A 70,454-nucleotide genomic window follows, 5' to 3' on the forward strand; every position below is an offset into this window, starting at 1 on the left:
TGGTATCAGGCAACCACAGTAGCCCAGCATGACCTGGTCTTAGTTACATCTGCAGCCACCCTGTTTCTGAACAGGCTCACATTCTGAGGTCCTGGGAGTTAGGATTTCAGATATTCAAAAGCATTCGTCTTAGGGGGGACAGAATGCACCCCAAAACAGGCTTTGAGGAAAGTGCCGCCGTGGAGGTGGGGCTCTCAGCTTTGTGCAGACCGGCCCCCGTGCGAAGCCCCTCCCCCTCTGGAGGCACACGTGCGCGGCCAGGTGCTCCCGCTGAGTGGCACGTGAGAGGCCGCTGGGGCTGAGGGGCCTGGAGGGACAACACGTCCACTGTCTGCGCGCTGTGCATTTCTTCAGCTTTTGGTTTAATTTTCCTGTGGTTCGGATTCAAAAGTGTGTCGATAGCCGCCCTCGTGACAAGCCCTACCTGCCTCCCAACGTGGCGGCTGCCATGTCTCTGTCTCCCTCCACGCGTGACACCCGCCACGCTCACGACCCCACGTGTGCAGGTAGCATAATTCTTTAACCAGTTCGCTGTTGGTGGGCTGCTGTCAGCAGCGGTCGCGCTTTTACACCATGTGCTCTGCCTCTCACTTACTCTGCTCCCTAGTAAATTGAAAAATGAAGGCTGAAATGGGGTTACCAAAAAAAGAAAAAAAGGATAGCTCTGCAATGTTTACAGATAACAAATCAACTCTAAATGCACACACCCAAAACAATGCAACACAGGGGCGCTCTCACAAGACAGTTGAAAGCTTTATAAACTATGCTGATTGACTCTATGGTACCAGGGGCTGGTTAGATGGCGGGCACCCTGTGACCCTCAAGATTCTGTGATCACACCCGTGGAGGTGACAAGCAAGCAGGAGGCGTCCCTGAGCTGGGTGGCCTGGTCTGGGTTGAGGGTCTGTGCATTAGGGAGGAAACCAGGCCAGGCCGGCACGGCCAAGCTGACAGACCCAGGGCACCGGCAGGCTGGGCTGGGCAGGGGTGCTGGGCAAGGCGGGTGAGGGAAGTCGACCTGGGTGAGGGTGTGTCGACTGGGGCTCAAGCCAGGAAGACTGCTGAGCCTGGCATCCTGGGTTCGGCTACAGGAGCTGGCGACCACGGTGGGGGCCAGGAACAGTCTGAGCCCTCTGCGGGGGAGGGGCTTGGGGACACTGAACTCCGAGTCTGGGCCAGGTGCAGATGGGGGGTCTGGACCCCAGCCGCAGCCAGAGGCCGCGGGCAGGGGCACTGGTGTCAGACACACCTGTTCGCTCGGGTCGCCTCGGTCAGCCTCAGCTGCCCCATCTGTGGAGGAGGAACAGCCTGTCTTCCCGAGGGCTGCCGTGGGGCGGGAGGGCTGGGCACACGTGCAGCTCTGCCAACAGTAGGCGCATCCATGTTGCTTGTGCAGTGTCTGCGCTGTTGCTGTTAGCACGCCCACCGCCCATCCTCCAGGGCCTGGGCTGCGTCTGCATGCATGGGGCCAGAGTTGGACGAGATGCTGCAGGCTGCAGGATGAGGGGTGGCCGGGGGTGTGGGCAAGGACTTAGCTGGGATGGAACACGGGAGGAGTGGGCTCTGGGTTTGTTCCTCATTCGCATGTGCTTAGTGAGTGCCGGCTGTGTGTGGGCATGGGTCCTAGGCCCTGGGGACTCAGATGAGTAGCGCTGATGGAGTTGCCCGTCCTGGGACTTAGGTTGGGGCGAGGGACGCAGACGCTGGGAATCGGGCGATCGTTCTGTATCTGTAGCAGCCGAGGGGGCGGGGAGGTCTCTGGGAGGAAGCAGCATTCGACACCTGTGGGTCACTGTCCTGAAAGATGAACGCATGGAAGGGTGTCCTAGGCAGTGGGCGAGGCCAGCGGAGGCCCTGACGTGGGAATGGGCATGAGGGCTTGCGGAAGAGACAGAAGGCCAGTGTGGACCAGCGTGCAGGGCCTTGTGGGCGTAGGGGGACCGCTGGGCTCCGTGGGGATGACGAGGAGGGTTTGACCAGGACACGGCCCAGTGTCTGGGTTTTACGACTCTGTGGCTGGGGTGCCATTCCGTCCCCCTTGGGACTCCAGTGCAGAGCCCCTTCCGGGAGACCTGGCCTGCAGCTGGTCCCCGCATCTCTGGGGCTCCTCGCGGGGGCGGGGCCTGGGGGCCGTCCCTTTAGCGGCTGAGTGTATTTCCCCGTGTGGGTGGGGGGAGGGGGCTGCTGGGAGGGGTCCTCCCTGCTGAGGCCTGGCTGTGGGGCCTGTGTGCTCTGCCAGCGTGTGTGCACGTGCCTTTCCCCGCCGCTGCTCACCCTGGGCGTGGGGGCCGGGTTCAGTCGTTGACTTTGGCGGTTTAGGAGCCCTGGTTTTAAGTGACCCAACCTTCATCTGGGGAGCTGCAAGATCGGGCCGGGCGTGAGCACAGCTGCTCTGTGCCGGGGTGGGGTGCAGAGGTCGAGGACACGGAGGCGTCGCCTGCTTTCGGAGAGTTTGGGGGGACGGTGATAGGCAGCTCTCCTCTCTGTGCTCGTCCCGTTCGCGCCACTGGCCACCTGTGCTGCTGGGACAGACCTGCAGGGTCCCCTGCCCAGAAGGCCCTCCCCCTGGGGCTCCCTCCCCCTCACTCCCTTCAGGATTTTATTCAGCGTGAGGCCCCGCAGTGAGCCCCGTGTGCAGTTCAATCACGGGGCGGCCGCACCTTCCCCGCACTTCTCCTTGCTGTGCCCTGCTTCATTCCGTCCTTAGCACGTCCCCCGACCTGCCTGGCCTTTCCCTACTTACCTTGTTTATCTCTCTCCCCGGTAGAGTGTCGGCTCCGTGAGGGCAGGGGCTGCTCTGTACCCCTTACGCTGCTGCGTCTCCAGAACCCGGCACCTAAAAAGCCTTCAGTAAAATTCTGTTAGGCTGCAAGGTTTCCCCAAAGACCAGACGCTTTCAACAGTGCCTTTCAACACCGTGCTGAGGTTCACCAGGGCATTTAGACAAGGAAGGGAAGTAAAAGGACTTCAGATGGGGACGGAAGAGGGGAGACTCTCTGTTCACAGATCCTATATGTAGAGAATCCCCGGGAATCCCCAAGAAAGCTATCTGTGCTAATACAGGAATTGAGCAACATTGCAGGGTACAAGATCAACACTCAGGAATTAGTTGTGTTTCTATACACCAGCAGTGCACCATCCAACATGGAAATTAAGGGGCAGTTCCGTCCACACTGGTGTCTAGAAGAACAAAATATCTGTGAATGGGGTGACGTCACGGGAGGCGACCCAGCAGGAAGACCTGGGAGTCACTCTCTCCACACAGACGAGTATCGAGCAGGCAGGAACTGTCAGAACCCCGGACGAGCTCCGCAGCTTCCAGGAGAGAACTAAATGGAGAGGCTGGGAGATCCTGGTGACCTTTGGCATTTGGTTGAGGGGCCGCCAGTCCCCAGTCTCTGGTCCCGGAGCAGTGGGGAGGGTGGCCTGAGTTCCCGCCGTGGCTTGTGGGTGCCAGGGTGGGCAACAAGGACCTTGTCGTCCCAGATTGGGGCTGTGTGTTTGATTGCTGAGGGGCCACGCAGAGGCTGGTCATTATTTCAGCCCCACAGCTGCCATCACTTCCCTGCCATGTCTGTTGGGGGATTTAGAAACGGGGCCCCTTCCCTGGCTTTGGGAGCCAGACACTTAAGGAAAGCTTTGATGAGAGGTTAATATCCAAAATACACGGAGAGCCCTAAAACTCAACAACGAGTAAAAACAGACAACCCAGTTAGAAAGTGGGCAAAGAACTTAATAGACGTTTCTCCACAGAAGAGGTGCAGGTGGCCAACAAGCACAGAGCAAGCAGCGACACGTCGTTAGCAGGGGCTCCCCGCTCCCTTCCTCTTGGGCTGTGGGCATGGCTGCTTCCCCCATGCCCCACTGAGCCCAGGCTGGCAGGGGAGCTGGTGGCCGGGGTAGAGTTGCCTGCAGGGGAAGGGTGGGCATCCCAGGAACTAAAGGCTTGTGACTTTCCTGTACCCGAGGGCTGTGAGGGAACACTCACACCCCTGCACGTTTTCCTTCGTTTGTGCCAGTTCCTCAACTGCTTCCACTGGGTACCAGGACGGCTGTGGGCCGAACCAGCCTCGTGAGGTTGGGATTCAGGGGTGGAAGGCAGAAGGAAGCAACAGGTGACTCGGGTGCTTTCAGAGAGGAAGACAGGAGCTGGGAGACAAGCAAATTCACACTGTCTGGTGTGGCAGGAGTTGGGGAGCCCCTCTGTGCAAAGGCCCTGGGGCAGGAACCATCCGTCCTGTGTGAGGGGCCCAGGGAGGCTGGGTGGCTGAAGTGTGGGGGGCAGGGGACGAGGCAGAGCGGCTCAGCGAGCACCCCCAGGGGCTTGATCTGGGCAGCCGCCCTCCACGTGCACATCCATTTAACCGTCCACATCCACGCCCTGTGCCCACGGAATGACACACCAGCACCCACCACATCTCCTCTACTGAGGGCTAATTCCCTTCCCAGTGTTCGCTTTTCCCTCCGGCACGGCAGTCGACACCTGTGCGTGATTCCCACGTGTCTCTGGGATAAACTAGAAGGGGGATGGCGGGTCAGAGGGCCAGGCACAGGACTCAGGCTGGCCGCTCGGAACAACACCCAGGAAGCAGAGCTCAGGGCGGCGCTGGGGGTGGCGGGAGGACGCCTGGAACGCACCCCTCGTTCTCTGGTTCTGCCAGAGGGGAGAGTGGAGCTGGGGGCTGCTGGGCAGCACCTGCTATCTCGAGGGTCTCGCCCTGATCCCTGCGGAGCCCCAGCCCAAGGATGGGGAGGGCCTGACCCCATTCACAGCCCCGTCGGGAAGCACAGATCCACGCCTTTCTCTCGTGGCACCGGGGCCACGGGCGTTTCCAGAGGGCAGCACTGCCCAGGGGGTCGGGGCCAGCAGGTGTCGGGCCTGTGACGTCCCCGCTCGGCCTCGGGTGACACCCAACTCTCGCGTCTTGTCTCCTCGGTTCCTGAGGAGCAGCACGGGTCTCCCGAGCTTTGTGGGGACTGGACGTGGTGACCGGTCTGGGGCTGAGCCTGGGGAGGCGCGAGACGGTGTGAGCTGCCATAGTCCCACGGGAGAGAGGGCGGCTGGACCCCGGGAAGAAGCCGGGTGGGGGCAGGACGTGGGAAGGGCGGGTGTGTGGGCGCGGGCCCCGGTGGCGGGAAAGGCACGTCGAGGATGAGCGCTGGGCCTCGGGGGTCAAGCAGGGCCTGGGGGGCAGCGGAGGCTGGTGAGGGGCAGGTGCTGAGGGGAGTAGGAGGGGGCCCGGGGGCACGTCTGGGGGAAGCTTGGGGCACCGCTTTTGCTGAGATGCAGGCGCCTGCATCTGGGGATGCCTGGTGAGCAGAGGAGCTCTGGGGGATTCAGTGCTGATGTGGGAGCGTCATCCCAACAGACCAGCAGGCCCCTCTCCCCCTCGTCATCCCCTTGGCTCCAGCAGTCCCTTTGCTGCTTGCCTGCTGCTGGTGCTGTGGTGTCAGCGGACAAGAGAGCAGTGGGCAGGGGGACTCCGCGTCTTCTGCTGCAGCCCTCGGAAGCCCTGGGAGGCTCGCGGCCCAAGGGCTGGCTGGGTGGGCAGCAAAGGCTTAGGGGCCGTGGCCTCCATGAAAAACAGTCCCGCTCTGCCCTTAGGAGCAAAGAGAGGGGTGCCAAAAGGGACGCACAAGACGCCTTCTGTGCGCCAGACACGTGTGCTAGGAATTTTTGTGGCCATTCTCTTGCACAATTCTCACAGCCTCCTGGCAAAGTCAGCATAATCCTCTCCAATGTGGAAACTGAGGGTCAGCTGGTAGGGGAGACCGTGGGACTGGAGCCCTAGTATCTGGGGTCTCCCCAGCCTCACACTGTGTTCACAGCTGTACCAAGCCAATGAGTCATTTGCTGTGGCCCTCACTTTTGTGTCTCACCAGAGAAGAGCCCGGAATCCATGGACAATAGTTCTTCTTCAGTCATTGAAGAAAAAAAGAAACATGGGGAAAAAACCAAAGGTAATTCTGCAGCTGGGAGTTGAGGTCCCAGTTGGTGGGAGGCAGACTCTCTCCCTCAGCACCCAGATGCCTTCAGACCTAGTTTTCAGTGTGACGGACAGAGAGAAATGCTTCTGTTTCCATTCGGAATTGGGTTACTGAAACGTGAAATGATAGGAACATAAACCACAAAGTAGGGTTTATTTTTCCTCCTGTAATGAGAAACGTGGGAGGCAGACCAGGGCTCCATGGAGCTCCACCAACGGCAGTTCTACAAAATCTTCCAGGTCACCAGGTCCCAAGTCTTTCTGATCCACCATCTTTATTTTCAGGCCTTTCAACCACAAGGTTGTCACATGGTCACAAAATGGCTGTGGCAGCTCCAGCCATCATATCTGATTCCAGGCAGAGAGAAGGAGCAAAGGGAAGGGCAAAATTGCCCACCTGCTAACTCAGATCTTGGAAGACCTCTTCCCCAGAAGCCCCACCCAGCAGTTGCTGCCTGCACTCCATTGGTTACGGGCCCATCAGTGTCTGCAAGGGAGTCTCAGAAGTGTAGCTTTTCAGTGAGGCACGTGATTGCCACCTGTTAGGAGAAGGAAGAGGAGGCAGCTGGCTGCATGTGCCTCATCCTCTGAGCCCCTGCTGTGTCCTCCACGCCTTGGCTTCCTGGACTCCCTCCTGGTTCCTTTGCTGTCCCCACCCCCAACCCGGCCTTACAGGCCAGTCTGATCCTTCCGCAGAGATGTGCAGATGTGAGCATTCTCCCCGAGCCTGCCCTTCCCAGGCCGAGCTCCCACCCTGGGGCCAAGCTTCCCAGTCCACCCTGCACCAACCCCAATTCCTCTTTGTTTTAGTTATCAAAATCCAAACCTGCCCAGAAGTAGAGACTGAAGTCCAATGAACTTGTGTGCTCGTTGCCAGAATGGAAGCAGACAAGATTTTGCCACATTTGCTTCATCTGTCCTTTTTCTCTGTTTTTTTGTCTTTGCCAGAATATTTTACTTTTTTTAAATTTATTTTTTTATTGAAGTATGGTTGATTTACAGTGTTGTGTTAATTTCTGCTGTACAGCAAAGGACCCAGTTATACACAATATACATTCTTTTTTATATTCTTTTCCACTATGGCTTATCCCAGGGTATGGAATACAGTTCCCTGTGCTATACAGTAGGACCTTGTGGTTTATCCATTCTATATGTAATAGTTTGCATCTACTAACCCCAAACTCCCAGTCCATCCCTCCCCCATACTCCCTCCCCCTTGGCAACCACAAGTCTGTTCTCTATGTCTGTGAGTCTGTTTCGGTTTCATAGAGAGGTTCATTTGTGTCATATTTTAGATTCCACATATCAGTGATATCATATGGTATTTGCCTTTCTCTTTCTGACTTCACTTATGTGATAATCTCTAGATGCATCCACATTGCTGCAGATTTTGCCACAATATTTTAAAGTAAATTCCAGATACGTCATTTCATCCCTACAGTGTTCAGTTTTCAAATGTAGGGATCTTTTCTTACAAGGGATCTTTTCTTACAAGCCCGTAAGCAGTTAACCAGGCCATCGTCAGGTTTACCCAATTGTCTCAAAAACGCCTTCCCATAGAACACTTATTCTAATCGGGAGTCAGATGAGATCTGAACATCTTCGGTCTCTTTGAATCAAGCTGAGCCCCTTTCCACGTCTTTTCATTTTCTGTGCTTGTAGAGAAATGGCGTTAATTATCCTATAGAACGTCCCCGAGACAAACGTGTCTGTTCGCTTCCTGATGGTGTCACTGAAGCTGTTTCTCTGGGCCCCCCATTTCATTTGGCTGGACATTAACCCAGGATGATTGATAGGATCCGTGTTCCCCTGTGTCTGCAGACTCCCTCCTGGGTGGGCTCTGTGCTTTCAGCTGTCTCGTGGTGGACCACCCAGTGACCTGCGGGTTCAGGTGTGACAGCCTGACCCTGCGTCGCACATCCCACCAGTCATTCACCTGACAGTTTCTTCTACCTGTGATGTTTGCACTGAACTGAACGTTACTTTAAGGGTCAGGGGTGCACATTGTGGTCTGTCTGTGTTTCTTCACTGAGGTATCATTCATTACAGTGAAATGCACAAATCTCAAGGCTACAGTTTGATAAGTTTTGATAAATGTGTACAATTTTGTGTCCAGCCTCCACCCCATATTCACCATCTAGAACTTTTCCATCCATTCCCCCAAGGACAGCCCATGTTCTGCTATCACCATGGAGTCCTCTTATCTGCTCCTGACCCTTGTGCAAGTGAAATCACACCCTGTGCTCTTTTGCTTCCGGCTTCTTTCTCAGCATCACATCTGACATGCACGTAGCAGGAGTCCTTCGCTGTTGTGGTGTGTATTCTGCTGTGTACATACGCCAACAATGTGTGTATTCTTCTACAGGTGGACATTTAGGTTGTTTCCAGTTATTAGCTACTCCAAATAATACTGCTGCGAACATTCAGTTTTTAAAAAAATTTTTACTGGAGTATAGTTGATTTACAATTGTTGTGTTAGTTTTAGGTGTACAGAAAAGTGAATCAGTTATACATAAACATATATCCACTCTTTTAGATTCTTTTCCTATACAGGCCATTACAGAGTATTGAGTAGAGTTCCCTGCGCTATACAGTAGGTCCTTATTAGTTATGTATTTTATATGTAGTAGTGTGTATATGTGAATCCCAATCTCCCAATGTATCCCTCCCCCCACCTTACCCACTGGTAGCCATATGTTTTGTTTTCTACATCTGTAGCTCTATTTCTGTTTTGTAGATAAGTTCATTTGTACCCTTTTTTTAGATTCCACATATAAGCAATATATATTTGCCTTTTTCTTTCTGACTTACTTCACTCAGTATGACAATCTCTAGTTGCATCCATGTTGCTGCAAATGGCATTATTTCATTCCTTCTTATGGTTGAGTAATATTCCATTGTATATATGTACCACATCTTCTTTACCCATTCCTCTGTTAATGGACATTTAGGTTGTTTCCATGTCCTGGGTATTGTAAATAGTGCTGCAATGAACATTGGAGTGCACATGTCTTTTAGAATTATGGTTTTCTCTGGATATATGCCCAGGCATGGGATTGCCTGGGATTGTTTTTTAAGGAACCTCCATGCTGTTCTCCATAGTGGCTGCACCAATTTATTGATACGTTCCCACCGACAGTGTAGGAGGGTTCTGTTTTCTCCACACCCTCTCCAGCGTTTATTGTTTGTAGAGTTTTTGATGATGCCCATTCTGACCAGTGTGAGGCGATACCTCATTGTAGTTTTGATTTGCATTTCTCTAATGATTAGTGATGTTGAGCATCTTTTCATGTGCTTGTTGGCCATCTGTGTGTCTTCTTTGGAGAAATGTCTATTTAGATCTTCCGTCCATTTTTTGATTGGGTTTTTTTTTTTGATATTGCGCTGCATGAGCTGTTTGTGTATTTTAGAGATTAATCCCTTGTCGGTTGCTTCGTTTGCAAATATTTTCTCCCATTCTGAGTGTTGTCTTTTCGTTTTGTTTATGGTTTCCTTTGCTGTGCAGAAGCTTTTAATTAGGTCCCATTAATTTATTTTTGTTTTAATTTTTATTACTCTAGGAGGTGGATCGAAAAATATATTGCTGTCATTTATGTCAAAGAGTGTTCTGCCTGTGTTTTCCTCTAAGAGTTTATAGTATCTGGCCTTACCTTTAGGTCTTTAATCCATTTTGAGTTTATTTTTGTGTATGGTGTTAGGTAATGTTCTAATTTCATTCTTTTACATGCAGCTGTCCAGTTTTCCCAGCACCACTTATTGAAGAGGCTGTCTTTTCTCTATTGTATATTCTTGCCTCCTCTGTCATAGTTTAGGTGACCATATGTGTGTGGGTTTATCTCTGGGCTTTCTATCCTGTTCCAATGCTCTATAATTCTGTTTTTGTGCCAGTACCATACGGTTTTCATGAATGTAGCTTTGTAGTATATTCCAAATTTAGGGAGCCTGATTCCTCCAGCTCCATTTTTCTTTCTCAAGATTGCTTTGGATATTCGTGGTCTTTTGTGTTTCCATACGAATTATAAAATTTTTTGTTCTAATTCTGTGAAAAACGCTATTAGTAATTTGATAGGGATTGCATTGAATCTGTAGATTGCTTTGGGTAGTATAGTCATTTTCACAGTATTGATTCTTCCAATCCCAGCTTTCCATCTGTTTGTGTCATCTTTTATTTCTTTCATCAGTATCTTATAGTTTTCTGAGTTTCTGAGTACAGGTCTTTTGCCTCTGTAGGTAGGTTTATTCGTAGGTATTTTATTCTTTTTGATGTGATGGTAAATGGGATTGTTTTCTTGATTTCTCTTCTGATCTTTCGTTGTTAGTGTATAGGAATGCAAGAGATTTCTGTGTGTTAATTTTGTATCCTGAAACTTTACCAAATTCATTGATGAGCTCCACTATTTTTCTGGTAGCATCTTTAGGATTTTCTATGTATAGCATCATGTCATCTGCAAACAGTGACAATTTTACTCCTTCTTTTCCAAGTTGGATTCCTTTTATTTCTTTTTCTTCTCTGATTGCCATGGCTAGGCCTTCCAAAAGTATGTTGAATAATAGTGGCGAGAGTGGACATCCTTGTCTTGTTCCTGATCTTAGAGGAAGTACTTTCAGTTTTTCACCATCTAGTATGATGTTATCTGTGGGTTTGTCATATATGGCCTTTATTATGTTGAAGTAGGTTCCCTCTATTTGCACTTTCTGTAGAGTTTTTATCATAAATTGGTGTTGAATTTTGTCAAAAGCTTTTTCTACATCTATTGAGATGATCATATGATTTTTATTCAATTTGTTAACATGGTGTATCACACTGATTGATTTGCATATATTGAAAAAATCCTTGCATCTCTGGGATAAATCCCACTTGATCATGGTGTATGATCCTTTTAAAGTGTTGTTGGATTCGGTTTGCTAGTATTTTGTTGAGGATTTTTGTGTCATGTTCATCAGTGATATTGGTCTGTAATTTTCTTTTCTTGTGATATCTTTGTCTGGTTTTGGTATCAGGGTGATGGTGGCCTTGTGGAATGATCTTGGGAGTGTTCCTTCCTCTGCAATTTTTTGAAAGAGTTTCAGAAGGATAGGTGTTAACTTTTCTCTAGATGTTTGATAGAATTCTCCTGTGAAGACATCTGGTCCTGGACTTCGTTTTTTGGAAGATTTTAAATCACAATTTCAATTTCATTACTTGTGATTGGCCTGTTCATATTTTTGATTTCTTCCTCATGCAGTCTTGGAAGGTTGTACCTTTCTAAGAATTTGTCCGTTTCTTCCAGCTTGTCCATTTTATTGGCATAGAGTTGCTTGTAGTAGTTTTTTATGATCCTTTGTATTTCTGTGGTGTCCATTGTAACTTCTTTTTCATTGCTAATTTCGTTGATTTGAGTCTTCTCCCTTTTTTTTCTTGATGAGTCTGGCTAAAGTTTTAGCAATTTTGTAAATCTTCTCAAAGAACCAGCTTTTAGTTTCATTGATTGTTGCTATTGTTTTCTTTGTCTCTATTTCATTTATTTTTGCTCTGATCTTTATGATTTCTTTCCTTCTACTAACTTTGGGTTTTGTTTGTTCTTCTTTCTCTAGTTGCTTTAGGTGTAAGTTTAGGTTGTTTGTTTGAGATTTTTCTTGTTTTCTTAAGGTAAGATTGTATTGCTATAATACTTCCCTTTAGATCCTGCTTTTGCTGCGTCCCATATGTTTCGGATCATTGTGTTTTCTTTGTCATTTGTCTCTAGGTATTTTTAAATCTCCTCTTTGATTTCTTTAGTGATCCATTAGTTATTTAGTAACATACTGTTTAGCCTCCAGGTGTTTGTGTTTTTTACAATTTTTTTTCTGTAATTGATTTCTAATCTCACAATGTTGTGGTCAGAAAAGATGCTTGATATGATTTCAGTTTTCTTAAATTTACCAAGGTTTGATTTGTGACCTAAGATGTGATCTATCCTGGAGAATGTTCCATGTGCACTTGAGAAGAAAGTGTAATCTGCTGTTTTTGGATGGAATGCCCTGGAAATATCAATTAAGTGTATCTGGTCTAATGTGTCATTTAAGGCTTGTGTTTCCTTATTAATTTTCTGTCCAGATGATCTGTCCATTGGTGTAAGTGGGGTGTTAAAGTCACACTATTATTGTGTTACTGTCCATTTCCCCTTTTATGGCTGTTAGCATTTGCCTTACATATTGAGGTGCTCCTTTGCTGGGTGCATATATGTTTACAGTTTTTATGTCTTCTTCTTGGATTGATCCCTTGATCATTATGTAGTGTCCTTCCTTGTCTCTTATAACAGTCTTTATTTTAAAGTCTATTTTATCTTATATGATCATTGCTACTCCAGCTTTTTTTTTGATTCCCATTTGCATGGAATATCTTTTTCCATCCCCTCACTTTCAGTCTCTGTGTGTCTCTCCAGATCTGAAGTGGGTCTCTTGTAGACAGCATTTATACGAGTCTTGTTTTTGTATCCATTCAGCGAGCCTGTGTCTTTCGGTTGGAGCATTTAATCCATTTACATTGAAGGTAATTATCGATACGTATGTTCCTATTGCCATTTTCTTAATTGTTTTGGGTTTGTTTTTGTAGGTCTTTTTTCTTCCCTTCCTCTTTTGTTCTCTTGTGGTTTGATGACCATCTTTAGTGTTGTGTTTGGGTTGCTTTTTCTTTTTTCTTTCTTTTTTTTTTTTAAAAAATTATTTATTTATTTATATTTGACTGCATTGGGTCTTCGTTGCTGGGCACAGGCTTTCTCTAGTTGCAGCGAGCAGGGGCTACTCTTCATTGTAGTGCAGGGGCTTCTCATTGCGGTGGCTTCTCTTGTGGAGCATGGACTCTAGGCGTGTAGGCTTCAGTAGTTGCAGCACGTGCTCAGTAGTTGTGGCGCATGGGCTCTAGAGTGCAGGCTCGGTAGTTGTGGTGCACGGGCTTAGTTGCTCCTCGGCATGTGGGATCTTCCTGGACCAGGGATCAAACCCATGTTCCCTGCATTGGCAGGCGGATTCTTAACCACTGTGCCACCAGGGAAGTCCCTACTTTTCTTTTTTTTGTGTGTATCTATTGTAGTTTTTTGGCTTGCATTTCCCATGAGCAGTGTATTATATACAAGGTTGTTTTAAGTTGCTGGTCTCTTAATTTCAAATGCAATTCCCATTTCCTGCATTTGTGCTCTCCTCTTCTCATGGTTGCTGGTTTTGATATCATACTTGTGGATGGATGATTTCCTGCCTTTACTGTATGTTTGCCTTTACCAGTGAGCTTTCCCATTTGTTCTTTTCTTGTTTCTACTTGTGGCCTCCTTTTTTTCTCCTCCTGCCTAGAGAAGTTCCTTTAGCATTTGTTGTAAAGCTGGTTTGGTGTGCTGAATTCTCTTAGCTTTTGCTTGTCTGTGAAGCTTTTGATTTCTCTGTTGAATCTGAATGAGCGCCTTGCTGGGTAGAGTAATCTTGGTTGTAAGTTTTTTCCCTTTCATCACTTTAAAGATATCCTGCCACTCCCTTCTGGCCTGCAGAGTTTACACTGAAAAATCAGCTGATAACCTTATGGGGATTCTCTTGTATGTTATTTGTTGCTTTTAATACTTTTCTTGGTATTTAATTTTTGTTAGTTTGATTAATATGTATATTGGCATGTTCCTCCTTGGGTTTATCCTGTATGGGACTCTATGCTTCCTGGACTTGGGTGACTATTTCCTTTCTCATGTTAGGGAAGTTTTTGACTATAATCTCTTCAAGTATTTTCTCGGGCTCTTTCTCTTTTCTTCTTCTTCTGGGACCCCTATAATTTGAATGTTGGTGCATTTAATGTTGTCCCAGAGGTCTCTGAGACTGTCCTCATTTCTTTTCTCTTTCTTTCCTTTTTTTAAAATGTATTATTTATTTATTTATTTTTGGCTGCATTGGGTCTTTGTTGCTGGGCACGGGCTTTCTCTAGTTGTGGTGAGTGGGGGCTACACTTCATTGTGGTGCATGGGCTTCTCACTGGGGTGGCTTCTCTTGTTGCAGAGCACAGGCTCTAGGCGTGCAGGCTTCAGTAGTTGTGGCACGCGGGCTCTAGGCGTGCAGGCTTCAGTAGTTGTGGCACGCGGGCTCTAGGCGTGCAGGCTTCAGTAGTTGTGGCACGCGGGCTCTAGGTGTGTAGGCTTCAGTAGTTGTGGCACACGGGCTCTAGGCGTGCAGGATTCAGTAGTTGTGGCACGCGGGCTCTAGAGTACAGGCTCAGTAGTGTGGCACACGGGCCCAGCTGCTCCGCAGCATGTGGGATCCTCTCAGACTGGGGCTCGAACCCGTGTCCCCTGCATTGGCAGGTGGATTCTCAACCACTGCGCCACCAGGGAGGCCCCGTAGATGTAGTCTTGATGCGTTTCTGGGGAGAGGTGAACTCCACGTCGTCCTACTCCTCTGCCATCTTGAGGGCCCCCCGCTGTGAACATTCTTGTGTGTGCCATTCTGGGGCTGTTTCCCCTGGGTGTACAGGGAGGAGTGGAATTGCTGGCTGGATGCTAAACTTTCGTAGTTGTTGCTGAACAATCTTCCAGAGCGACTGTAGCTGTTCACAGCCCACCAACAGGTGTGAGGGTTCCAGTTGCTCCATACCTCTCCAACACCAGGCACACATACTTCCTTTCTGTATTACCTGGTCCTTTGGGTGTGCATTAGTATCTCATGTTCCCTGTGACCAGCGAGGGGGATTACTTATGTTTATGGGGCATTGATGACTCTGTGCTGTGAAGCACCTGTTCCTCCTGCTTTCGGCCCACTTTTCTATTGGGTTGTCTGTCTCCTTATTTTAATGATTCCTAGGGCCTCTTTACATATTCTGATTACAAATCATTCGCCAGTTCTGAGTATTGCAAATACCTTCCCCCACTGTGTGGGTTGCCTTCCCTCTCTTGGTGGTGCCTTTTTTTTTTTTTTTTTGCGGTACGCGGGCCTCTCACTGCTGTGGCCTCTCCCGTTGCGGAGCACAGGCTCTGGACGCGCAGGCTCAGCGGCCATGGCTCACGGGCCCAGCCGCTCCGCGGCATGTGGGATCCTCCCAGACCGGGGCACGAACCCGTGTCCCCTGCATCAGCAGGCGGACTCTCAACCACTGCGCCACCAGGGAAGCCCTGGTGGTGCCTTTTAATAAACAAAAGTTTCTACTTTTGTAGTTCAATTTACCGATCACTTCCTTAGGGTTAGTACTTTTCAAGTCCTGTTTTAAAACTCTTTGCTGACCCCCAAGGTCATGAAGATATAGGTTTACTGTATCTTCTCTGCATTTTTTTTTCATTTCACAAGAAGATCTACAAACCATCTCTAATTGATCGAATTGTATCCATTTTGTTTGTAGGTTTTTTGGATTTTCTACTCTACTTCATCACCTTGAGTGACATTATTTTCCCTTTCTTTCCAATCCTTACACCTTTTATTCTTTTTCTTGCTTATGGCCTCATGAGGACCCTCATTACAACACTGCCAAGATAGGCATCCATGCCTTGTTTCCAACGCTGGGGGGAAATATTTTACCTAGCGGTTTCTTGTGGCTCCATGGATCGGTTTCCCATTGCTGCTGTAACAAATTACCACAGACTCCGTGGTTTAAAACACACACGTTTATTAGGGTTCTAGAAATCAGAAGTCCAAAATGAATCTTACAGGGCTGGAAGCAAGGTGCCCCCAGAGCTGGCTCCTTCTGGGGCTCCAGGGGAGAATCTCTTTCCCGCCTTTTCCAGCTTCTAGAGGCGCCTGCGCTCCTCTACCCCCGAGAGCAGCCTCTTCCCGTCTCCGTGGTGTCTCCCCAGCTCTGCTTCTGCTGCCACTCTGCCTGCTGCTGTTCCAGGCCTCCGTCCTGTAGGGCCCCTTGTGATTACATTGGGCCCATGTGGGTAATCCAGGACCATCTTCCTGTCTCAAGGTCCGTGATCACATCTGCAAAACCCCCTTTCTATATAAGGGAACACAGTCACAGGCTGTGGACTAGGGCACGGACGTCTTTGGGGGCCGTGAGTCAGCTCACCATTCTTCCTTTGATCAGATCAGGGATGTCTGCTTCTGTTCCTAGGTTGCTAAGACTTTTATTCAAAGTAAGTTTTGAATCTTAAAAAACACTTTTCCTGCCATCTATTGAAATGATCATGTGATTTTCTTCCTAATTCTGCTAATGGGGTGTAGTACGTTGCTTGATGTGTAAATGTTAAACCGACTGAGTTTCTGGAAGAGTCTGCCTGGAATGATCACCATTCTGGGTTTGGGGCTCGTCTTCACATCACCCATTGATTCCCTTCACGTTAGCGCTAAACATTCCCTTCTTCCCTGAATGCAGATGCCGCTTCTGCTTCGGAAGCTGGTCTTGGAGTAGCTACTTACGGCTGCGTGGCCTTGGGGGGCTTCTAACCTCTCGGTGCCTCTGTTTCCTCACAGGGGTCGCAGTGTTTCCCACCTCATTGGGTCGTTCCGAACATTAGTCCTTGGTAACTACCGCAGTTAACCTCTTCCACAGAGGCCGGCTGCACTGCCAGAAAGCAGGGTGGAACTGACACAGCCCCTGCTGACTCTCTCCCATGGGCTGGGGCCAGGAGCAGATAATTTTTCTCTCTTCTTCTCAGCCTGAGCACAACTCAGTTTTTAAAACTCTTTTCTGATAGGAGCTAATCCTTACAGAAAAGTTGAAAAAAAAATTTGTAGCGTGCCCGTGTTTAGGCTTCTCTGACCCCTCCTCATGAGGGATGCGCGTCCTGGGCACGTCCGGGGTCAGGATGCAGACTCCTCTCACCCGGGCTGGTGTGGAGGCTGCCAGGCTTCTCCACTGCAAGCTCGTTTCGCTGCGGGAACTGACACATGTCTTGTGTGGAGGTGCTTTGAGACTCTCAGGGCATAACTTCATGTCCCTTTAACGGCATCCTCTTTCTGGGGGTGAGGGCGTAAAATGGGACCGACCTCCAGGAAGGCAGGTCAACCTAAGTCTCTGAAGCCTGGAAACTGCTCACAGCCCTCTAGCCTCCCTTCGGAAAGTCACTCCGAGGGCCAGTCAGTGATGGCGCAGTGGAGGACTCAGGATGTCCAGGGCGGTGCCGTGGGGCCCGCATTTGCCATGTGAGTGTGCCGCGTGAAGCAGTGAGTTACGGTAGCCCTTAATATTTCCTTATGCTGTCCACAAAGAGTTAGTAACTTTAAAGTGTTTCTTTTTAAGGAAGATATAGAATTATGAAAAATGTGTATTGAAAAGTATTAGGAAAACAATACCCCCAGAAATGTTATCAGCAGTTGTTTAAAATGGAGGAGTTCTTTTTTATATATGATATTTTCTTTTACTTTCGAATTTTTTTTTTTTTTTTTTTGCGGTACGCGGGCCTCTCACTGTTGTGGCCTCTCCTGTTGCGGAGCACAGGCTCCGGACGCGCAGGCCCAGCATCCATGGCTCACGGGCCCAACCGCTCCGCGGCATGTGGGATCTTCCCGGACCGGGGCACGAACCCGTGTCCCCTGCATCGGCAGGCAGACTCTCAACCACTGCGCCACCAGGGAAGCCCGAGATTTTCTTTTTTTAACAATAAACCCTGTTTCTTCTAAATCAAGGGTAGTGGGGGAAGAAGCAACCATCGTTTTGAGCCCTTAGTTTGGTGCCCTGGGTTCCATCTTCTCTGACACCGGTGGGCTGTGCTGTGGGAATCTCCCCCTTACTACTGGGAGGGAGGCAGCAGGACTGGGGTCCTTGGCAGCCCTCACGTCCCAGATTCCTGCCCTGCCTTCCCCGACTTCAGGCACTCTGCCCTCACCAGCTCCCAAGCTCAGCCTTCCCCTGGGAGGCTCAGGGAGACCCCTGCAAGGACAAAGCGCAGGGCTCCCCCTGCCCCCTGCAGGCAGGTGCCTCAGCTCCAGGGTCAGCTGCTTCCATCACTTACAAAGGACAGGTGGAGCTTCTCTCCCCTATGGACTGGGGGTTCCCGAGACTTTCAGCGAGAGAGGACAGAGGGCCAGGAACATAGCACAGGTCTGAGACACAGGAAGGTCTGTGTTCACAAGGTCTCTTTCAGATGGCAGGGACAGAAGCCCGAGTCCAAACAGGTTAAACCAGAGCTGGAAGGTGCAGGGGTGGACTTCAGGCACAGCTGGATCCAAGAGAACATTCGCTGCTCGCTTGTGCTTTCGTGGAAGCTCCCTTGCTGGGCTGGGAGGGTGCCGGGACCCCAGAGGCCCAGATCACCGGCTGGAAGAGCTGGCTTGTTTCTCCAGCGAGGCATCTCCCTCCCCAGGATCTGCAATTGTTCCCGACCAGTCAGCCAATCCTTTCCATGTGTCTGGGGACCTGGATTTCTTCTTGCTCAGAGACCAGGAGCGGAATAAGTCTCTATCAGTGAGTATCTGTCGAGGAGTAGCCTGTCCGCAGCTCCTTCCTCCCTCACACGGCAGCAGCCACACTGCCCTTTGCTCAGGTCACTGTCTCACTCTGGAATAGTCAATGGCTCACCGCTTGCGATGAAAACCACTCGCAACTGCCTGGCCCCAGGTCTCTTGTCCCACTGTCTTACCAGCTTCATCACCACTGTTCCTGGGCTGTTGTCAGGCTGGGGGAGTTTCTGTGGCTACAGCCTCAGCCAACATGCCTTAACTTCTGCTGTCCCCTGCATGAGGTGCTGTCCCCTCCTGAGACTCTCCCTGACCTTCAAGGCCCTAGGAAACCCCCTGCATGCTCTAACCTTGCACAGTCCCCCTCACTGGAATTCTGGGAGGCCAGACACACACACACACACACACACACACACACACGCCCCAGGCCGTGTTTCTGGGACATACTCTCACATGCACAGGCAAGGCCTGCGTCCCGGGCTCCCTCATGGGCTGACTGTGTCCACCCCAACTCAGGGCTCAGCATCTGAGATTCCTTAGAGCAGTGGCTCCCTCTGTGACCCTGACCAGGACCAAGGACACACAGGGACATGCAGGTCCTCCAGCCCCACCCCTGTGCCTAGGATCCAGGCGGTGCCATCGGTGTTCCCCACCTCCTGCCTGGAAGGCGGAGCGACAGAGACATAGAGCCACTCTGAGCGGCACTCATGGCAACACGCACACACAGGACTTCCCCTTTCTCCACCAGTGCCAGCACAGCCTGGACATTCTTCTCCCTGCCTGACGCAGCCTCAGGGAGCCTCTGCCTTCCTTCCAAAGCCCCTGTCCCCACCTCACACTCCTCTACCCAGCACAGCCCCGACCTCCTCACACTGACCCCAAGCAGCTGCCCAGTGTCTTTAAATTGCAGACCTCCTGCCACTGGAATTCTAGCGGGTGACATTTTCCTAACTTCATTGTACACGGATGTGCAAATTAGGGTCCCGCCACAGGCTAGAGGTGGAATAGGTGTTGCACGCAGCAGGGCCAGCAGGAAGTAGAATTTGACCAGGGGAAGCCAAATGAAGACCCACGTGAGGGCTTATCTGATCGGGCAGTCGGGGTCCTGAGCCAGCAAGATCCCTAGGGCTTGGACAGCAGGAGGGGCTGGGCACTAGGCCTCGGGAAGAAGAGTCCCTCACCCCACCCTATCCTGAGACCCTCCCAAGTGAAGGGCTGGGGCCGGATGCAGTCCTGGGGGTGGCTGGCCAGAGGCCATGCAGGGTGGAGAATAGGTCGGGAGGTGCAGAGCCCCGCACGTGACCACGGGCTGCCCACAGTGAGTAGGGAGCTTGCAGATCAAACTTGGGATTTCCAGTTTCTTTTGGAAACTCCGAGGATCTACTTTCCCTCAACGTCGGTTTGTCAAGATTTAGCAAATCACAATACAAGACACTCAGTTTAAGTGTGAACTTCAGACAAACGAGGATCATGTCTAGTGAGTGTGTCCCTGCACCACTGATCTGGAATGCGTATCTGAGCTGGCATCCTGTGGTTCATCTGGCGCCCCGCCTCCCTGTCAACCGCTGGGCAGCTGTGCTCAGATACCCAGAGCAGTTCCCGCAGGCTCACAGCCCCAGGGTCTTCTCCGCAAGTCACTCCGCACGTGCGCGCCTCCGCAGCGTGCGCGCTTCCGAAGCCCCCGCCGCCCCGGACAGGGCGCCGAGGAGAGGGCTGGTGGGCGGGAGAGGGGTGGGTGGCCGGCCCCGCCCGACCCCGTTGCCCTACACCGCCCACCCCAGGATCGGGAGCAGAAGAAGCAGCTGCGGGTGCACGAGAAGATGACCTACTCGTCCAACGTGGCGGCCAAGCACGCCAGCCTGCGGCGCGAGCTGCAGCTGGAGGACGAGGTGGCGGAGCAGGGGGCGCGTGCAGAGCAGCTACGCATCTTCCACGAGCAAACGGCCTGGAAGCTCTCCATGACCCGAGGTGCGCCCCGCCCCCCGCCCCCCAGCCATGACGCCCCAGAATCCCGTCTTCGCCCTTGCGGTCTGAGCAGTGCGTTTAAAGGGCTCGGGAGATGCGGGGCTGTGGTGCAGTGTGCGTGTGTGGCCGGGGTCTTCTCTGTGCCTGACCTTTGCCTCCCGGGGTACAAGGATGAATTCCACATGGTTTGCTGCTCTAAAAGCCTTTGAATCCCAACATTGCACGCATTCTGAATGCTGACCTGCACAGTGAACGCAGGCTGGACAATGTATAAAATGTAGGCACTTCCCTTGGTGGCGAGCATTTGAGCTTCAGCATTGAATGGCTTCTCTGTCCTGGACAAGTCAGCTTTGTACCGCAGCTTCCGCTCCTGGCTGGTAACAGTACCAGCCTCATGGGTGGTCAGGTTCAATGTCTTCAGACACTGCAGGTACTGAGAGGGAGCTATGTGTGTGTGTGACCTGTTATTATTTTTATGACCCTGTAGGAAATCTGAAGTACTAAAAATGCACTAATACCCTGCCAGTGAAATATAAACCAGTAAACTAGAAAGAAGCAATTGAGATCAGAGAGCCCTGGACCCCATGGGCTACAGGGGCCCTGAATGTGAATTTGAGCGTGGAGAGACCGCCAGCCTCTACCCCTGACGCCCGAGGCTTGTTGTTTTGGGTAGGAAGCCCTGAGCTTGCTTGGATGTTTTGTGTGTGGAGCTCTGCACCAGGGAAGCAGCGCTGCATGTGTTTTGTCTCTGCCTCACTGTCCATTTCTGAGACCTGGGAGCAGCAGGTGGCATCTGGGTGGGGAAAGCTGGACCCAGCAGGTCTGACTTCCAGTGAGGAGCCCGGGGAGGCCAGGCCAGACCTCAAGACTGAAAATGGAACTCGTGTACCACACCGGCTTCTTCGGGAAAGGAGAGGATTTGAGGGAAAAGGCCGAGAGCCCCACGGTTCCATCCACAGCTGGAGGCCTTCCTCTCCAGAAAGGCAGGGAAGGAGGCCCGCATGGGCCTTGAGCCCAACTGCGGTGCCTCCCTGCTTGTGTTCTGGAAGGTACACGTAACTTCCACCTGGCTGAAACCCTGCCAGGGTAGACTTAGCTGCTGCCCACATTGTGTGCTTAGGGAACCCCAAGGAGAGATCATGCTGCCCCATCTTTCTCTCACCGCCCCCATTCTCTCACTGTCCTGGCCGATAGACCTTTCATTATTAAGTCCAGCCAGGTAAAACTTCCAGGGTGGGCGTGTCCAGAGCTTCATTCCAGGTGAGAAGGGTGCTACAGCAAGAGAGACTCGAGTCAGACATACGGAAGGACTTCCCACCTGGCCGGTCTCTAGCCATGGAGGCTGTACTATGTCAGCAGAGCCTGCTTTCCTTTTGCTGGAGCCAGAGCTGGCTCTCTCGCAATCCCTGTAGTAATCTGGGCCTCACAGCCAGGCGTAGCACCAGGCCGGCAGGCCGGCTCCGCACTGCCTGGCTATGCCTACCCAAGGCTGCAGGCTTGGGTCTCTCTCCCACTTCCTGCCCGCCCCAGATGCCTTGTGCCTCTTGTTGCAGAAAGGAAGATGGAACCTGATAACATACACAGCTACATCGCCCAGAAGCGGCAAACATTCCTCCTCCAGGTAGGCTGGCTGCCCCGCGGGCCCAGCGGGCTGTCCCTGTGCGGAGCGTGACTCCCGCTTCGGTGCTCTCAGTACGCCCTGGATATGAAGCGGAATGAGATCCAGCGGCTGGAGAGGCTGGCGGCCAAGGAGGAGGCCGAGCTGGAGCGGGCGGAGAAGTTTCTGGAGAAGGACGCTGCTCGATTTGAAGAGTTCCTCAGGGAAAACGACCGCAGCTCCCTGCAGGCCCTGAGAGTGTGAGCTGCCCGGACCCCAGCCTGTGCACACCCACCACCCAGCCAGCCAGGCCCCTCCTTGGCAGCTCCCCAGCCTCCCGCCTTGACTGAAGGCAGAGTGCACACCCCTCCTGCACACCCTGTGATTGGCTTCCTCCCCGCCCCACCCCCAGGGCTGAGAAGGAGACCAAAGCGAAGATGGAGACGATCCTCGAGATCCGCGATCTGACCACCCAGATCATGATCATCAAGAGGTGAGGTCAGGCGGCAAGCCGGGCCCTGCGCCGTCCGGGCCGGCACATCTCCGGGAGCCAGAGGAGCCCCATACAACACACACCTCTGAGCCTCTGCTCTCTAGGGACCCCAAGCCCTGTGGGGCTTTTTCAGATGAGGCGACCGAGGCCAGGAGAGAGTCGGGGGCCTTCCTGAGGCCACACCACCGGGGCAGGGCTCGCTCCACCTTGAGAGCGGCTGCAACTCAGGGGGTGTGAGCCGCGCTGGTCCCGGCAGGGCGGCCTCCTTCCCCGCACACGGAGTTCCGGCGCCTGTCCTTCGGGGGAGGCCTGGGAGCTCTGGGCCCGGCCTCCCCTCCTAGGGGCCCAGGGACGGAGCCTGACTTCGCCTGTCCCCTCCCGGGTCTAGTGAAATCTCCAAATTTGAAGACACTCTGCAGCGTTACAAGATCTACAAGGATTTCCTGTACAAGCTGTCGCCCAAGGAGTGGCTGGAGGGACAGGAGAGAAAGCGCTTAGCTCTCACAAGGACCAGGGAGGCGGTCGAGGCCTCCAAGGAGAACGTGCTGTTCTCTACACTCGGGGACAAAGGTAGCAGGAGAGAGAGGGCGTGCCGGGTGCCCCTAGAGCCTGTGTCCAGCTGGCTCCAGGCCCCTTCCCCTGCTCGCAGAGCTCCCCCACCGGGTTCAGCCCACACACTCCTGGGAGAATTGCCGGCTCTCAAAGCAAACCTTCCTCCTGCCGCTGAGGGGGACCTCGGGGAGGGTCCTGGGGAACTCTGTGCCCCTGAGCCATCTGAGAGTCCTCCCGTGCTTCCTGTAGGACCAGAGATCAAGGGCCAGACGGATCTCAGAGGTATGTGGCTGCCCCAGGTTGGAGGGGCCCTGCTCCGGGCTGGGGCAGATGGACAGCCCTCCTTTGCTTCCTCTAGAGGAGCAGGGCCCAAAGAAGGCCACCAAGCTCCTGCAGGTGCCGCAGCTGAGGCAGGTCCCGCCCAGCACTGTCAGCCACCAGGGGGGCCCCCAGCCCAGTGGGCCTGTCAGGCTGGACCCCAGGTGAGTGGGCTTGGTGGGGGGTGGGCGATGGAGGTGACTGGCCTGCTGTGGAGCGGCCCCCAGTGGCTCCGGCCGGGGCACCCCAGCCGGGGTGAGAGGGTCAGGAGGGGCTGTTTCTAGCCTGGACGGTCTGGAGTCAGACTTAAGCCTGAAAAGCGAGATGTTTCCCAAGCAAAACTTTCTTTTTGTCTGATTTGGTGAACTTGAGTTGGGGTGGCCCAGTTGGGCGCTGGTGGGACAGTCAAAGGTACACAGATGAAGCAGCTAGGTGGGCGCCTGGGACAGGACGCACCTGCCCACGCCCTCTGTGGCAGGAGTGCCGGCTGGCGGCTGGCAGAGCCTCTGAGCCTTTCAAGAGAATCAGGAAGTCTGGATTTTCATATGGAAGTCCCAAATTTTAACTGTGACAGTTACTTTTAAGTCTTTTAAAAAATATGGTAAGGGACAAGCAAATCAGACAGATTCAGACCCGGTGACTTGCCCCATGGTCCCTCCGACACTCTACCTCTGGGACCCCCAAGCCCCCCGGGCTCTCCTGGGTCTCTTCCTGCAGTGCCCCTCCACCCCCCCACGCCCGCTGTTCTCCAGCTGTGACAGGTGACAACGGGACAGACCTCCTGCCCCACTCCCTCCTCCATGTCCCCTCACTCCTCCAGCCCAGCCACCCCAAACCCCGGCCCCTCCTGCAGAGCTGCCCACGCAGCGGGGAGGGGACTGGGGCCCTGAGCAGCCAGGCGAAGCTGGAGCCCTGGCTCCGCTTCCAGCACCTGCCCTCGGGGCCAGGGCTGCAGAGGCCAGGAAGTTTCAGCAAAGCACTGCCATGATCGCACTCGGGTCTTCTGCTACTTTCTTCTCTGATACTGTAGTGTTGTGGACATATCACCAACTGCACAAGCCACGCACGTGCAGCAGGTTAACTCTGGTCCCAGGAACCCCTGTCGGGGGTGCTGTTTCCAGCTGAAGAAGTTACATGTGTGTGCTTCCTTGCCCTACGTTGCCCTCAGCCCTGGAGCTCCCAGCAACAGGCTCCTGTCGGGACAGACCCTGAGAACAGAGGTCTGGGCCCCGCCCTCTACTAGCCATGTGACCAGGGCCACTGAGCACGTGTGGGCAGGTTGTGGGCTGCATGAGGCACTTGGCCGAGAGGGCAAGTGGGGGCTAAAGCCCAGCCCAGCCCCAGGCTCTGTCTTCCTGGAAGGAGGATTCTTAGAAGGGCACCTTCTGGGCCAAGAGTGACCTCGGCAGGTGACTGGCTCTCTGAGGAGCATGTTTCTCATTTGCCGAATGGGCATCAATGTGCAAACGGGGTGGGGCACAGGCCTGGGAGTGTGTTAGCTGTCGGCGTGGGCCCTGCGCTGTCATCTCTGTACTTCACGATGGTCGGGGCCTGGAGTCTCTCAGGCCTCGGCCCAGCTCTCCCCGGCTGCAAGCCACCCTCGCCAGCCGCGGGGCCAGCAGAACCTGTGTGTCTGCATAGGGTGCAGGCTGGAGCAGGCCAGGAGGGGTGACGAAAGCAGGTTTGAGGTCGGTCCAGGGCCCCCTGCAGTGTCGCGGCCCAAGCAGCCTTTCCTGTGGCCTCTGGGCCCGCCCAGCCTGGTCCCTGCCCCGTGGCATGCGTGTCACAACAGCTGTGCGTGGGACCAGCAAGGACACGTGGCACGGCCGAATCTGACAGAGGAGGTGGGCAGAAGAGGCGCACGGTGAATGGGGAGCCGCAGGTGCACAGCTGCTGAGCACCCGGAGTGCGGGAAGGAGCTGGTGGGGAGGGGCAGAGCCGCCTTGGGATGGGGGCTCACAGGCCCCGAGGGTGCGAGCTGTAGTCTGACTGGAATGAGAGGAGCTAGTTGGGTGCTGACCCTCTCCCCCTGGCTGCCGTGTGACAGCTGGGGGCCGAGAGGAGCCCAGCGCCACCTTCTCGGCAACTTGAGGGACAGAGGAGGGGGCGAGGGGCGGGTGTCACGCCCTCAGGCCTCCCCGACCCCGTGTCTCCGCAGGGCCTGTTCCACCCTCCCCGTGCAGGAGGACCCAGAGAGCGACGGGGAGGTCAGTGCCCGCTCTGGGCGGGGGCTGCAGGAGCCGGGCCCACGCCGTCCAGCAGCTCCACGTGGCTCTGGTTGCAGGAGCTGCAGCTGTACTTCACGGAGCCCCAGCAGCTCCTGGATGTCTTCGTGAAGCTGGAAGAGCAGAACCTCTCACTGGTCCAGAACACCCAGGAGATGGAGGAGGCCTTGGAAGAGCTGAGCTTCACCCTGAAAAACACCCAGATCCGCATGTAGGTCTCACGCCGCCAGGCGCCCGGGCAGCGAGGGGGGTCTGTCACTGGCTTTCCTCCTGGGACCTCCCACAGCAACTGGGAGCTGGGCTGTGCACTCCCCGCCCTATGCATGGCTTCAGTTTTCTGGAAAGCTCCATTTGCGGACTTAAGGCCTGGCTCTGGGGAGAGGGTGTGTCTTCTTGGGCAGGGGGCTGGGGTTGGGAGCAGGTCAGGCCCCTCCCCACCCTGGAGCAGCCTGTACGCAGAGAGGGAAATCTCCAAGGCCCTCTCGCGCAGGGCCTTATTGCTGACACTAGGACCCCCAGAGCTGGTCTGGGCAGGGTCAGGCCGGGGCACCACGTGAGGCCTGCTGGGAGCCAGGAATCATCCATTTATTCCCAAACAGTGGCTAAGCGCCTGTTCTGGGTCAGGCTGGGGTCTAGGCTCTCCAGGGATAAGGTAAGGCCCTGCCTCGTGAGCTGACGGCCCATGGGAGCAGACTTAGAGGCTCACAGATTTGACTTGTAGGTAGTAACACATGCGAGGAGGAAAAGAAAGAGTGACATAAGAAGGAGGCCGAAGTGGAGGGTTGCAGCAGATGGGAGAGGGTAGGGGAGGCTTCCAGGGGAAGGTGTCCTTTAAGCCAGGCACTTCCTGAGCAGTGGGAGGCCACATGGAGATCTTGGGGGAAGAGGGCTGCGCGCAAAGGGAAGGCATGTGTAAACACCCTGAGGTGGGAGCCGGCCCAAGGCTGTGAAGTCCCAGGGGAACCATGTTCTTCAGGGCTCAGTCTTGCTGGGCTGCATCTGCCCTGGAGAATTTCCTGCTGAGGGGCTCCAGAATAATACAGAAACGCAAGCTCTCAGGAAAGACGGTTTCCTGGAACCTGGGAAGTGGCAGAGATACAAAGAGAGATGAGCTGGGGAGAGGCAGGCGGCCTCCCAGACTCCAAGAACCTGCTAGAGGACATACACATGCACCCATAGGCCTCACCGCAGAATCCTGGAGGGGCTGTCTGGTAGCTGGTCTTCAGCCAGCTGAGCCATCCCCAAGATCACCAACAGTTTATTTCCAGAGGAGACACAGCCCATATGCATTTAACTTACATGAACTCAACCATCGTTTCTAAAATAAAATAAGGAAGAAAGAAAAAAGAGAAAGAAAACTTCGGGACTTCCTTGGTGGTCCCGTGGTTAAGACCTCGCCTTCCAATGCAGGGAGTGTGGCTTCGATCCCTGATCAGGGAGCTAAGACCCCACATGCCTCACAGCCAAAAAACCAGAAACTTAAAGCAGAAGCAATATTGTAACAAATTCAGTAAAGACTTTAAAAATGGTCCACATCAAAAAAATCTTAAAAGAAAAAACTCAAAAAATACAACAAACAATTTGAGTAGGGCTATTAAGGAAATTGTATTAATAATTAATAACCTTCCATGGGCTTCCCTGGTGGCGCAGGGGTTGAGAGTCCGCCTGCTGGTGCAGGGGACACAGGTTCGAGCCCTGGTCTGGGAAGATCCCACATGCCGCAGAGCAACTGAGCCTGTGCGCCACAACTGTTGAGCCTGTGCTGTAGAGCCCGCGAGCTGCAGCTACTGAGCCCGCACACCACAGCTACTGAGCCCGCACGCCACAACTACTGAGTCTGTGTGCCACAACTGCTGAGGCCCACATGCCTAGAGCCCATGCTCCACAACAAGGGAAGCCACCGCGGTGAGAAGCCTGTGCACTGCAACAAAGAGTGGCCCCCACTCGCTGCAACTAGAGAAAGCCAATGTGCAGCAACAAAGACCCAACACAACCAAAAATGAAAAAAAACAAAAAACAAAAACCAAAACCTTCCAAAACACAAGTTACCAGGGCCAGATGGATTTACTGGTGAATTCTACCAAACATTTAAGGAAGAGATAACAGTTTTCTACAGTCTCTTCCAGATGATAGAAACAGAGGGAATACCTCCTAACTCCTTCTCTAAGACCAGCATTCAGCGTTAACCTACCTAGTGACAAGACCAGACAAAGCCATTACAAGAAAAGTACAGTATCTCTCATGAACAGAGATGTAAAAATCCTCAACAAAATATTAGCAAATTGAATTCAACAATGTATAAAAAGAATTATACACCACGATGAAGTGAGATTTTTCCCGGGTATGCAAGGCTAGTTTAACATTTGAAAATCAATTAATGTAATCCACCACATCAGTAAGCTAAATAAGAAAAAAGCACATGATCATATCAATGGATGCAGAAAAAGCATTTGAGAAAATCTAATACTCATTCATCATAAAAACCCTCAATAAACTAGGAATAGAGGAGAATTTCCTAAACTTGATATAGGATGTCTATAAAAGCCCTACAGCTAACGTCATACTTAAAGCTTTCTTGCTAAGATCAGGAACAAGGCAAGGATGTCCTCTGTCACCACTCCTTTTCAACATCATACTAGAAGTCGTAGCTAAGGCAACAAGGCAAGAAAAGGAAGTAAGAGGTATACAGGCTGGGAAGGAAGAAATAAAACTTTCTTTGTTCACAGAACACATGGTCATCTGTGTAGAAGAAATGAAAGAATCAACAAAAAAACTCCTGGAACTAGTAAACTATTATAGCAAGGTAACAGAATACAAGGTTAATATACAAAAGTCAATCACCTTCCTATATATTCGCAATGAACAAGTGGAATTTGAAATTGAAGATGTATTAGCATCCCCCAAAATGAAATGCTTATATAGCTAACAAAATATGTACAAGATCTATATGAGGAAAGCCACAAAATTCTGATAAAAGAAAGCAAGCCATGTTTATGGGTAGGAAGACTCAAATATGTCAAAATATCGGTGCTTCCCAACTTGATTTACAGATTCAGTGCACTCTCCATCAAGATCTCAGCAAGTTGTTTTTATGGATGTTGAAAAACTGATTCTAAAATTTATGTGGAGGCAAAAGACCTAGAAGAGCCGACTCAGTATTGAAGGAGAAGATCAAAGTTAGAGGAATGACGCTACCCAACTTCAAGACTTAATTGGCAAGAGAAAAGACATAGAGATCAATGGAACAGAACAGAGAACCCAGAAATAAACCCACATAAATGTGATCAACTGATTTTTCACAAAGGGACAAAGGTCGTACGATGGAACAAAGATAGTCTTTTCAACAAATGCTGCTGGAACAACTGGATGTCCACATGCAAAAAAAAAAAAAAAAAAAAGGAATCTAGACACAGACTTTACACCCTTCACAAAAACTAACTCAAAAATGGATCACAGACGTACATCTAAAATGCAAAACTATAAAACTAGAAGAAAATATAGGAGAAAACCTAGATGACCTTGGGTACGGTGATGACTTTTTAGACACAACGCCAAAGAAGACAATCTGTGAAAGAAAGAACTGATAAGGTGCACTTCATTAAAAATATAAAATTCAGCTTTATGAAAAGCAATGTCAAGAGAATGAGAAGATAAGCCAGAGACTGGGAGAAGATATGTACAGAATATATGATAAAGGGCTGTTGTCCAAAATATACATTGTTAAAAATTTAATATTGTTAAAAATTGTTAAAATTTCACAATAAGAAATAAACAAGCTGATTAAAAAAATGGGCCAAAGATCTGAACTGTCACCTCATCAAAAAAATAGTCAGAGGGCAAAAAAACACATGAAAAGATGCTCGGCATCATAGGTCCTCAGGGAAATGCAAATTAAGACAACAATGAGAGGGAATTCCATGGCGGTCCAGCGGTTAAGACTCCGAGCTTTCACTGACGAGGGCTCGAGTTCTATCCCTGGTCAGCGAACTAAGATCCCACAAGCTGTGAGGCGTGGCCAAAAACAAACAAACAAAAAAACCCCGAAATACCATTACACACCCATCAGAATGACCAAACTCAGAGCACTGACGGCAGCAGGTGCTGGTGAGGTTGTGGAGCAACAGGAACTCTCATCATTGATGGAGGTGCAGCCACTTTGGAGGGCAGTTGGGCAGTTTCTAACGAAACCAAACGTACTCTTGCCTTAGGATTCAGCAGTCATGCAGCTTGGTGTTTACCCAAGGCGTTAAAATCTTAGGTCTACATCAAAACCTGCACATAGATGCTTATAGCAGCTTTAGTCATAATTTATTCAAAACCTGAGAGCAACCAAGATGGGTTTCAGGAGATACAACCAGACAGTGGAATGTTATTTGGTGCTAAAAAGAAATGAACTGTCGAGCCGTGAAAAGACGTGGAAGAAACTCAACTGCATATGACGAAGTGAGAGAAGCCAATCTGAAGAGGCTACAAAACTGTATGATTCCAACTATACGACATTCTGGAAAAGGCAAAACTGTGGAGGCAGTGAAAAGGTCAGTGGTTGGGCTTCCCTGGTGGCGCAGTGGTTGAGAGTCTGCCTGCCGATGCAGGGGACACAGGTTCGTGCCCCGGTCCGGGAAGATCCCACATGCCGCGGAGCAGCTGGGCCTGTGAGCCGTGGCCGCTGAGCCTGCGCCTCCGGAGCCTGTGCTCCGCAACGGGAGAGGCCACAACAGCGAGAGGCCCGTGTACCGGAAAAAAAAAAAAAAAAAGATCAGTGGTTGCCAGGAGTTGGGGGGCAGAGGGATGAATAGGGAGAACCCAGGATTTTTAGGGCAGTGACAATACTGTATGTGACACCACAATGATGGGTAAAGCCCACATCCATAGAATGTGCACCACCAAGAGCGAACCCCAGTGTTAACTATGGATTCTGGGTGATAATGATGGGCCCATGTGCCTTCATCAGTTGTGGTAAGCGGACCACCCTGGCGCAGAATGCCAATAGTGGGGGAGGTGGGGGGCAGGGGAAATTTGGGAAATCTCTGCACCTTGCGCTCAGTTTTGCTGTGAACCTAAAACTGCTCTAAGATATGAAGTCTGTATTCAAAAAATATATACAACAGCAAATGAGCAGTGTATTCCCACAGTGGAAGCAAGAGTGGCCGTGTTAGAGACAGTGTCCTGAAACTCTCAGGAGTGCCACAGTGGAGTCAGGCAGAGCAGCCAGGGCTGGGCTCACGCCATGGCACCAGCAGGCGAGCGGATGGACAGTGCGGCCTGCCCACAGCACTGTCATTGGGTGTCCACCGCTGCTGTGACAAATTAGTGCAAACCGAGGGGCTTAAAGCAACCAGAATTATTCTCTTACAGTTCTGGAGGCCAGAATCATGACATGGGTCTTGCTGGGTTAAAATCAGGGTGTTGGCTTCGTTCTTCCCAGAGGCCCTGAGGGAGAGCCCTTTTCTGACCCTTTCCAGCTTCCAGAGGCCACCTTGCCCTTGCATTTTGAAGCCAGCAATGCCAGCGGAGGCCTCCTCCCCTCACATTGCTTGACTCTCTTTCCTGCCTCTGTCTTCCGTTTACAAGGACCCTTGTGATTACAGTGGGTCCAACCAGATAATCCAGGACCATCTCTCCATCTCAAGGTTAGCTGGCTAACAGCCTTAATTCCATCTGCAACCCTGGTTCCCCCTTGCCAGGTAATGTAATATATTCACAGGTTCGTGGGATTAGGGCACGGACGTGTAAAGGGGGCCGTTACACACCGTACAAATCTACTGAGCAGTAAAAAGGAACAGACTATCACGCCAGCCAGTGATGCGGGTGAGGGAAAGAAGGCAGGCACCAGAGAGCACCTACTATCTTATTAACCGGGAGGGCTGGAACCAACTGTGTTTGTGATCCATTGCTGCGTCGCAAATTACCCCAGAACTTGGTGGCTCAGTCTAACACACATGTATTATGTCAGGCTTTCTGTGGGTCAGGGACCTGTGCACGGCTGGGCTGGCTTCTCTGCTCCGGGGCCTCACGGGGACTGCTGTCCAGGTGGAGGCTGGGCTGCAATCGTCCCAAGGCTCTGAGCTCTGAGCTCGTGCACACGACTGTTGTCAGGATTTGGGTCCTGGCTGGTTCTAGGCCAGAGGCCACCCTCAGTCCCTGCCACGTGGGCTCCTGGATAGGGCAGCTTGTGTGCAAGCCGGAAAGCCAGCGGAGAGAGTCTCCTAGCAAGACGGAAGTCAGGATCCTCTGTAACCTGGTCACAGAAGGGACGTGCTGCCCACATTCCACTGGTGAGGGCAAGTCGCTGAGTTCAGCCTGAGTTCAGGGTGTGAGCATCTTTGAGAAGCCAAAGTGAATGGAGACTTCAGCCCATCAGGTGCCTTTGGCGGGGGAAGGGGAGGGAGGAGACCGAGGGGCACGAGGAAGTTTGGGGGTGTGAAAAGGCCCTGTGCCTCGATTATGCTGGTCCTTACACAGCGTGTACATTTGTCTAGCCCTGCCGTATACACAAAATGGTACATTTCTGATACGTAAATTAAACCGCAGCCACAAAATATTATTTGGTGAATTCAGGACTTCTTAAGGCTGACTTGGCCAGTTGCCCCTGTACATTGACTGGGCGCGTAAGGTTGCAGGACGAGCGGACAGGGCATCATATATTCTCTGTCAAGGGCACCGCACGTGAGGAGTCGCCTGTGACCCTGAGGGCGAACACCTCCTTGAATCGCACGCTGGCTCCCTGGCTTCCTGCCTCAGGTCCCAGCCCTTTCCCTGCTGTGAGTTGCTTGAGACGCTCACTCCCTGGGCCCTCCAAGGAGAGCCCAGACCAGGAAGATGGGCCCGAGACACACAAGAGACACAGGACAGGCTGAGGTAAGGACAGAGCCTGAGCGCCAGGGTCAGTTCTGTGTCTCCAGACAGGGCAGAGGTGATGGGACCAGACAGAAGCCAAGCGAAGGTGCTCAAGCCAGAGGGAACCCGAGCCCCTCCCAGCTGTGCCATAGTGACCACAGGAGCAGGAAAGAGAAATTAAGCCTCAGTCCCTTCCTGGAAACCACACAAACCTTCCTCCAAGAAGGACCAGCCCAACCAGGAAGTCAGAAAATGTGCAGGAAGGAATCCAGCAGAACCCCAGACACCATCGCTGGAGGTGAGGGTCAGCCCTGCAGCAGCTGGGGCCACCGGGACAAGGCCAGCCACACCCAGCAGGAAGTACTTGCCCATGCCGGCCTCGGCTGAGGCCACACGCCGTGTAGGCTGAGTCTTGGCAGCCACGCGAGGCACCTGCCGCCCATGACTGCCACTCAGACGTGGAAACGAGCTTCCATAGCCCGGTGGACACCAGCCCGCATGTCAGCCTCCGGCCCAGGCTCCATCCCGACACTCGATTAAAGCGACACAACTCACCTTAGGTCCCGGGACTGGGCTTGTGCTGACTTCCAGCTCTAAAGAGAAGCCAACAAAAACTGTCATCGGAAACAGGAGAAAAAACATTCACGAAGGGGATGAGTTTGAGAAATCCTAGTAAACGTAGACACTGTGAGAATTAGGAGAACGTCTTAATTCCTCTCTGGAGAGGCTTCAGCCCCGCCGGGGAAAGAACCATCGGGGCACAGGAAAGCCCACCGGGGTTAAGGGCGTGATAAGGACTGAACATGGCCGGCAATCAGGCAGGCAGAGTGGGCAGTAGGCTGGGACAGCTACCAGAGCTCCAAGGAGAAGAACAAGGTGGCAGTGCAGGAGAAAGGGCAGGGCCCAGGGCTGTGCCTGCAGGTGACGAGTGGGAGGAATTCCAGGTGCCAACAGACGGAAGGCAGGAGAGGCAAAAGCCAGTGCACCGGCAGGTGAAAACCGCCCTGGACTGAACCCAAGGCCCAAGTGCAGGGACAGGAGCTCACACTGGACACCTCCACAGGGATAAGACCGAGAAGAAAAAGCTACGATGCTGGAGCAGACAAGGAAAACAAACAAAACCCAGGTCCTATAAAGGAACCAGAGCCAAGTGTGTGTCATTCGTTTCCTCCAGAATCCTAATGCCAGGGTCTAGGCGAGCACGGCTCTCAAGTTTGAGGGGTGAGAAGGATCTCTTCTTCTTCTTTTTTTTTTTTTTGCGGTACGCGGGCCTCTCACTGTTGTGGCCTCTCCCGCTGTGGAGCACAGGCTCCAGACGCGCAGGCCCAGTGGCCACGGCTCACGGGCCCAGCCGCTCCGCGGCATGTGGGATCCTCCTGGACCGGGGCACAAACCCGTGTCCCCTGCATCGGCAGGCGGACTCCCAACCACTGCGCCACCAGGGAAGCCCTGTAGTTTTAACTTCTTGAGGAACGGTTTTTCAATGTGAAAAGGCCCTATACCTTGATTATGCTGGTCCTTACACAGCATGTACATTTGTGAAGCCACATCGAATGGTATACGTAAAATGGGTACATTTCTGATATGTAACTTAAACCTTGATAACAAAATATTATTTGGTGAATTTAGGACTATTTCGAAGATCTGTTATTAGGTGGGTTAATGTTTATAATGTTTATAATTGTTATATCTTCTAGCTGTATTGAACCTTTTATTAATATATAATGTTCTTCCTTGTCTCTCGTAACCTTTTCTGATTTAAAGTCTGTCTGATATTAATATGGCCACTCCTGCTATCTTTCGATTATATTTGCATGGAATACCTTTTTTATCCTTTGACTTTCGACCTGCTTGTGTCTTTGGATCGCGAGTCTCTGATAGGCAGCGTCTAGCTGGGTCATGTGTTTTTACCCATTCTACCAATCTCTGTCTTCTGATTAGAGAGTTTAATCCATTTACATTTAAAGAAATTACTAATACGGAGGGACTGACTTCTGTCATCACGCTATATCCAGCTTTATAGCTCTTTTATTTTAATCTCTCATTTCCTGCGTTACTGTCATCTTTTGTGTTTAGCTGATTTTTGTAGTGAAACATTTACATTCCTTTCTCCTTTCCTTTTGTGTATGTTTTATAGCTCTTTGTGGTTGCCACGAGGATTACGTTTACTAACCTAAAGTTATAAATAACACTCAAATTTGAATCTCTATCAGCTTAACTTGAATAACATGCTAAAACTGCTCCTTAACAGCCCCGTCCCTACCCCTTTAAGTGGTTGCTGACGTCTTCATACATCGTGTGCCCCAAAACATAAGCTAACAATTCTTTCAATGCATTAGTCTCTTAAATTATGTAGAAAACAAGATTTGGAGTTACAAACCAACAAGTTTCAGTAATATTAGTTTTTACACTACTGATTTTTTCTTCTTTAAATGTATCAGTCTTATAAATCATAGAAATAACAGAAAGTACAGTTACAAGCCTCTGTTACCGTAATACTGGCTTTTGTACTTGCTGATGTATTTACCTTTATTGAGATTTTTATTTCTTCACGTGGCTTCAAGTTACTATCAGTAACCTTTCATTTCACCTGGCAGGACTCCTCTGGGCATTTCTTGCAGGACAGCTCTAGTGGTCACCAAGTCCCTCAGCTTTTGTTCATCTGGGAATGTCTTGATTTCTCCACTTTTAAAGGACCCTTTTGCCAGATGTAGGATTCATGGTTGACTTTTGTTTTTTTCCTTTGAACACTTTGAATATATTGGCCTCTGTCTTCTGGCCTCCACAGTTTCTAATGAGAAATGTGCTGAAAATGTTATTGAAGATCCTTTGGATGTGGGGATTTGCTTCTCTCTTGCTGCTTTCAAGATTCTTTGGCTTTTGATTATCCTGTGATCGTTTGTTATAATGTGTCTCAGTGTAGGTCTCTTTGACTTCCTCATACTTGGAGTTCTTTGAGTTTCCTGGATGTTTATATTCATCCAGTTTGCAAACTTTTCAGCCATTATTTCTTCAGATATATTCTCCGCCTCTTTCTCTCTCTTCTCTTTCTGTGACGCCCACAATGCATATATTGGTCCTCTTGATGTTGTCCTACAGGTTCCTTAGGCTTTGTTTGCTTTTCTTCAGTCTTTTCCTTTCTGTTCCTCAGCCTCCATAGGTTCCATCGTCCTCTTTTCAAGATCACTGACTGTTTTTTCTCCCTGCTCAAATTTGCCTTTCAATCCCTCTAGTGAATTATTTATTTCAATGATTATGTTTTTTAGCTCCAGATTTTCTTTTCTGATTTCTTGTTAAGTTTTCTACTTCTTTGTGCATATTTCCATTTTGTTCACACATCATTTTCTCGACCTTCTCCACATCTTCTTTTAGTTCTTTGAGCATCTTTTTTTTTTTGTGGTACGCGGGCCTCCCACTGTTGTGGCCTCTCCCGTTGTGGAGCACAGGCTCCGGAAGTGCAGGCTCAGTGGTCATGGCTCATGGGACTAGCCGCTCCGTGGCATGTGGGATCTTCCCGGACCAGGGCACGAACCCGTGTCCCCTGCATCGGCAGGCGGATGCTCAACCACTGCGCCACCAGGGAAGCCCCTCTTTGAGCATCTTTTAACACAGTTTTTTAAAAGTCTTGGTAGTATACCTGCCATCATGTTTTTTTAAGGAACAGTTTGTTTGTTTTTCCTGTCAATGGGCCATACTTTCTCATTTCTATGTGTGCCTTGTGAATTTTTGGTAAAACCTGAATATTTGAGTCTAATAATGTGTTAACTCTGGAAATCACATTCTGTCTCTTCCCCAGGGTTTTCTGTTTATTGTTGCCATTGTTTGTTGGTTTTGGTTTTTTTGATTGTTGTACGCTATCTTTGTGCTGAGAATCAGCCTGAGGTGTAAACTTAAGGTCTCAGGTCTTTTCTGAGACTTTCCCTTGTGGATGCTGCCACAGGGATGGAGGTGGGGGATAGGTAGCTGTTACTGTGCTCAGTGCTGAAAGGGACAGAAATTAACACAGTTTTACATCAGAGTCTTCCCCTAGAAACTGCAAGCCTCAACAGACTCCAGAGTTACAGAAGAGCTCCATCACAGTTCTGCCAGTGCAACAGTGGTCTGGATGGGGAGGTAGACTCCTGGGGCTTCCTACTCTACCATCTCCCCCTACTTCAAAATATGTTATTTTTGTTCTTTTTGCTGCTATTTCTGCAGGAAAATGGTAACTCCTCTTTTGCTTGGTCTTTGAATGACCTTTATTCACATTTGGTTCTGCTCGCTTTTCTCTCTCTCTCTCTGTCTCTTTAATACCAGTTCAGCAAACTTTCTGAGTATATGTCCCCAGGTATTTATGAAGGGATTCCCTTTCTTGTTACTGTCTATAAAACCTATTATAACTTCTCCAGTTCAGCCCAGTGGCTCTAAAAAAATTTCAAACACATAAACATATACAAAAGTAGAGAGGCGGGACTTCCCTGGAGGCCCAGTGGTTGAGACTTCGCCTTCTAGTGCAGGGGGTGCGGGTTCGACCCCTGGTCAGGGAATTAAGATCCCACATGCCTCGGGGCCAAAAAACCAAAACGTAAAACAGAAGCAATATTTTAACAAATTCAATAAAGACTTTAAAAATGGTCCACATCAAAAAAAAATCTTCAGAAGTAGAGAGGATGGTATAATGAGTCTCCAGGATCCCATCACCAGCTTCACCAGTGATCAACTTGTAGCCAATCTCCCTTCACCTAGACCCCACCCACTTCCCTATGTCCCATATTATTTTTATAAATTTATTTATGTATTTATTTTTGGCTGTATTAGGTCTTTGTTGCTGCGTGCAGGCTTTCTCTAGTTGCAGTGAGCAGGGGTTACTCTTTATTGTGGTGCATGGGCTTCTTATTGGGGTGCATGGGCTTCTCATGGCGGTGGCTTCTCTTGTTGTGGAGCATGGGCTCTAGGCGCGTGGGCTTCAGTAGTTGTGTCATGTGGGCTCAGTAGTTGTGGCTCGTGGGCTCTGGAGTGCAGGCGCAGTAGTTGTGGTGCATGGGCTTAGTAGCTCCGCGGCATGTGGGATCTTCCCGGACTAGGGCTCAAACCCATGTCCTCTGCATCGGCAGACAGATTCTTAACCACTGTGCCACCATGGAAGTCCCTCCCATATTATTTTGAAGCAAATTCCAGGCATTGTGTCATTTAATCTTTAACTGTTTCAATAGATACTTCTAAAAAGATGAGGCCTCTTCAAATTAACCACAATACCATCATAGCATTAAAAAAAGAAATCCTTAATATTGAATATTCAAAATCCATAAATGGAGTTTTTCAATCATTAATTTGAATTAGAATCCAAATAAGATCAATACTCTGCAATCAGTTGTATCTTTAAGTCCCTTTCAACCCGTAGGTTCCCGCCCTGTGTGATCACTTTTCCGGTGGCAAAACGCTCCTCGGGTGCTGTGCCAACGTGATTCCGGCACGCAAACATGTACATGTATATTTAAATAGTTCTTTCCGTTATGGCTCATCACAGGGTACTGAGCACAGTTCCCTGTGCTCTACAGCAGAACCTTGTTGCTTATCCATTCTGTATATCATAGCTTAGATCCGCTAACCCCACACTCCCACTCACTCCGTCCCTCCCTCAACCTCCTCCCCCTTGACAACCACAAGTCTTTTATCTCTGTCTGTCGTCTGTTTCTGTTTCGTAGATAGGATCATTTGTGTCATATTTTAGATTGCACATATAAATGATGTCATATATTTGTCTTTCTCTTTCTGACTTACTGTACTTTGTAGGACAATCTCTAGTTGCATCCATGTTGCTGCAAATGGCGTTCTTTTATTTTTTTTTTCTTTTTTTACTTTCTGGCTGCACCCTGTGGCATGTGGGATCTTAGTTCCCCAACCAGGGGTTGAACCCGTGCCCCCTGCATTGGAAGCACGGAGTCTTAACCACTGGACCACCAGGGAAGTCCTATTACATTCTTTTTTATGGCCGAGTAGTATTCTATTGTATATATGCAACACGTCTTCTTTATCCATTCGTCTGTCCACGGACACTTAGGTCGTTTCCATGTCTTGGCTGTTGTGAACAGTGCTGCTCTGAAAATGGGGATGCATGTATCTCTTTGGGTTAGACTTTTGTCTGGATACATGCCCAGGAGTGGGATTGCTGGGTCACATGGTGGCTCTATTTTTAGCTTTCTGAGGATCCTCCATACTGCTCTCCACAGGGGCTGCAGCAGCTTGCATTCCCTCCCACGCTGTAGGAGGGTTCCCGGGGATCTTGGTAAGTGAAGTCTCTAGTTGGGCAGGTCCTGGGTGGGGCCTGGACCCTGCGGTTCTGACAGATGTGCCGGTGATGTGCACGCTGGTCTGAAAGGACCGACACTGAGCAGTGTGTCCCTCATGCCCTGCGTTTCCTGAGACTTTTCTCCTTTACCAGTGGGATCTGGTGGTAGAGAAAAGCCTGTGACCCAACAATTTGACATTTAAAGAGAACTAGTGGGGAATAGGTACCTTTTTATCCCAATTACCTGGAGAAGAAATAGAACAACAAAATTACCCCCCGGCCCCCAACCTGGTCCACGTAGCAGAGGTGCCGGCTGTAGGGTCACTCATGGGTCCAGGCACTGGACGTAGAGGAAGCTTTACAAAACAGGCTAGAACCGAGTGCAATCACGTACCCTTAGGAGATGCATCACTGACCCCAAACGCACCCGCCCTTTTGGTGGGCACTCAGGGTTGGAGGGGTGTCCGGCCTCTGTTATTGTCCCGGGCAACCTGCGTGCACCCCACAAGGGCCCGGGGGGAGGGTATGTGTGAGCTGCATGTGGCCTCTCAGGCCATCTGCCTCTGAGAGCCCAGGAGAGCTGGCCAGACCAGGTCAGGATCCCTCATGCTCAGGCTTCTGGCCTCAGCCCCACAGCCATGGGGCTGCAGCCCGGGGGGGCACTGGGAGGCTGAGGCCTGTAACCCTGTGGCGGGGCGTGTGACGGACCGGTGGCCCCCAGTGGGCAAAGGAGCAGCAGCCCATGGCACTTGGCCTATAAAGGAGAAAATGTCAGTAGGTTCCATCAACCAATGCGCAGAGCCACAAAATCACCGTAGGGGTAAGGGACACCTCTAGGCCTCCCGGCACTGCTGGCTGAGTGGCCAATGTCCTGCTTACCCTGGCCAGGACTTGCATGCAGCCGCCCGTACAGGACGGCCCCACGACCACCCTAAGAGCCAGGATTCCTGCTCCAGAAACCCCAACGTACAACGGTCAGTATCTGCCATGATTGTGAAAGATTTAAAAAACTTCTCAATATATTATTTCATGTAAGAGTTGATTGTTGCTGTCCTATTCCTAAGAGAATTGAAAACATGTCCTCACCAAGCCCTGTCCTGTCAATGTCCATAGCAGCATTATTCCCAAGAGCCTAAAGGTGGGCAGTACCCAGGTGTCCAGTGGTGAAGAAGCCATCAGCAAAGTGTGGCCTCTGCACACAGTGCACTACTGCAGAGTCATAAATGGACCACAGCGGTCACAGAAAGGAGTGAAGCTCTGATACGCGCTACAACACGGACAGACCTGAAAACATTATTCTGAATGAAAGAGCCAGACACAGAGGGACAAATGTCATGTGGCTCCATGTTACTGAGATATCCAGGAGGCAAAGTAGGGGAGACGGAAGAGTGGGAGTGACCGCCTGGGTTTCTCCCCAGGTGGTGAAAATGTTCTAAAATTAGATTATGGTGATGGTTGTACACCTTTGCAACTCTACTAAAAACAACTGAATTGTACACTTGTGAAGAATTTTATGGTGAATTATATACCTCAGTAAGGCTGGTTTTTGTTTTCGTTTTTTTTTTTAGTGTGGCTTGTTAAAGATCTTACATTTTCCTCCTGCATCTCACCAGCGCCTCTGACCCTGGGCCTCACCCAGCCCTCGGCATGCGGCAGAGGCCGGCAGGCTCAGAGCGGTGCTGGTCCCCCATCCAGGGACCGGGAGGTCAGCCAACTGAAGCAGTGGATCAACACACTGAGGATGTCCGTCGCCAGGGAGGAGGAGATGGCCGCGGAGCTGGAGCTCAAAGCTCGCATCTTCCATTTCGGCGAGTACAAGGGTGATCAGGAGGTAGGGCCTCTGGATGGACAGATGGCTGCCCGTGGGCGGTGGTGGGCAGAGGGCGTGTGGCCACAGGCCAGGGTGGGAGGGTGGAGGCATTCATGGGCACCTGCTGGGACGGGGCCCAGTGCCCAGAGCTCGGATGGTGGGAGAGCAAAGCCCCGGGGACGCGGTGCTCTGGGGCTGCCCTGGCCCTTGGCCAGCGTCCAGGCTCTGGGCCTGACCCAGGGGCACCACTGGACAAGGCCGTTGGCCTCAAAGCAGAACCAGCCATGTATTCACGCCCCGTGGACAGGCAGCTCCCCGACACACCTCCTCTATCCTTTGCTCCCTTCAGTGACTACATCAGCTTCTTAAACACACACAGTGTGTCTGGAAGTGACCCTGCCAAGAGGAGGGCAGACTTGGGGGCGGGGGAGAGAGTTCTGAGGGCACAGAGGCCAGGGATGTGTCCTGGGACCGGGCACACCCCTCCTGACAGCATGCCCGGGGCCCAGGGTGTGCACCTGCCTTCCTAGTTCATTCAAATTCCCGTTGAATGCCTACTGTGCACCAGGCATCGGGCCAGGTGCATGGGATGCCCCGAGAGCAGGCCAGGCGTCCGCGCCTCCTGCAGACTAGCGGGCACTGGCTGTGCCCTGTGCCTGGCCTGTGCCTGCTGCTCCTCTTGTAACCACCCCGTGGGACAGCGGTTGTTGAGTTTTCTGAATGCCAGGACAGGCTGAGAGAGGGGAGTCCACCTGCCCAGGGCTATACAGAAAGCAGGCCACAGAGCGTGGTCCTGGGGGGAGCTGAGGTCAGCGCGGGGGCAGGACAAGGCGGGCTCCTGGAATAGGGGACTGGGCCTCAGTGGGCACCCCGAGGCCCAGACATGAGCCCCAGTAGGTGCCGGGACCCAGGATCTGGCTGGCCACAAGAGGGCCAAGGGGTCAGGCACTCTGGCCAAGAGAAGTCCAGGCGTCCAGTTGTACCCCCCCCCACTTCCCGAGCCCCACTGCCTGCCGGGCAGGGCCCTGGGAGGTCAAAGAAGCCGCAGTGAGAGGTCTGGCAGGCTGTGGCACGGGGCCGGCCCAGTCCCGCATGGCCACACCGGAGGGGGGCCTCCCGCCTCGCAGGACAGGCTGCTGGAGAGCCTGAACCGCAAGGTGCTGGACGTGTACCGGCACTGTGTCGGCAGCCAGCAGGAGTCCAGCATGGGCACCGTGAAGATGCTGGCCACCATCGAGCACCAGCTGAACGAGCTGCTCGAGAACCTGGAGCGGGTGCCCCAGGTGAGGGTCGAGCAGGCCGAGAAAGCCAAGGAGAAGGAGCGCCGTTTGAGGTGAGGTCCCACCGGTCGTGCAGCTGTCTCTCAGCGGGAGGGCCTGGGGGGCGAGGGACCCTCACACCCCTGCCCCGGCTCTGGGCTGGCACTGAGGACAGAGGTCGGATGCGGCCCTGCCCGCGGAGCTCCCAAACCAGCGGCAGGACCTGGCGCTGCATGCTGAGGGAGGGGAGCCGGGATCTGGGGGCGTCTGGGGGCGTCTGGGGGTCCAGACGGGGTGGCACACTCAGCCCGACGGAGAAAGTCCCTGTTTGGGAGTGGGGCGTGTGGTGGTGTCAGGGGGCCTGGGAGCCAAATTGAGGGTGCGGCCAGCCGGCCTTGCCTCCGGGGACAAGGGACGGTGGCAGGCACTGTGCTGGCTGGACTGGAGGGGGAGAGGAGCTGCACTGCCAGAGCCCGGGATGGGGGGCGGTGGAGGGGGAAGGCGCCCGCTTGGGAGCAGCTGAGGGGAGCCTAGGTCAGCAGGGGACGCCCGGCTCCGAAGGGAGGCCCGTGGAGCTCCCCACAGGCACAGTGGGGTGCAGGCCAGTCCCTGGCCACCTGATTCATTCGGTCCTAGCAGAGCCCCGAGACACGGTCACCTGCAAGCAGCCATGTCTCTGCCACATGCACAAGGGCTCTTCCTGTGTGTCCCTGGGCCCTGCCAGAGCGGGCACTGGACAAAGGTTTGACGGCCACAAGTACAGAGGACGACACGGGACTCTAGAGCTTGCTGGGGCCTGGGCCTTCAAGGGCGGCGATGGGGGAGTGGATCGGTGACCAGGGATGACGAGCTAGGAAGTCGGGTCTCCCGGGGGCATGAGCCCAGAGCCGCGACCTGCACGGAGCAAGGGTCAGAAGCCAGGCCCTGCCCCCTGGCAGGGAGGTGGAGAGGAGTGGGCAGTTTTCTCAGAAGATGGAGGGCTGTGGCCTGAGGGCTGTGTGGGAGGGAGCTGGTGACTCGGTGGCCTTCCCTGGGCCTCTGGTCGTGAGCCCCTCTCTTCCTGTCCCCCAGACTCCGGGAAGAGAAGCTAATGCTGCAGAAGCAACTGCAGGAGGAACGTGTGCAGCGGGCCCAGGCCCGGGCCCAGGCCGAGGTCAAGAAGAAGGTGGGCGAGGTGGCCCTGGGGAGGCGCCGGGGCCCGGGAGGGGTGATGGCCTGCAGGCCCCCCGGCTCGCCCCCTTTTGCAGATGCTCTTGCTGAGGTCCTCGGGGGGAGATGGGCCAGCAGAGCGGGGTCAGGGTGGAGCAAGTTCTCCCGTTCCAGGCCCGCCGCCCCACCTGCCCCTCAGGACCTGCTTCCTCCGGGTGTCCTCCCAGCCCTGCCGGGCTGCGGGCCCTCCGCCCAGAGCGCTGGCACCCACAGCTCAGCCCCCACCCCAGGGTCCCACCTATGTTTCAGCCAGACCACAGGCCAAGGTCATCATCCCTCAGTAAGGGCCCCCCAACAGCTGCGTCCTCCACCACAGCAAGTGGGCTGGAGCGGCCTCTGGCCTCCGGCCCCGGCGTCAGGATGCGTGGCCCCTAAAGCAGGCCTGAGCCTCAACACGGCCCCAAGGACAAATGAGGACACTGCGGGGTCTCCCGTAATCCTTGCGGCAGGAGAGACGGGCCCTTCAGCCTGGCATTTCCCCTGAGTTTCCAGGTTTCCCCCCTTCTCTCCCCACGCCCAGCTCATCCCGGGGGGGCAGGCCCGGTCCAGGCTGTTTAGACTTCCTCCCCCGTAGCGCTCACAGTGGCCCCGGCCCGCCCACTGACCACGAGTGGCCACGAATGACCAGAGAGGCTGGCATGGGCCCTGGGCTTCTGGCGCACTCGGGCCAGGTGTCCAGACCTCAGCGCTGGGGCTCTGCGGTCAGGGCGCAGGCTCACGGCGTGCCCGTCCCCACAGAGTGGCAGGAGGCTGGTGTGCCGCTCGCGGCCGCCTGCCCTGCAGAGCAAGGAGGCGCCCAGGCACGAGCTGGCGGACAAGGACAAAGTGGAACAGCTGTTCTTCTTCACATAGCCCACGGGCCACCTGCTGCCTAAGGAAAAGCAGAGGCGGCGGGGCTGACGCCCCAGGACACGCCAGCGCTGGCACCGTGCCCCCCGCTCCCACGCTGTCTCTTCAGTCTCACGCGAAATAAAAGCTATGTCGCTCTGGTACCTCGAGGCCTGTTTCAGGAGGCAGACGCTCTAGCAAAATGTCAGTCTCCCCTCATTCGTCATCTAAATCAGCAAATAATGAGAGAAGAGCCCATTTTGCATGTCAATTCAATTAGCTGCTGAGACAGAGAGTTCCTTCCTAAGGTGAGGGTTGGGATAAACCCCAGCTCCATCCTGAGACGAGGTGTAGGATCCAACCTGGTTCCACCCTGAGGTGAGGTGTGGGATAAAACCCAGAACTACCTGAGATGAGATGTGAGACCAACCCCAGTTCCACCTTGAGGTGAGATTTGGCATCAACCCTATCTCTACCCTGTTGTGAAATGTGGGATTAACCTTAGCTCCAACCTGAGGTGAGATGTGGGATCACCCCGAGTCCCCATGGAGTTGAGGTGTGAGAATAACCCGAGTTCTACGTGAGATGAGTATGGTGAGATTAAACCCCGTTCTACCCGAGGTAAGGCGTGGAATCAACTAAGGTGAGGTGGGGGACCACCTGCAGCTCCATCCTGAGGTGAGCTGTTGGGTCGAACACTGTTCCACCCTAACTGGAGGAGGTGTGGGATCGGCCACAGCTTTTCACCATGGTGAGGTGTGGAAACAGCCCAGGTTGAACCTGAGTTGAGGTGTGGGATCCACACGAGCTCCACCCTGGACAGAGGTGTGGGATGAACCCCTGTTCTACTTGAGGTGAGAGGTGGGATAAACCCCAGTTCTACTTGAGGTGAGGTGTGGGATTAACCCCACTTCAACCCTGAGGTGCGGTGTGGGATCAACTACGATTTGATCCAGAGATGACGTGTGGCGTCAAATCCAGTTCTAACCTGAGGTGAGATGTGGGATCAACTCCATTTCCACCTTGAGGTGAGGTGTGGGATCAATCCCCTCTCTCTGTGAGGTGAGATATGGGATCCACCCCATTTCTCCCCTGATATGAGATGTAGGATCAACCCCAGCTGCGCCCTATTTGACATGTGGAACCAACCCCAGTTCCACACTGATATGAGATGTGCAATCAACCCTAGCTCCCCACTGAATGAGGTGTTGAATCAACCCAGATTCCACCCTGAGGGGAGATGGATCCGCTGCAGCTCTGCCATGTGGTGCGGTGTGGTATTAACTCCAGCTCACTTGGAGGTGAGGTTTTGCATCAACCCCAGCACCATCTGGAGTTGAGGTGTGAAATTGACCCCACTTCCACCTGAGGCGAGATGTGAGGTCAACCAGAGTTCTCCGTGGGGTGAGATGAGTTAAACCTCAGTTCTACCTGAGGTGAGGTGTGGAATCAACTGCAGTTCCACCTTCACTTGAGGTGTGGGATGAACCCCAGTTCTACCCTGGGGAGAGGTGTCGCATCAGCTCCAGCTCCACCTGCAGGTGATATGTGGGATAAGCCCAGTTCCACCTTGACGTGAGGTCTGTGGTCAATCCAGTTTCACTCTGGGTGAGGTGTGGGATCAACTGCATTTTCATTCTGGAGTGATTTATGAGATCACCCCAGGTCCATCTGTATGTGAGACATGGTTGATTAGCCCAGAGTGATCGGGCAAGACCTGTCTGTTGGATGGAGCGGAATGAATATACATAGAGTATTTATTGCAGACATTGAGTGTGCCTGGATTGAATGTTGAATTAAAAACTTTCTTTCTAAAGAGTAAAAATTGGATTTTGCAGAATGAGTGTATCTGAGAAGTTGGTTATTTGCACACGTCATCTGTAAATAGTGGTTTTTAAATGCACACAGCGAGGGTGCAAGTAGGTATATCTGAATGGTATTGAGTGAGTCACAAGGCGTGAAGGCTGGATTGCGCAGAGTGTGGGTGGAAACAGGGGCTGTTGAATAAGTCCTGAGACTCCCTCTGGCAGGGTGTCCTCGTTGGGTGGGGATGGGTGGGGAACATGAAGACACGGGGTCGGGTCAGATCTTAGAGGAGCAGCCAAACAGCTCTGTCCCTGTTCCTTCCCTGTCCAGGAAAGGGAAACCCCAGAACATTGAGAGGAGAATCAGGAGGGAAGAGGTCTCTGGGTCACAAATGGGACTGCTTGTATGTTGTTATTTTAGGGTCCATTTTGTTAATGTGTGTTTTCACTAAGAAATCACCAATTTCCTCTAGATCTTTAGTTTGATGCAATATGTTTCTCTTATTCTACAGAATTGTCACATTTAGTGAACAAATACTGATACTTTATTATGAACGGAAATCCATATTTTATTCAGTTTACCTTTATTCTACCTTTTCCGTTCCAGTATCCCATCCAGGGCACCACATGACATGTAGTCGTCATGTCTGTTTAGTCTCTTCTGGGCTTTGACAGTTTCTCAGACTCACCTTGTTTCTATGACCTTGACAGTGTGGAGGAAGACTGATCAGGTTGGTGTTTTTCTTGTGATTAGACTGGGGTTATGTGTCTTGAGGAGGCAGGTAACCTAATCATCACTTTATATTAAGGGAATAGGCCTCAAGGCAACTTATCACTGTTCATCTTACTTGGACTCCTGGCTAAGTTATTATGTGTCAGCTTTTCCCACAGTGAAGTTACTTGTTTCCCTGTGTCCATACTGTGTGTCTTCTCTTGGATGAACTTAGTTTGGGCAACCCACACTTCTGCAGAAGGGAGTTATCTTCACCTCCTTGATGGATGGCTGAGTGTCTGCATCAAATACGTGGATTCTTCTGCATAGGAGATTTTTATTCAATCTGATTTTAAAGAAGAAACCTATGCAATCACTTATTTCTCCCGGTGTGGACACCTGGGTAGGTGTTTTAAGCTCTTGGTTATAATCCAGCACTACAGTTTTTGGTTGCTGTTTATTCCTGCTTTGGCCATTGATCCTTTCCCTTTGGGTCCTGTTTCATTTGACATCCTTCCATCTCCTTGCGGGAATGATAATTTTTTTTTTTTTTTGCCTGTTTTGACTACTTCTTGGGTCCCATTTCTATGAGACCTCTGTGTGCAGGAATCAAATTTGTTTCTTTTTCTCCTGTTGATCTGTCTTGTGTCAATTTTATTATTAGTCCAACCACAGGAACTCCGGAGGGAGAGAGGGCAAAAGGTCCCCCTCCCCAACAGTATTACCGTCAGCACAGTAATTCAAATTATGTAGAGAGATTCCTATTTGTCCTCATTTAAAAATGTTAAATATGAAAGTCGAGTTGAATGTTACCTGCCTTTTCTTAAATCTAAACTGAAGAAAACTTTAAGCAAGCATCCGATTACTTAGTGTAGTCGAAGCCAAACACTCACCTATTAAATTATGTTTTATTTTATTTAAATGTATTTATCTTGAATTCTCCTCTCTGTTGTAACTATAGCTGCATACATACACAATATACATAATGATACTTAAATTATATGTGTAGAGAGATTATGTTATCTCTGCATCTGATTTCAGAAGGTGAGGGGAGTGTTCCAAAGTACTTGATATAAAAGGGGTGAGAGTCTAAGGTGCTAGAATCGAAAAGACAGACGATAACAAGGGGAGAAAGTGGAACCTTCAAACACCGCTGGTGGGAATGTGAAATGGTGCCACCATTTTGGAAAACAGTCTGGCAGTTCCTCAAAGTGTCAAACATGGAGTCACCACGTGACCCAGCAATTCCACTCCTACGTATAAGCCCAAGAGAAAGGAAAACATGTCCACACGAACACCTGTGCACGCATCTTCATAGCAGCATGAGTCACAACACCTAAAAGATGGAAATCACCCAAATGACCATCAACAGGTAACAGACCATCAACAGGAGAACAGATACACACAATGTGGTCCATCCACACAATGGTATTACTCAGCCATGAAAAGGAGTGAGGCACTGACACTCACTACAATGCCGATGAGCCTTGAAAACATGATGCTCAGTGAGAGAAGCCAGGCACAGAAGGACACTCTCTTAGTCTGCTTGGGCTGCTGTAGCAAAATACCAGGCTGGGGGCTTCAACAACAGAAATGTATTTCCTACAGCTCTGGAGGACAGAAGTCTGAGATCAGGGTGTCAGGATGGCCAGGTTCTGGCGAAGCTCGTTCTCGGCTGCAGACGGTGTCTTCTCACTGTCCTCACATGGAGCAAGGGCAGAGGGAGCTCTCTGGGGTCTCTTTTATAAGAACACTAATTCTGGACTTCCCTGGTGGCGCGGTGGTTAAGAATCCGCCTGCCAGTGCAGGGGACACGGGTTTGAGCCCTTGTCCGGGAAGATCCCATGTGCCGCGGAGCAACTAAGCCTGTGCGCCACAACTACTGAGCCTGCTTTCTAGAGCCCGTGAGCCACAACTACTGAAGCCCTCATGCCACAACTACTGAGCCCGTGTGCCTAGAGCCCATGCTCCGCAACAAGAGAAGCCGCCGCGATGAGATGCTCGCGCACTGCAACAAAGAGTAGCCCCTGCTTACTGCACAGCAACGAAGACCCAGTGCAGCCAAAAATAAATAAAAAGTAAATAAATTTATTAAAACCCCCCCTCTAATTCCATTCATGGGGTCTCCACTCTCATGACCTTATCACCTCCTCAAGGCACCATCTCCTGATACCATCACCTTGGGGGTTAGGATTTCAACATGTGAATTTTGGAGGGACACAAACACGCAGCCAAGAACAACCACAAACTGTATGATTCCATTTATAGGAAACGTCCAGAACAGGCAAATCCACAGAGACAGAAAGTGGGCTAGTGGTGCCAGGTGCTGGGGGAGGGGGATGGGTTCTCCTTTGCGGGGCTGAGAATGCTTCTTACCACAATTTTAAAAACCCCATCGTTCATCACATCAACAACTTGACATCACTGGGGACTCGCATTTCTGCTGAAAGACCCCGTCTGCTTGCCCACGTGGTTCCCGGGTGACCATGTGGGGACCGTGGAGTGTAAAGGAGGGCGTGAACGACCCCACGCCGGGACGGTCCAGAGGCGGACCCAGGGCTCAGCCCACGTGTACACGCATCCCCATCAGCGTGGACAGAATCCACTGGGAGGGCTGGCCGGCTTTATCATCACGTGTGAACAGCCTCGTGGGGCCGGTGGCCGTGCACTGGTGACTGACTGACCACAGCCCTGGACGCCACGGCCTGTGGCCTGACTCCTCTCAGCCCGAGGCTGGGGCCTACCAGGTGAAGTGGACGGTGCTGCCGTCAGTCCGTGGTCGCTGCTGGAACACGGGCGCGGCTGCAGAGCGAGACTGGAGCACCTCCAGTTCCTTGAGAACCTCATGGTAGAAACGTGAGTTTTACATAACGCACAGGAGCCGTGATAGGGTATTTTCTTAGGCGAGCAGATAACACTGCCCCGTCCACGCGGGACACCCGCTGCCCTGCTCACTTTCCCCTCGGTGGTTGGAGTTGAGCCCTTCTGTCCTCCCCCAACAGATTTGGCCACCAAGGCCTCCTGAGGTTCCTCCTGAGCCCTGAGGATGTGTCCTGCCTGAGACTCCTGACACAATGTGCTCCCGCTGAGGTCGGCCTGCAGAGGTCACACAGAGGTCACGCAGAGGTCACACAGAGGTCTGAGGAGTCAGGTCCCAAAGCAGCTGCCTGCCTCGGTTTTCGGGCTCACGATGCCCTGTCAGTTCGGTGGGCACTTCTTGTTCCCTCCATCCTCTGACACCTCACCCACTGCTGTGGGTTCAGTAGTGTCCCCCCCCACCCAAATTTATATCCATTCTGACCCCAGAATCAGGCCTTGTTTCTGAAACAGGGTCTTTGCAGATGTGGTTAAGATGAGGTCATGCTGGATTAGGGAGAGCCCTAAATCCAACAGCTGGTGTCCTTATAAAAAGAGGGAAATCTGGACACAGACACAGAGGAGAAGCCACGTGACGATGGAGGCAGAGATGGGGATGATGCAGCCCCAAGTCCAGGGGCGCCAAGGATTTCTGGAGACCAGAGAAGCCTGGAGAGGCCAGGGCAGATTCCCTGAATTTCCAGAAGGAACCAACCACACCTTCATTGTGTATTTCCAGCGTCCAGAGCTGCGAGAGAGAAATCTCTGCTGTTGTGACACCCCCTGCTTGTGGCATGTTGTCACGGTCACCCCAGGACCCCCACACCTGCCAGATGATGAGACACGAGGCATCGGAGGAAAGAGCCCCTCAGTATCTGCACGAGCATCTCTACACACACGTCTGGGTGCTGAAGATGGAGGACACGCAGCCGCCTCCCCACCCGAGCTGGGCATCGGGCTGCCTTGCTGTCCCGCTCGCTCCTGTCGTATGTCCGGTGGATGACCCGCCTCTGTTGATGCAGGTGCCCCATTTCACAGGGCAGGTCCTCGTGCCGAGTCCCTGGAGCGGGTGTCGAGCAGGAGTGACTGAGGCCTGTGAACATGTGGGCCAGAGAGGTCCTCCCCAGGAGCCCAGGCACAGTGAGCCCAGGGCTTGGGCATCCCTCCCCTCCTGTACCCCATGGAGTGAGGATAAAGCCCCAGTGACCCCGAAGAAGAGACAAGACACCCAGAGGACTAGACCATCCACAGACCGGGGACTGAGTGTCCATCTCATTTCCCCGGAGAGAACAGTGTGTTCACCGGGACTGCAGACGGGCCCATGTGCCCACAGACACCCAGCTTTAGTGAGCCAGCTACACAGAAAACCCCCTTCCAGGGTCCCCTGTGTTAATAGACCCAGCCTGTGGGGGAGAGGGGCCGGCCCGAGGGAGGATGGACGTGCTGCAACAACGGACACTCACTGGTCCTCGACACATGCCTTGTCCTACATGGTCTGAGGTCCCACGTAGCCTGAGGTCCCACGTGGCTCTCCTTTCGCCCACCGTGTTGCGGGAAGATGAACCAGAGTGTCCGGCCCTGTGTGTCTGACATGCCCCCGCTGGCCCCCCTGGATATGGGGCTCCTGGTGGGAGAAAGCGCAGCCCCTCAAGTCCTTCTCTTTGGTCTCAGGTGCAGGGACCAGCCCTCTGCAGCTGGATGCCTTGGTGAAAGCAGGCAGGGGGGCCCCCGCTGAAGCAGCAGAAGAGGAAGGTCGCCGTCACCACGGAGGTGACCCTTTTCAAGAAGTACTTGCCCAGGGGAAGTACTCTGCGCAGGTGCAGCCACTGCGCAGTTGCGGACGTGGGAGCTGCTGGGGCACGTGGTGGGGGAGGGAGGGCTCGAGGCACCAGGCAGGCACCAGGCAGGGTCGGTGGCCTGCAGCCCTGTGGTGCCCTGTCCGCTAAGACGCCACATGAACCTGATCACGTGGGTGTGTACCGCACCTGATCTCAGACACGTGTGCTCACTGCTGACCCATCACGTGTGCCTGATGTCACACACACAGATGTGCTCACCTGCTCACTGCAGGCCCGTCACATACACTTCATCACAGGCCCACCCACTGCTGCCTGTCGCCCCCAGTCCACGTGGGTCAAGTCCTCTAAGGAGCTCGGGGTTGCCCTGCTGGACCTCATCAGCTGGTCCAGCGCTGCCGCTGCGAAGGGGAGCCTCACACGGGTGCTTCCTGGTGTCCTTCACACTCGGGCCCTGAGCCACACTCTCCTGCCCAGTCAGTTTCCAAGAGACCAGGCGGGCTCAGACCTCTTCGAGGGGCTGGCTTAGGTAAGGGGCTGGCTTGTTTCCTGGGCAACATTACTGTTACCTCAGACTGAAGGGGGATTGTGTACCCCCCAGGGAAAGAGATGTCCATGCCCTGACCCCAGGGGCTCAGGCCAGGACCTCATTTGTAAGTAGGGCCTGGTCGTGTCACTAGGTGAGACAGGGGCCTTAGGGTGGTCCCAATCCTGTGTAAATGCGTCCTTATATGATGAGTGGAGACACAGACACAGAGGGGAAGCCCCATGAAGATGAAGGCGGAGATGGGAGGGATGCAGCCATAAGCCCAGGGACGCCTGGAGCCCCAAGAAGCTGGAAGAAGCAGGAAGGACCCTCCCCTGGAGCCTCAGCACTTTCCAACTAGACAGTTAGTAGGAGTGGGTCTGAACTGAAGGCAGCACCGTGGTCCCTGACCAGTCTGTCTTGCCCGCTTGGCACGGTGGGGAGCAGCTCTCACAAGACGCTGACGAGTGAGTTGGTTTCCCATGAGACCGTAGGACGCTGGTCTTGTAAACAGGCAGGCCCATCTCACCCTTCCTCCTGGGCTCTGGTCACACACAGCGACTGTGCACCATGTGGGGCTGGGCTTTCAGCCTCTGCACAAGACCCCTTGGTGTTGGTTCAAAGTTCAGCTTACAGCCCAAGAATGATGGAAGGTGAAATCCTCGTCAGCCCTGTGTGGTGCAGGCAGGGAGACACAATTAATTATAGAGTTAAAAGCAAAGAGGCTAAGGGTGACTCAGCCATGGAAAAGGAGTGAAGCGCTGACACAGGCTATGATGTGGATGAACCTTGCAAACATGACGCTCAGTGAGAGAGGCCAGACAGAAAAAGACAATTAGTGGATTCCACGTACATGAGACATCCAGAACAGGCAAGCCCACAGAGACAGAACGTGGACCGGGGATGCCGGGACTGTGGGAGGTGAGGGGTGACCTCTGAAGAGTGGGGTTCTGGGGAGATGACGGAAATGTTGTCAAATGCATTGTGCTGGTGGGTGCTCAACCCTGTGAATACGCAAAGCACCACTGAGCTTAATACGTAAAGTGGGTGAACTAACTGTGTGGTAAGGAAATTCAGTCTCAATAAAGCTGCTACCAAAAGCGACAACCTGGAGGCTTGCAGGCCCACCTCCAGAATGTGACCCCAGAGGTGCGGGGTCGGGCAGGACCTGCGTGTCTGAAAGGCCCATGTGTCCAACCAGGTGGTCTGAGGGCACCTCGCGAAATTCTCCCTGTCGCATCAGAAGCGTGGGGCGCTAGTGGGGCCAGGCCTCAGGCAGAGAGGCTGGATTCCGTGGCCTTGCTGTCCTCTCTTAGGGACTGTGGCATCATCCTGTAGAAGGAGGTGGGTCAGCTGGAAGCCCGGTTCCCTCTTCTGCACGTTTCTTCTTTCTCTCCCAGCGATAGTGCCGGCCGAGCTGTGCCAGAGCAACCAAGGCAAAAGGGTCGTGCACAGAATGACTGAGAACTTTGACCAGGTGCCGTGGGCTCCTCAGAGGCAGTGACCCAGGACTGAGGCCCCAGAGCCTACTTCTGAGTGTCGTGGCCCCGGTGCCCCTCTCACGGGGGTTGCTGTCAGACTTGATGGTTGAAGCAGCCATGGTATCGAGATTTCACTGGTAGAAACTATTCCTTTTCTTCCCTGGGAGAAGCAGGTCTCCTTCTACTTTGTTGGGGAGACCACCTTTTTAATAAAGAATAATGATAAGCTGTAAGTACATATTAAGGATTAGGTTATATACATGTAAAGAATAACCATAAACATCAAGAATCAGAACCTGATGAGTGGACACCCAGGAGGGCCCTTCCCTCGTCCCAGCCTCCTCCCCCACCGTCTGGTAGCTGTTCTCCTGATGTAGTGTCAGTGACTTGTCCTCATAGCTTGCGCCCAAGCACGCATCCCTAAACAACGCAGCCCAGCTTTGCCTGGTTCCAAAGTCCGTAAGTGGGTGGACCGTGCTTGCTGCTTTATTGCTCTTGATGGCTCAGCATTGTGTCCATGAGATTCTTTCATCTTGTGCATATCGTTTTTTTTAAAAATAACTTTTATAGTTTTACTCCCTTTAAACACAATGTACTCCATTGCTGTGGAATATTCCTTCCTAGCAGCGTGCATGGCTCACTTCTGCATCCGCTCGTGATGGCCTCCAGGTGCTTTCAGGTTTGGCTCCTGTGGCTGCGGAGTCCATGTCCGTGTGTCCTGGTGCAGGGCTGGGGGGTTTGTGTTCAGCTGGGAGGAGCACTGTGGGTCTGTGTGCACGGAGTGCACTCCCTGAGGCCAGATTGTTTCAGAAGTGGTTGCACCGCCCGCTGCGCACCGGGCTCTCCATTGCTCCACGTCCTGCTGAGATTTGATCCTGTGTCTTCATGTCTGCCATTCCGGTAGGTGTGTGCACAGTAGTTTTCTTATGGTTTTAATCCCTCGGTTGTTAGTGAAGCTGTGCATCTTGTGGCATTCATGGACTACTTCCTGTTGTTTTTTAAAAAGTTTTAAAAATTCTGGTCAAATACACGTAACATAAAATTTACTGTCTTAACCATTTTTAAGTGCACATTTCAGGGTCAAGAAGTAATTCGCACTGTTGTGCAAACCTGATCGCCATTGTCCTCCAGAACTTTTTCATCTTGCAAAATTGAAACAGTCCCCATTAAACACTCACTCCCCATTCTCCCTCCCTCAGCCCCTGGCACCCACCATCCTACTTTCTGTCTCTGTTTCCGACTGCTCTGGGGGCCTTGTATGAGTGGGTCAAGCACTGTTTGTTTCTTTGTGTCTAGCTTACATCACTGAGCATAACGCCCTGAAGGTTCATCCCTGCTGCAGCCTGTGTCAGAATTGCCTTCCTCTTTAGGCTGAATAACATCCCCTTGTATTGATGGACCATGTTTTGCTTCTCCATTCGTCCGTTAATGGACACATGTAATATCTACGTTCATTTCTCATGTCCTAATATTTGTGGAATAACGTCAGAAAGTCCTATGAATCAAAAGTCATTTGCCATTAACTTTTTTCTTAAACTTTTTATTGTGAAAAACATCAAAGATAAGAAAAAGGGAAGAATACATGTCAGCTTCACTTGTGTTCAGGAATTAATGCTTTACGAATTCACTTTATTCCCTGTGTGTGCGCTATATGTGTGCATGTGCCTGTTTGCATACATGTGCTGTGCATGTGCATAGGTATGTGTGCTTGCTCACGTTAGTGTGTGCATGGGCATATGCGTGCGTGTGTGTTCACATGCTAGTGTGTGAATATATTTGTGCTGTGCGCCTGCATGTGTTTGTGCTGTGCTTGCCTGTGTGCACACTGTGTGTTTTCTGGAACCACTTGCAGGTTGGTTGCAGACTGAATCGTGCCCCAGATATGTCCACACGCAGCTGCTCTAACGATCCTGCGGAGCCACGTAAAGGTCACAGATCTCAGGGATTTAAATGGATGGAGCAGGACGTCCTGACACAGAGTCTGTCTTCCAATGACTGTCACTGTCTGAGTAACATCCTTCTCACCTTCTTTAAGCCCCATTCAGGGTGCAGTTTAGACCTCCATCACATTCAGTCACCTGCCCCAAGTCCCCTAAATCTACAATGTCACAATGGGAGAGCCCGACCAGGGCCTGGGGTGTCCCTCCTGTTGGCCTGGCCTCCAGGCCCTGAACTTGGCTCCTGTGTTCCCATCTCTCAGGCAGGCCCCGACTTGGATGGGGCCGCCACCTCTTTCCTCACAGGGTCCCATCGCCCAGTCAAGGGGGTTCATTCTCCCCAAACTCAGCATCAGGAGTGGGGACGTGACAGCCCCATTGGGTCTCCTTCATGTGAGACCTTGTGCTTTTGAAAGAGCAGGCGCCCTGCCCTCGGGGGTGGGGGCTGGGGAATGACATGCGGCCCACGATGGGCAGGCGGGTCCCCGGGTGGGGCGAGCCAGTGTGCAAGGAGTTCCGCGGTGGGTTCTCCTCTCCAACGGCTTCTGCGCCCCTACCTCTCCCCGTGCCTCCCCTCGAAGACAGCGTGGTGCCCCGGACGGGAGCCGTCAGCCACCGCCCCCTCTACACACAAACGCACACGCACACGCACACGCTGGAGGGAAGCAGGACCTGAGTGCAGGGCTGTCAGCGGCCCTGAGCGCCCCGCCTGGAATCGGCCAGCAGAATGGACAGACCGGATCTCCCGGCCCGGACCATGCAGGACTGTCCTGCCTGGGCTTCCAGTGTGGCCGCCTCCTTCTGGAAGCCTGGGAGGCTGGACTCAGGCCCCTTCTTGTCTGTCCTGGCAGCAGACTGGGCTGCGCTCTAAGAAGTTCGTGGCTCACCCGTGGATTCTGACCATCAGGTGGCCAGAGAAATTGGTAACATGTCTGTTTTGCCTGTTGAAATGTTTAATGACAAAGATTTTGTTCAGTTTCCTGATGTGGCTGTCCAAAGATGAGAGACCCATGTGTGTGATCTGTACCTCCTATGAGATTAGCCCTAAGCTAGTTTAAACATGACCAAGTTCTGTCTACACGGTAGATTTAGACCTCTGCCTGTCCTGTCTACTGATTATGTTCAGAGCTGACCATGTGTTGTCTATAATAAGAAGATTTAGACCTGACCATGTTCTGTGTACGCTAGGACTATGGGAACCTGGGTAGAGACCCGGCCTGGCCTCAGCACTGGGAAGCTCCGTGCCTGCATCTGAAGGTCAGTGCTTAGATGTCTGGGGTCTGGAGCTGAGGTGGGCTTGTGTACGTAACAGCCTCTTTTGTGAGTGTGGTTACCTGGTCCTCCCAAGGGTCAGTGCTGTGGTCGGGGCCTTAGTCTTAATCCCTGCAAGGTTCACCTTCCCTGGGGCTTGTGGAGAATCCGCAGGGGGGCTACCTGGCAATCATTCCAATTCACCAGCACGTGCATGGTGTGTAGGGAGGCAGGTTTACCTGGTGAATTGATTGCAGGGCAGATCGGGTAAAAGGCCTATGGGTAACAGCTGAGGCTGCTGCTGAGCTCTCCTTCCAGTCTACCGTCCCTACCCAGAAGCGTCCAGAGCTGCCCCTCGGCTTTCAGCCCTGCCGTCCTGTGAGTTAACTCAACAAGTATGTGAGACAAGAAAGGACTGAGCCTGCGAGAACCAAGGAAGTGTGTTCAACTCTAGCATGAAAGCTTTAAACACAGGTAAAATCAACAGAACCAAAGGGAAAAGAGGAGGATTCCTCTGGGACAAGCGTGGGCAGAGGAGACCCACCTGCCACTTTTTCCCATCCCAGGAGGTCCCAGGAACCCAGCTTGTTTCCACATTAGGGGAGCAAGCATCAGAGCCATGGTGTCCTGACCAAGGGGAGGTGTGACCCCAGGTGCAGGGTCGGAGGAGGGCCGTTCACCCTGGGACTGTGGACATGTGACTCAGGTGGAAGGGTCTGGGTAGGAGGTGTCACCTGTTGAGAGAGAACGTGTGACTTTAGGTGCAGGGTCTGGGGAGGTGAGGTCACCCTGGGACTGTGGACATGTGACTCAGGTGGAGGGGTCTGGGTAGGAGGGGTCACCTGTTGAGAGAGCACGTGTGACTTTAGTTTCAGGATCTGCGTAGGAGGGGTCACCTGTTGAGTGAGAACGTGTGACTTTAGGTGCAGGGTCTGGGGAGGTGGGGTCGCCCTTGTGAGTGTGGATGTGCGACCCCAGGTAAAGGGTGCAGGGACTGTGTGGGTCTCACCACATCTGCATGGGTCAGGATCACATGTACGGGGAGACCACGTATGTGCTGTTTGACTGCAGTGTGTCTTGTTCCCTTTGGGATTTCCAACCTCTGCATTAAGGGTGTTGCCCTGATTAACCTGTGGTTCCTTTTCTTCTCTTAATCTTCTCACATTCATATGAGGTCAGGCATGTTTGAGTGGGTTGCTGCTCTGTGTTCTGGTGAGTGACAACGCTTGGTGGTATCATATTAATATCATAGCATATCATATGTCTAATCTACGGGGGTCTCCACTGCCTGGGTCCCCCTGGACAGAGGTCAGGTGAGCACAGACTAGCCCTCCCTCAGAATGGTCTCCCACGTGCTCTGTGAGGGTACCGTGATGGCCCCTAAGGTAGGGGACTGTGTCTGGGCCTCCGACATTTGTGATGAAGGGGAGTCGAAATGGAATCTCAATTAACAAGACATTATTTTAAGAATTTATTTTAAGTGAAATAAAACACGTCACATACCTTTACCATCATCACTATTTTAAGTGCACGTTTCTGAGGCATCAGATCTATTCACTTTCTCGTGGAGCCATCACCACCATCCCTAGAACTTTTCATCTTGCAAAACCAAAATTCCACAACCATGAAAGTCTCACTCCCCGTTCCCTCCCACTGCCCCTGGCACCAATATCCACTTCAGTCCCTGAGTTGTCGACTCCAGAGCACCCACTGGAGTGGAATCCTGCAGTGTTTGCTGAGGGGTCACTTTGGAAGAGCTGACTTGCAGTCTGAAGCTCTGCCTGTTTGCATCTGAAGAACCTGCATTTAAGGAGAGGATGTATGAGGAAGGGGGTGTATGAGGGACAAAGGTGTCTGGCGTGCAGGTGAGCCAGGACCTGACCAGCTGCCTTTTGGGTCCTCTGGTTCCACCTCTTGGTCTGTGCCTCATCTGCATCATCACGGGCCCCGCTGGCACCCCTGGGGTGTTGTCTGAGCGAGATTCCCCTGGTGCCCCTGCTCTCCTCCCCTCGTCCTGCTGGTTGGGGAGGGAACTGCTTGCTGTGTGGTCTCTACTCCTGAGGCACGAAGGACCCTGCAGCATGGACCTGCAGAGTGTGGGTGTGGTCCCAAGAGCATGGGACCCACATAGGACACAGCATTGGGGCATGACAAGTGCTAGGGCTGCCTCATCACTGACAGGGAATGTTGCCAAGATCCTGCTCGGGAGGGCGCGGTGGGTGGCCTGGGACCCCAGGGGCCCCATTCCTATCCTGGAGCTTGGACAGTGCATCCCCATGGGCTCCAGATTCACCCCATATCTCAGCCATATCCCTCTGTCCTGTCTTTGAACTCAGGAAAACGAGCTCTCTTGTGCACAACATAGGCCTGGTCCTGTTGGTATTAGGATTCTTTAATTTAGCCGTCCTGGGATAGCCGCTCTTTTTAGGCCTGAGAAGGAACAGCTCAGGAGTGTAAAACATTATCAGATGAAACTAATATTCAATGACTATCTCTATACTGCTGGGTTGTTGACTTCTATTAGTCATTATTCTCCTGGTTTCAGCTCTGATGTGGGGATTACAGAGGAGTCAACGTTAAAATCTTCATAATCTGTGTATTTGTAGCGTCAGTATCATTACTGACCCATAGTTTGTATGGTTTGGGAAGAGTTATTGGTTTCATGTATCATGTAAAGGATTCACAATGATGATAGAGCAGCTAAGATTAAAATAATGGCTGGTAAATTGTTCACATTTTCTCTACCTGTGCATCTATTGTATGTATATGAGGTAGTTTAGTTGTCAGTATTAGTGAAATAATATAGAGGACTAGAGAACTTATTTTAAAAATCACTATTAATGTGTGATTATGAACATGTAATGCAAGTGATGTTGCATCTTGAGAGCCTAGAAGAAATTGATATACCTTTTGGTATACAGTAATTTAGCCTATGATTTAACTTTGACAAAGTTACATCACTTTTAACTTTTATCTCATTTATTGAGAAAGACATAATTGTTATGGTGTTGGTTTGAAACTGGTTGAAAAGGACCTGAGCCCTTCCTTATTTTACATTTACATAGGTAGGATCTTCAAACATAGGATATGGTGGAGGGCATCCGTGCAACCATTCCAGGTTAGGAGTAGCAGTTTCCACTGCTGAGACTCGTTTGGATGCAAATGCTTTTCAAAGTATGAAGATTATTAGCATTACTGCTGCTACTGAGACGAATGAGCCTAAAGACAAAATACTTCATGTTGTGTGTGCCTCAGGGTCCTCAGACTAACGTAGTGACATCCCTGAGAGGCCAGGAAAGCGCTGCAGGAAGTCGTATTTACTACGGCAAATAAACCTGTGACGTGACTGTTTGCTCATGCTGAGTTAAGTGTATAACCTGAGAATAGTGGGAATCAGTGTAGGAAGCCTCCTATAATAGTGAAGGCTTCTCCCATGGACACTACCTCATGGAAGTGTGCTACTACATAGTATGTATCCTGGAGGACAATGTCCGGGGATGAGTTGGCTAAGATGATTCCTGTCAAACCACCTACTGTAAAAAGGAAAATAAAGCCTAAAACTCATAATAGAGTGGGAGCTCATATAATATTACCTCTGTGAAGAGCTGCTGATCAGGGACTTCCCTGGTGACGAAGTGGTTAAGAATAGGCCTGCCAATGCATGGGACACGGGTTCGATCCCCGGTCCGGGAAGATCCCACATGCTGCAGAGCAAAAAGCCCGTGCGCCGCAACTACTGAGCCTGCGCTCTAGAGCCCGTGAGCCACAACTACTGAAGTCCACGCGCCTAGAGCCTGTGCTCTGCAGCAAGAGAAGCCACTGCCATGAGAAGCCCGCGCACGGCGACGGAGAGTAGCTCCCGCTCACCGCAACCAGAGAAAGCCGGCACGCGTTAACGAAGACCCAACGCAGCCAAAAAAGAAAAAAAATTAATTAGGGCTTCCCCGGTGGCGCAGTGGTTGAGAGTCCGCCTGCCGATGCGGGGGGCGCGGGTTCGTGCCCCGGTCCGGGGGGATCCCACATGCCGTGGAGCAGCTGGGCTCGTGGGCCGTGGCCGCTGGTCCTGCGCGTCCGGAGCCTGTGCTCTGCAACGGAAGAGGCCGCAGCAGTGAGAGGCCCGCGTACCGCAAAAAAAAAAAAAAAAAAAAAAAATTAAAAGAAGAGTTGCTAATCGGCGAGATACTTTTACTCCTGTAGGGACAGAAGTAATTACGGTAGCTGATGCAAAGTATGCTACTGAGTCGACAGCTGTCCTTACGGTAAATATAAGATGGGCCCACAAGAGGAATCCTAAAAAGCCAGCGGACATGACTCATAACATTCCCAAATAGCTGAAAGGCAGTTTTTGTCCTAAATAGTATGTAATGATACGTGAGTTTATAACAAACCCTGGTAGGCCACAAATACACACTTCAGGGTGACCAAAGAATCAGGATAGGTGTTGGTATAGGATTCGGTCTCCTCCTGCAGGGTCAGAGAAGGTCGTGTTGAGATTTCTGTCTCTTAACAGTATAGCAACAGTATAGCAATTCTGACTGACACTGGTAATTATGGTAATATGGCTATAGCTGGGGAAGATTAAACTAATAATGGTGTTTGGTGTTGGGATAAGACTGCTGATTTTGGATTAAAGACTATAGTAATACAAGAAATAGCACGAAGAATTGAAGAGACACCTGCTAAATGTAAGGAGGAAATGGTTAGGTCGACAGAGGCTCCTGCGTGGGCCAGATTGCAGGCTAGAGCTGAATACACGGTTCCACCTGTGCCAGAACCAGCTTCTATTGGTGATATGAGTAGGAGTAAGAATGATGGGGGAAGTAGTCAAAAGTTTATATGCTTTATTTGGGGAAATGTTACCTCAGGTGCCCCAGTTATTAGTGGGCCAAGTCAGTTTTCAAACCCTGCAATCGTAGTGGGTACAACTGTGGAGAATATTATTACAAGTGCAGGGACTGTTATGACTATGTTAAAGATTTGGGCATCTCCAGGTAGCGCTCCAGGTTAGCATAGCTCAGCCTGGATTAATAGCAGCAGGTGCTTCCTGCTACTCCAGCCCAAGCACCAAATAGTCAATATAAAACGCCGATATCTTTGTGATTTGTTGAAAATAATCAGCAGTGTATGAACAGAGGTACAATGACTTGAGCTAGCATTAGACTGTAAACCTAGAGACAGAGACTGAGCCCTCTGCTCTTGTCCCGTTTAGCTGTGGATCTAGATGGGGTCAATGCAGGTTTCGTCACAGCCCCTGAACGAATTTTGTAACCGTTTCTCCCTGTGGTTTTTTTTTTTTGTAATTTATTTTTATAATGAGGTGTAGCTGATTTTCCATGCTGTCTTTCTTGCTGCTGCACATCCACTTGATTCACTTACAGAGAGACATCCATAAATTCTTTTCCACATTCTTACCAGTCGTACATATTCTTTTCTGGTGACTAGAGTGTGCCCAGTCCAGTTCCTTGAGCTATAGAGGAGGTCTTGTCGATTACCTATTTGGTCTTTGGAACGGTATCTGTGCTAATTTCAACCCTCTGGTTTATGCCTCACCCCGCCCCACCTTTCCCCTTTAGCAGCCATAAGTTTGTTTTCTAAATGTGTGACTCTGTTTGTTTTGTAATTTAGTTCATGTGTAGCCATTTTTAGATTCCACTTATAAGTGATATCTTATGCTAAGTGTCTTTTTGTGTCTGACTTATGTCACTTAGAATGATCGTACCTAAGTCCACCTGAGTTGCTGCAACTGGCCTTATTTCATTGATTTCATGGCTGAGTAATATTCCATTGTACAGAAGTACCACATCTTCTTTATCCATTTTTTCCTTCCAAGGACATTTACATTGTTTCCAAGTCGAGGCTCCTGCAAAGGGGCTGCACTAACAGTTGAAGTGCCTGTGTCCTATGGATTTATGGTTATCCCGAGATATACACCCAGGCGTGGAAGTGCCGTATGCTCTGTAGCTCTATTTTTTAAATTAATTAATTGTTTTTGCCTGGGTTGGGTCTCTGTTATTGCACGTGGGCTTTCTCTAGTTGCAGCAAGTTGGGGATACTCTTCGTTGAAGTGCGTGGCCTTCTCATTGCACTGGCTTCTCTTCTTGCGGAGCGCAGGCTCTAGGCGTTGGGCTTCAGTACTTGTGGCACATGGGCTCAGTAGTTGTGGCTCATGGGCTCTAGAGCACAGGCTCGGTAGTCGTGGTGCACGGGCTTAGTTGCTCTGCGGCATGTATTATCTTTCCGCACCAGGGCTCGAACCCGTGTCCTCTGCATTGGCAGTTGGATTCTTAACCACTGCACCACCAGGGAAGTCCCTATAGCTCTGTGTTTTAGAATTTTTAGGAAACATCATACCCTTCTCCAGCGTGGCTGTTAGCAGTTGACATTCCCACCATCAGCGCAGCAGCGTTCCCTTTTCTCCACGTCCTCTCCTCCATTTCTGGTTTTTACACTTTGTGAGGACGGCCATTCTGACTGGGGCAAAGTGACACATCTTTGCAGTGCTGATTTGCTTTTCCCCGCATGTTTGGTTGGCACAAGGGCGTATGGATTTACACTGTACGCCCTTTTTGGCCACCTGAATCGTAGGCAATGTTGAGCAGCTTTCATGTGCTTTAACGGCGAGTCCAGTCTACGTCTTGCAATCCGGTTCCTGCAATTCTGCCTTGTTTTCAAGTCCTTTTCAATTACTTACCCCAAGACATTTTTCCACCATAGTTGTCATTTACAACCCTGCAGGCGTGGTGGATTGCAGTGCCCCTGAGAAACTGTCTTCAACTTGTTTCTGGAACCGGCCACAAAGTGGCAGGATCGCTTTAAGCCCCATTCTGGTTACAGGGGCAGCCTGAGCCTTTGGGAAATTCCTCTTCCTTATTGGAAATTAGAGTGGTATGTGCTGTCCAAACACGTAGAGCTTGTTTCTCATTCTTTCCCCCGCTTCCCCTTCATCCTCCGGACAAATTCCAAGCCGCACGACCGGCTGTTGAGTGTGTTGACTTCCCCAGGTGGGGAGACTCTAAGGAACGAGGCTGGAGCAGGGACCCCTCCCCCAGGACACGTGGAGATAAGGTGACTTTTCCAAACTCTTCCCACCCATCCGGGCCCCCATCCTCTGGGGTTCTGTCTGGACACTGCGTGGTTTCCAGCGGTGCGGGGCTCTGGCGCTGCCCTGCAGGGAGGAGCCCTGCTACCCGCGCCTGCAGCGCCACCTGCTGGTCTCTCCGTCCTGCCATCGGGCACAGTCTTCACCTTCCCCGCTACCTCGGATGCTCTGTCTCCGCACTGTCCTGTGATCAGTCCCTCGTCCCCACCGCCGTCACCCCCAGCTCCACACCCCTCCTCCAGCCTCAGGGATGACCCAGGACCCTTCCTGGGCTCCCCGCCTGCCCACCCTTGGTCTGTGTCCTCAGTCCACCTGTGCAGACAGGTGAGGATCCCCTCCAGAAGCTCCCAAAAGCTTCACCCGTACATCCTCCCCGGGGTTGGCCCGTGTCCTGTCGGGATGTTCCACCCTCAGCAAGCCCCCAAGTACATGGCAAGGGCAGGCATCAGGCCTGCTGCATGCACTGCTGTGCGTCCGTTTCTATACACAGGCATGACACTGCCCAGGGTGCAGGAAAGGCAGCCTTACCTCGGGACGTGGGGAGAGGGGCTGCCCACAGGGTGGACGTCAGCTCTCGGCTCACCAGGCAAGGGCAGCCGGGTTCTCGCTCCTTGGACCCTTTCTCACCCAGCCGGACCATGACCCGGCTTTGTTCCCACCCCTGTTGTCCCTCCATTGGCCTCGCTCTTGTGAGCAGAGCAGGACAGTGTGGTCTGTGGTCACAGGCTGAGACACACAGACACTGGCTGACCCGCGGGCACCCATGCTGACCCCATGGAATGGGCACTGCACCAGGGCCTGTGCGGTGTGGGTTCACCTGCCCACAGAGAGGCTGGATCTCTGTCCTGGCTCCAGAGGTCACCTTGAGTCTGACAGGAGTGTCCGTGCTCCGTGGGCCTCGCTCCAGGCTGGTCTGTGCTGATGGCGTGATGCACGGTGGGACTTCCTGAGTCCCCCTCGGGGGCTGGAGGCTAACGTCAGGCACATGGTGGTCCCACATTGACGTGACAGACCCCAATAAACCCTGCACTTCAGGACTCAGGTGGGCTTCCCTGGGCTGCCACAGCCGAGGAGGCTGGACCCTGCTCGTCCCCCTGTCCTCGCTGATTTTAACTTGCATCCTTCACCATAATAAACCCTGGGTATAACAGCTTCAGGGAATTCTTGGAGCCTCCAAGAAAAAAGAAGCCGGGGAGGGGGTCTCTGGGTCCCCAACTCTGCAGTTGCGGTCAGAAGTTGGTGTGGAGGATCTTGGGGCCCTGGAATCTGAAGGGCCCCCCTACCAGGGGAGGGGTAGGAGACCCCGGGTGGCAGTTAAGCTGAGTCCAAGGCCCTCCTGTGTAGAAGGCTTCCTAGCCCCGGGGATCCTGAAGCGGCCGGCTCCCTCCTCCCCTCCACCTCCAGGCCTGGTCCCTGCTCTTGAGAGATTCCCTAGGGTGGGGTCCTGGTGCTGGAGGTGCCCCGATGCTGTGGCCTCCTGAGTCTCCTGTGAGGATAACAGGAGTCGGGGAAGACTTGTTCACAGAAAGGGAGCTTCTGCCAGAGCAAAGCCTGGGTCTGCTGCCCCCGACCCCAGGTGCACTGGAGCAGGAATGTGAGAGCGAGGCTCCCTCCCCTCCCAAGACACACAGGACACATGGGTGCTGGTCACTGGACTCCCACACAATAGTAAAATCTCCCACGCAGGCCTGATGGGTGAGAGACACTATTTAAACACTATTAATGGGGCCAGGGGGGCCCAGAGGGGGAAGCTGGGGGTGGCGAGAGTTGGAAAATCACCCAAGGACACGCTCTCCCTGCAGCGACCCCCCAGGTGAGCCCAGGTGGAGGTGGACCCATCAAGTCAGAGCCCACATTCGGGGTCTTTGGGGGACAAATAGCGAAGCACCCCCAGTACTTGCCTCCACCTGCTGCAGTTAGGGCCTGCCCTGTCTTCTTCATGGTCAAGTTCTCACCCCTCCCAGAAGGCCTCTTGGGGGTTAATGCGATGGGGATGTCTATGGCAGGACTGGAGGGTCTGTGGTGGGCTGGAGGCCACGTGGCAGGCAGGAGGGCTCCCACCGATCCTGCCGGTCCACACTTCCTAGTCATAGGCCCGCACAGAGTCCACCAGGCTGTGGATGTGGTAGAAGGTGCCAGGGACCGGTCCAGCCCATGCAGGTGTCTGACCACCAAGCGGTCTGTGTGGAGTATTCCCAGGGAGCCCTGGCCGTGCTCGCACCCTCCCGGGAAGGACACGTCAGCGTGGTCCCTGGAATGACTGGGAGGTCAGCCAGAAGTGCCCCCCACCCAACCTCACTGTTACCACAAGAAACGAGAGACAACTCCATGCAGAAAGACAGAACATCACCAGCCTGATGCTGTCCTGAGGAAGGTCGGCTGGCATCTGGGAAGTGGGTGCTATGGTGGGTTGAATGGGGAGGTCCCCCCAAAAGTTATGTCCACGTCATGGCTCCCAGAATCTGAGAAAAGAACCTTATTTGGAAGTAGGGTCTCTGCAGGTATAATTAGTTACGGATCTGGAGATGAGGTCATCATGGATCCGGGTGGCCCTGAATCAGTGACAGTGTCCTTCTAAGAGACTAGAGGAGAGACACAGACACACAGGAGACACCATGTGAAGATGGAGGCAGAGACAGGAGGGCTGAGGCCACAAGCCCAGGGATGCCTGGAGCCCCCAGAAGCTGGAAGAGGCGGGAAGGACCCTCCCCTGGAGCCTCCGGAGGGAGCGCGGGCCTGGGACACCTTGACCTCAGACGTCTGGTCTCCGGGACTGAGAGAGGACAGGTTTCTGTTGCTCTGAGCCTCCGTTGGTGGTCGTTTGTCAACAGCTGCCCTGGGAAGCTAATGCAGCTGGTGAGCAGTTCCCTGGCCTGATCTAAACCCTCCCGCCTCCCGTTAGGGGCAGCCCCCTGTGCCTGTGCTGTGTGCACAAACCATGTGGCTCATGCTGAACCCCGGCTCCCCTTCTGGGCACCGGCATTTTGGAGGGTGAGGGCAGACAATACCACACGACCAGCCCCCAGCCGGGTACCAAGTCTCTAATGAGCTTCCCTGGGGGGAAGGGGATGCGGGTAACTGTCGTGGTTCTGCCCTTCGTCGCTGGGGGAAGAGACACCCTAGAGGTCCTCGAGGGAAGAAGGGGGCATGAAGGGTCATGAGGTGACCGGAGCCGGGGCCCTCCCTCCCGTGCATCCCTACTGCGTGCTGTGACCCATCTCAGCTGTGAGGACACAAGTCACAAGCATGTGCCGGGTCCTGTGAGCCTCCCAGCCGATACCTGAAGGTGAGGGTGGCCCTGCAGACCCCAGCCCTCTCCTCCACGTCTAGTAGGTGGAAGACCCACTTCTCCTTGCCATTCCAGAAGCGGTTCTGGAGCTGTCCTGGGAGGGCTTCTGGGGTTATGCAGGCTGAGCCCCTGTTGCTAAGTCCCCACTTCCCCACAAGAGCCTCTAGAGCGAGCTGTTTGCCCTGTTGCCTGAATGACCGCCCACCAGTTTTCTCAGGAAAGAATCAAGGGTTTCTGTAGCAGCGTCTGCAGGCAGCTGTGCATCTGGGCCCAAGTTCACGTCTTCTGTGTAAACACCGAGAACCTTCCCTGACACGTGCCCCCGGCTGACCCCCTCCGCGTGCTGACCACAGGCCCCAGTGCGGGCGTCAGACTGACCGCCCGTCTCAGCCTCCTGTTGTCGTCAGAGCTGCTCCAGGCCCTGCTCAAGCCCCGTGCACCCACCTTTCACAGGGCTGTCCTGCACCCCCACCTTCAGCAGGAGTTCCCCTAAGTATTTAAGTGAAGGGATCCAGAGGTAAGAAAGGACGCTACAAACAAACAAACATGGAACCAGCTGGGACCAGGATGGCAACGAGTGTGACCTCCAACCGACCCCGAGTCTCATCACGTGTTGTATTCACTATATCAGCATATTAAGTGACATACCCACTGGCGGCCATGACTGGACATGAAGGACCAGAAATGGGTACAAGGAGGTGGTACCCCAGCCTCTTGGAAGAAGCCCCGCCCCTTCCCCGGAAGGCCTCTTCATCCCACCACTAGCCTCCCTCCTCCTCCCTTTGTCTTTACTCTTCGAAATTAAACCGCTCTCTCCAGGAGGGCGAGAAGGTGATCTGTGAGCTCAGTTCCCGCTTCTCCACTCTTTGGCCACTGAGTAGAGCCTGTGCTGTGTTGGTCTCGGCTTTGGTTCTGTTCTTTGCCTACTTGAACCCACGTGGAAAAAGGAAACCTTCCCCGCTGGGGCAGAGCGCCTTGCAGGCTGGGGCCTGAGCAGGGTCCACATGACTTCACCTGGTAACAGTCTGTAAGGGGACGGTGGTCTCTGCCCGCGGGGTGGGGAGGGAACACCTACAGCCACAGCACCGGCTCCGTGGACGGCACGGCCCCTCGTGGGCCTGGACCGTGTGCTCTCGTCCCCCCACGCCTGACACCCCTGACAGTCGTGACGTGGTGACACTGGCTGCTGGTTGTCCAGTCAGGAGGGACCAGAGGCAGCACCTGGTGCCAGGTGAGACGTGCCTTTTCACGGGCAGGAGACATAGGAGATATTAGGACTTTGTGTCTAGAAAACAAACCAAGCGGCTAGAAGGTGATCTGAGCCGTGGACTTGAAACCCACGTGCGAGGTGAGGGCTCCCACTGGACACTGGCTCGGGAGTTTCCGCACAGGCGAGACCACACCCGTGCTTCCCGCCCGACCCCTCCAGGCCTCCCTGCGGGCACAGCTGGGCCTGCACCCCTCAGGCTCCCCGACCCAGAGACTGGAGGGCTGATGCTGCCAGGGCCTGGGGATGCGAGGGGTCCCTCCACCAACGCTGCTCAGCCCCTCCTGCCCAGTGACCAGGGGAGGGAAGCCCTGTGGAGTCTGAGGCCCGGCACAGGCGAAGCTCGCACCCCCTCCCAGGACTCCCGGCCCCACCCTGCTTCCTCAGGCCCACCGCCTGCCCCTCCTGGTGCCCGCGTCCCACCGACCCACATTCCCGGTGTGGATGTCCACGTGCACAAGCTGCTCCGTGTCCTGTTCCCACATGGGACACCCCCATCCCTGCGTCTCCCTAATGACGGCCCGGACCCTGAATGTTCTGGGCAGGAAGAGGGCCGAGGGGGATGGCAGCCTGTCCCACCTGCCTCCCGGGGGCCCAGACACAGGGCTCGGGGCTGCTGGGCCTTGAGGTCTGGATGCTCCCAGGTGTGGGGTGAACCTGCCACTGCCCGCTGGAGCTGCCCCTTCCGAGACTCAGGAAACAGGGGGACCCACCAAACGGAGCCCATCCCCAGGCTCTGCTGCAAGTCTGCTCGGCTTTGCTCTCCCGATCATGAAGACAGACCTGCGGGAAACAGGGCCTGCGATTCCCACACTGACGGTGTTCCGTGAAATTTCCACTAGACCCCTTCCTACCCTGTTCTGAGCAAATTACTAGTCAGTCCATGCTACCATCACCCTATGAGCAGACCAGGAAGCTGAGGCTCCGAGAAGCCAAGTAATCCAGCCGGAAGCACAGCTGTGGGACCACGGAGTGGGATCTGCACCCGCCGCCCGCCCAGGGGGACTGCCCACTCCCCGAGCTTCCACGCCTGTTCCCTTCACCCCCCTCCCGGGACGAGTTCGCAGAGCCTCCTCTTGGGGGGATTCACTTACCTTCTTCTAACAGGATCCGTCTCACTCTCCTGTTCCGGGATCACCCGGAAGCTTGTCACTGAAGCAGGATCAGCCTCACGTCACCAGGGCAGCTTTCCTGGATCACAATCACCACCTCCCCGTCCACTCCCAGCTCAGACCCAGAAAGGCCCCCTCGGCCCCGAGCCCCATGGCTCTGCCTGGGCTCCCACCCCCTCCTGCCTGCTCCGTCCCTCTCATGTCCCCTGCAGCGTCACCAGGAGCTCCCACCTGCCCCAGGCAGGCTGTCTGCTCTGTCCTGGGGAGGCCTCCGTGGTGTCAGGTGGAAGACACAAGAGGTACCCGTGGGGCCTCCCTCACGCAGCCCAGTGGCCAGCACCCACCTACTCACCTCATCACTCTGGATGGACGGGTTCAGGAGACCTGTGGCATCTCCTGGTTCTCATTTCATCCCAGCACCGCCCACAGGGAAGCTGCTAAGCAACTCTGCGCCGGCTGCACAGAGATGACGCTCATACACACGCCTCCCCCCCCCCCAGCACACAGGGCTCTCGTGGCCAGGCCCCTCCCAGGGTACGGAGCTCCCCTGGGCAGGTACCCTGGCAGGGCTGGACACACAGGAACCGTGAACGTAGCCCTCATTGCAGAGCACCCCCAGCCCACCTGTTGGTCAGAGCTGACACAGAGCACCTCAGAGCAGGACCTGAACTAACAAACAGCAGCTCCGGGACACGTCTGTGACCCTGGGCTTCACTCTGTGTGGCCTCCTTCCTCCTGGTCTTCCAGAGGCTTCCACTGCAGCCGGGGCACCAGGCCTCTGTCTGCACCCACCACCCCTCCTCTCCCTGACTCCTGGGTTCCTCTCATTAGGAGAGGGTCTTCTTGAAGTTGTCTCCCACTCACGGGCCAGATAAAATGATTAGAAAACAAGCCAGAGCTGCAGCCCCTTGTCTATCCTGACTCAGGAGCCCACACCTGTTCCTTGGACCTGGCCGGTTCAGCAAGGTCCATTTTCTGCAACTGTGAGCCCCTGAGGGGTGATGATTGGCTGACCTGGGCAGCCTGACCGTGCCGGCCAGCCCTCCCCAGGTGTGCCTGGGTTGAGGTCAATATAAACACCGCTCCAGGCAGCAAGAGCCCCTGCAGCTGTGCCTGACGCCATATTCTCTGCCCCGTCAGCAGTGTCGGGGCTGGGCTGGTGGGTGGGAGTGAGGGGCCACGGCTTTGTGGGTGGCCCGGTGTGAGTGGGCTGTGCTGGACTTTCTGCAGGAGTTGCCAAGCTGCTACCTGCTAAAGAAGAGGATGTGTCACCTGTAACTGCCGCTGGAATTTCTCCCCGGGCAGAGGTGAGGAAGGAAAAAAGCAGTGGGGGCCTGGACAGGAGGGGTATCTCAGGCAGGGAAATGGAAAGCTTCCAGAAGAGCGCCCGGGGCCAGGACAATCCTGGCTGCCCTGCAGGCACCAAGTCGGCCAGTGTGCTGTCGCTGGGGTGGCTCCACGGCCCTTCCTCTAGGCTTTCATGTCCTTGTACATATTCAGGTGTTTTACCTGGGAAGGGTGGGAACAGTTCAGCAGCAGCTGGCCTGGGGCTCAGCTCACGTTTACTCACAGACGCCTCGGCATGGTCCCCCAGCTTTGCAATGAGGACGCTCCTTGCGGGGGGGCTGCTGGCTGCATGCGAGACGATTCCCCACCTCTG

The 70,454-nt window shown here is 52.8% G+C and overlaps 1 protein-coding gene across 1 annotated transcript; it reads left to right on the plus strand.

The window, feature by feature from the left end:
• Positions 1-16,989: 16,989 nt before the first annotated feature.
• On the plus strand, positions 16,990-43,687 carry CFAP100 (cilia and flagella associated protein 100). The gene is made up of 15 exons (XM_089919900.1): positions 16,990-17,048; positions 18,021-18,309; positions 20,084-20,270; positions 21,821-21,888; positions 21,961-22,124; positions 22,277-22,357; positions 22,746-22,927; positions 23,159-23,191; positions 23,268-23,374; positions 25,360-25,434; positions 25,512-25,663; positions 40,253-40,388; positions 41,495-41,700; positions 42,698-42,791; positions 43,574-43,687. Exons 1-15 carry the CDS (start codon positions 16,990-16,992, stop codon positions 43,685-43,687), a joined length of 1,947 nt encoding a protein of 648 aa, XP_089776026.1.
• Positions 43,688-70,454: the final 26,767 nt, after the last annotated feature.

The sequence above is a fragment of the Delphinapterus leucas genome, chromosome 10 (assembly GCF_059928025.1).
Source record: "Delphinapterus leucas isolate spDelLeu-1000000601 "Yukka" chromosome 10, BTC_Dleu_Yukka2, whole genome shotgun sequence".
Lineage (NCBI taxonomy): Eukaryota > Metazoa > Chordata > Mammalia > Artiodactyla > Monodontidae > Delphinapterus > Delphinapterus leucas.

Excerpts from the sequence above, each read along its gene's own strand:
- CFAP100 (XM_089919900.1), top strand. The coding sequence starts at position 16,990 with ATGGCGCAGTGGAGGACTCAGGATGTCCAGGGCGGTGCCGTGGGGCCC. Across the intron at positions 23,375-25,359 it reads GCCCCCAGCCCAGTGGGCCT|GCCTCCCCGACCCCGTGTCT; the intron begins GTCAGGCTGGAC and ends TCACGCCCTCAG. Across the intron at positions 25,435-25,511 it reads ACCCAGAGAGCGACGGGGAG|GAGCTGCAGCTGTACTTCAC; the intron begins GTCAGTGCCCGC and ends CTCTGGTTGCAG.